At 32.1% G+C, this 70,396-nt stretch overlaps 8 protein-coding genes, 2 long non-coding RNA genes and 1 other non-coding gene across 12 annotated transcripts; 7 read left to right on the top strand and 4 right to left on the bottom strand.

Moving 5' to 3' along the window:
• Nucleotides 1-11,615: 11,615 nt before the first annotated feature.
• LOC108330744 (transcription factor TGA3) lies at nt 11,616-14,817 on the top strand. Of its 2 annotated transcripts, XM_017565270.2 has the most exons (9): nt 11,616-11,773; nt 12,351-12,512; nt 12,599-12,673; nt 12,843-12,902; nt 12,973-13,050; nt 13,175-13,241; nt 13,331-13,602; nt 13,900-14,127; nt 14,408-14,817. In XM_017565270.2, exons 2-9 carry the CDS (start codon nt 12,387-12,389, stop codon nt 14,558-14,560), a joined length of 1,059 nt encoding a protein of 352 aa, XP_017420759.1. In that variant the 5' UTR covers nt 11,616-11,773; nt 12,351-12,386; the 3' UTR covers nt 14,561-14,817. The 2 variants fall into 2 exon arrangements, with proteins under 2 accessions (XP_017420759.1, XP_017420761.1); XM_017565272.2 differs by lacking the exon at nt 11,616-11,773 and having other exon boundaries at nt 11,798-12,512.
• Nucleotides 14,818-15,170: 353 nt separating this feature from the next.
• LOC108330843 (chaperone protein dnaJ 20, chloroplastic) lies at nt 15,171-18,114 on the top strand. The gene is made up of 5 exons (XM_017565419.2): nt 15,171-15,652; nt 16,022-16,096; nt 16,488-16,627; nt 17,265-17,402; nt 17,731-18,114. Exons 1-5 carry the CDS (start codon nt 15,415-15,417, stop codon nt 17,941-17,943), a joined length of 804 nt encoding a protein of 267 aa, XP_017420908.1. The 5' UTR covers nt 15,171-15,414; the 3' UTR covers nt 17,944-18,114.
• Nucleotides 18,115-21,048: 2,934 nt separating this feature from the next.
• Nucleotides 21,049-24,971, bottom strand: LOC108330018 (phosphopantothenate--cysteine ligase 2). The gene is made up of 10 exons (XM_017564463.2): nt 24,690-24,971; nt 24,289-24,452; nt 24,077-24,200; nt 23,946-23,990; nt 23,784-23,869; nt 23,443-23,495; nt 23,242-23,301; nt 22,865-22,966; nt 22,234-22,353; nt 21,049-21,559 (listed from the first exon to the last, which is right to left on the bottom strand). The coding sequence occupies exons 2-10, from the start codon at nt 24,434-24,436 to the stop codon at nt 21,320-21,322; spliced, it is 978 nt and encodes a 325-aa protein (XP_017419952.1). The 5' UTR covers nt 24,437-24,452; nt 24,690-24,971; the 3' UTR covers nt 21,049-21,319.
• Nucleotides 24,972-29,167: 4,196 nt separating this feature from the next.
• On the bottom strand, nt 29,168-29,239 carry TRNAW-CCA (transfer RNA tryptophan (anticodon CCA)). Its single transcript has one exon. It is a non-coding gene; the product is annotated as a tRNA-Trp (tRNA).
• A 148-nt stretch (nt 29,240-29,387) lies between these two features.
• Nucleotides 29,388-30,999, top strand: LOC108330462 (RHOMBOID-like protein 8). Its single transcript, XM_017564943.2, has 3 exons — nt 29,388-29,656; nt 29,930-30,093; nt 30,788-30,999. The coding sequence occupies exons 1-3, from the start codon at nt 29,388-29,390 to the stop codon at nt 30,997-30,999; spliced, it is 645 nt and encodes a 214-aa protein (XP_017420432.2).
• On the top strand, nt 30,937-32,360 carry LOC128196332 (RHOMBOID-like protein 8). Its single transcript, XM_052876878.1, has 3 exons — nt 30,937-31,294; nt 31,425-31,551; nt 31,987-32,360. Exons 1-3 carry the CDS (start codon nt 31,017-31,019, stop codon nt 32,104-32,106), a joined length of 525 nt encoding a protein of 174 aa, XP_052732838.1. The 5' UTR covers nt 30,937-31,016; the 3' UTR covers nt 32,107-32,360.
• Nucleotides 32,361-41,830: 9,470 nt separating this feature from the next.
• On the top strand, nt 41,831-44,346 carry LOC128196311 (uncharacterized). The gene is made up of 3 exons (XR_008248472.1): nt 41,831-42,156; nt 42,270-42,333; nt 44,158-44,346. It is a non-coding gene; the product is annotated as an uncharacterized LOC128196311 (long non-coding RNA).
• A 7,568-nt stretch (nt 44,347-51,914) lies between these two features.
• LOC108331052 (uncharacterized) lies at nt 51,915-53,637 on the top strand. The gene is made up of 2 exons (XM_017565669.2): nt 51,915-52,702; nt 52,817-53,637. Exons 1-2 carry the CDS (start codon nt 52,346-52,348, stop codon nt 53,423-53,425), a joined length of 966 nt encoding a protein of 321 aa, XP_017421158.1. The 5' UTR covers nt 51,915-52,345; the 3' UTR covers nt 53,426-53,637.
• A 1,220-nt stretch (nt 53,638-54,857) lies between these two features.
• LOC108329848 (serine hydroxymethyltransferase 7) lies at nt 54,858-60,565 on the bottom strand. The gene is made up of 4 exons (XM_017564198.2): nt 59,352-60,565; nt 57,989-58,391; nt 55,829-55,921; nt 54,858-55,398 (listed from the first exon to the last, which is right to left on the bottom strand). The coding sequence occupies exons 1-4, from the start codon at nt 60,231-60,233 to the stop codon at nt 55,175-55,177; spliced, it is 1,602 nt and encodes a 533-aa protein (XP_017419687.1). The 5' UTR covers nt 60,234-60,565; the 3' UTR covers nt 54,858-55,174.
• A 3,052-nt stretch (nt 60,566-63,617) lies between these two features.
• LOC128196390 (uncharacterized) lies at nt 63,618-64,700 on the top strand. Its single transcript, XR_008248673.1, has 2 exons — nt 63,618-64,161; nt 64,301-64,700. It is a non-coding gene; the product is annotated as an uncharacterized LOC128196390 (long non-coding RNA).
• Nucleotides 64,701-66,227: 1,527 nt separating this feature from the next.
• On the bottom strand, nt 66,228-69,622 carry LOC108330066 (uncharacterized). The gene is made up of 3 exons (XM_017564525.2): nt 69,295-69,622; nt 68,180-68,692; nt 66,228-66,637 (listed from the first exon to the last, which is right to left on the bottom strand). The coding sequence occupies exons 1-3, from the start codon at nt 69,481-69,483 to the stop codon at nt 66,428-66,430; spliced, it is 912 nt and encodes a 303-aa protein (XP_017420014.1). The 5' UTR covers nt 69,484-69,622; the 3' UTR covers nt 66,228-66,427.
• Between the last annotated feature and the right edge of the window lie 774 nt (nt 69,623-70,396).

Raw genomic sequence — 70,396 nt, 5'->3', positions numbered from 1 at the left:
GGATTTTTTAAAATTAACAGTCTTAAGATTTTTTTTATTAGAGATAATGCCATTAAATTTGACTTAGATATAATTTATGTTGATCATTTCATGATGAGTCTCCTAAAAAAATCCATCAATATAGAACAACAAAATAATATTTCTCAAACTAGTTTTCTTTATCATTTCTTATTTTAGTGCTTTTAAACTACTTCTAAAATTGCAGAAAAAGTTAAAACATATTTTGAAAAGAAAAAAAATGATATAAGAGTTTTGAAAAGAAAAGAAAAGATGAGAGGGGATGAACAATGACAGAACCATTGTGAAGGAGACGTTGACTTGTTTTCGTGTAAAGACTGTAGATATTTTTGGAGCACAGCATGGACTTGTCAGATATAAGCAAACTTTGAGATTTATATTAGTCATCAGGTTTAGCTTCGTCAGAAAGAAATTACAATAGCCTCACCCACCTCCTACATTTTCTTCTCAGTCGACAAGTTTTAAAATGCTTTATAAACATATATATGAAAGCTTAGCATTAATTACCTTATACATGCTTAATAAAATTAATAAATTCAGTCACAAAATTTTATGTATTGGTTTATATTATTACAGTCGAAGTTTTTTATATGTAAGTTCTTAAACATTTTTTTATCTTGATTAAAAAATAGTCATAAAAATAAAAACCATTTTTTGTGTTGGTTAAAAGTTTAACCTATATTCGAAAATTCCATTTTATATATAAAATTGAATAATCGATATACCAAACTTTATAAGAATCGATTGCCACCGTGATTATTTTGCATTAGTACATTTTTAAAATACGTGTTTTTTATATAATTATGTACTTTATCGTTCTCTAAATTAATGTTGTGTTCGCTTTAGACCATAAATCCTGCGAGCACATGAGCAGGTATCATGCAGCACCACTTCAAAAGAAGCTATTACTTTTCCTTTTTAATATCTTTTTTCTATCTTTAACAAGTGTTTGATGCAATCCTTCCTTTTCCTTCTGCCACCAGTTTACACATCATGCAATATTATATATACACTTGGATTTGTCTACAAAGTTTCTAAACCACCAACTTTATGTGTCTACGTTTGCTGCATTTTCCCCCCTTTTGATAAGCACCTATAGCCCTCTAATAATATTGTTTCAGATTTCTTAAAAAAAAAACCTTCAAAAATATTTTTTAGTATTAATATATGACTTTTAAATTAATTATAAAATTATGTTTGATAACAATATTTAGTTAAAATATTATGAGTGATTATTAATTTTTATTGGTACGGAAAATAATATTTAATGGTTAACAATCTTTTTCATTAATTATAATTTTTTGTTAAAAAGAAAAAAAAATTAATGTATGATATATACCCTTTTGATCAATAAGTTAGATTGACGGGCAATATTACCTTGAAACTAATCACCTAGATCGATTAGTACATCCTGAAACTAGGAATGTAAAAGATATTCATAATTGTAGACATTTGTGAACAAATTCTGCAATAGGAAATGAATATTATAAATGGATATCCGAGATATCAGGTATGAGTATTCTTTTTATTCCTACATGTTAATGGGGGCGTGAATGAATTAGTTTTGTTTCTATAACTACCACATCTAACCTTCCTCCACAATCTGTCATGTACAACCCTTAGTATCCTTCCGTATATGTATTTGATTTGAATTTACTTGGACGTTGATATCTTTGAATGTTTAAAATTCAAATTTATATATAGATTTTTATCCTTATAACTATCACATCTAACCTTCCTCCACATTCTTTCATGTACAATTTTTAACATCCTTCCATATCAGTATTTTATTTGAATTTATTTGGATTTATTTGTATGTTAGTATCTTTGATTGAATGTTTAAAATTCAGATTTATATATAGATTTTTTTAGATTTTTATGACTATACAACTTTTTATAACTTTATACTATTTTTATTTTAATACAATTTCTTTTTATAGATTTTAATGGTTAAAATATTTTGTTAAATATTTCTAGAATTTATTTTATACATATTTATGAGTACCAACAAATATTCACATATATTAAAAAAATGTGGATACCTGCATAACAAATAGTCGTACAGATATAAAGATGGATACCGAGACAAAAATTTAAAGATGAATACGCGTCTTGCCTCGTTGATATCCTTACCTGTAATCGATCATCCAAATTGACTGACAAGAACGACCAATACACTTTGGAATCGATCTCCAAACAAACTAGCAAGACCGACTAGCACATCGTAGGATCGATCCCTATACCAATTAGCACGACCAATCAATACACCCTTGGACTGATCTTCCAAACTGACTAGAAAGACGATTGATTGTAGAATAATGATCAGATTAACACTTAGCCAATGATAACCATGAATCAACCAAATAATGTTGATTAAGATATAATTGGACCATGATTAGGCTAGTAAAGAAAAATGTTCATAACAACTACTATAAATAAAGACTTAGGTATAAATGTGAAGACACATTCACTACAACAATTAATACATTGTGTCAAACCCTTATTGATTTAAGCATCGCAATGTCTTCTATAGGTATATTCTGAACACATATATGTGATGGTGTACATAAATAATTTTTGTAGTGTTTTCATTTGATCTTCGATACATATTTAATACATAATTGATGTCTATTTGTTATAATATTAATATTAATTAGTATATTTTGAGAAAAAAATATCATGTCTACAATTCATATGCCAAGATAAGATGAACGTGAAAAATAGTTCGGTTTTCTATTTTAATATCATTGGTAGGTAAATTAGGTTTTACTTCCAATATTAGATGTCAAACTGGTATATTTACATGTAAAAAACGAGACGGATTTGGTTGAAATTCTCAACTTGTCAGTTTGTTTTGATCAGGTAAAAACTTATTAAATTGACAGGTAAATGACAATTCTTGATCTCCTGACTTTTATTCTTCTTTTTTAAGCTAAAAATCAGAAAAGAATTTAAAAAATTAAATATTTCATATTATATTAGTAAAAACATGTGTAGATGTTCACTTTTTCATTGTAATAAAAATTAATAAAATTATTATTCCTATTATTTTTATTATTAAAATTATAAAATTAAATATAAATAATGTTTTATAACTTTACTGTTAATATTTTTTATTTATTTTATATATAGTTTTACAATTAAAAAATTGTCAAGTTTGAAGAAACAAGCAAATTAAAAGAATTAACGGTTAAATTCTAAAAAATAGTAAAATTAATAAAATAATTATTTTAATTTAAAAATATTTAAAGGATAAATTTGGAAAACGAAACGTAGACACACACAAAAAAAGAAGGTATAAATTTTTGTAAAGATGAAAATATACATTACTATTATAATTTAAATCATTAACCATTTTCAATTAAATTTTAATTATTAATTATAATAAAGTAATTAAATATGTAAATATAATAATTGTAACATTCCATTTTTAACAGTAAAATACTACTAAAATGAATATTACATATATGATAAATTAACTAATATAAGAAACTAACCTACGAAAGACAATATCTACACCTATAGATTCATCTGACTTCTTTATTGAATCTTCTCGATCATCTATCGCTGAAGTAACTGAAATATATGTCTCCCTAAGCTCACACCAATCAGATGATCATCGCAAAAGAGAAAACATACAAGGACAGACAACAGAAAAGCAAGGGTAAGCTAGTTTAAATAAAAGTTTAAGATATTATATTTATCATCTACAATACATACAATCACCCATAGTAATTTTCCAACCCAACACACTTTATGCATGACACCATAATGAAATGACAATCCGAACATAGAATGATTGCCGAGCTATGACAGGTTGTGCACTCGTGGTGGCTTCTACTGCTTTGCAAAGTCATTGTTAATGGGTTTCACCCTACCACACTCACGAGGTTAGTCTGTTATCACTCACCTTGGGTCATACTGGAAGCACCCAAGACTAGGACCTCCTGCTACTTCTCACGACATGGATCAATCATCTCTACTTGAGAATGAAAGACCATTGGAGTTTTAAGATAACCTCCAAGATTGAGCTCCTGTATTCAATTTAAACATACTTGAATCTCAACAAGAGAATTTACTTTGAATCACATTACAGGGCACCACCATGTAACCTCTCCTTGAGGATCATGGAATTACGTCCATCAATCATACTTTGAAACCATACTTTCACTTTGAAGCACAACTTACAACAATAACCAATGATATAACATAATACAACTCTAACATACTTCTAAAGGCACTCAAAAGACCATTTATATCAACTTAAGACTAAACGAAAAGAGTGAACTAAACTTGGACCATTCGCACAGCGCACACATTCGCAGAGCGAAACCAGGAGTCTCTCATACAATGACCTACCTCGCTATGTGAATTAACTCGCAGAGATACCAAACCTCAACCATTCGCATAACGCCCAGATTCGCTATGTGAATCATCAAACAGAGAGCAAACCCCACAGTTATTCGCACAACGCACCCTCTCGCTACGCGAATTGCTGAAACAGAGAGCACTCGCCAAGACCACTCGTTGTGCGAATGGATTCACACAGCGAGTCTGCATAATTCTGCAGCACAAAATTATGCAAAATTATACAACTCAAACCCCTCTTACCAATTCTAACTATTTTTCCCAACTTCTAACATTCCTAGATTGTGTTATTACACTCATCTAAACAAGAACCTCAAAATCTCACCCAAAACTTACCAAAAACTCAACTTAGAGACTCAAATTGAATTTTACCATTTGTAGTACAATTCTAAACAACTTAGGGACTCTAACCAGTCCCAAACAACTTATCAAAACCCTTCAAACTGACCTTATGCTCACAGAACCCCAAACTCAAGTTTTCACTACCTCACTTCCTTCAATTTGAGTTCTAACACAAGTATAACTCTACCTCACTACCAATACACTCTACTAACCCAATTTTCTAACATTCCATAAGTTAAACAGAACCCAAAACAGTTTGTAAACAACCTCAATTCCACCAATTCAATTCAATAATACTTTCTCACCTTTTTACTATCTTAAACCTTCATCTTAGACCAAACCACCAATAACCAATATTAACCCTTTTACTTTCAACAATTCAATCAACACAATTCACTTTATCACATCAAATTCAACATCCCCAACATACATATAACAGATCCAACATATTATACAACATCTAACATCATACAAAACATCAATTTCATTTAAACAATTCAATTATTACTAACACAAAACAACATTTTCATCCAAACAGATTAATCTTCATATACCATCAAACTCACACCGCATACTTTAAAAGAAATTTTCTAGCTTCCCTTACCTTGGATATACACTGCCCAACTCATAGAACGGTTCCAACCGCGACTTGCATTGCAAGGAAACTCTAGAAACACCTACAGATCACCAATTGATGATAGGAAATAGCTCTTAAGACTTAATTTGAGCTAGATGTTGAAGGAAGAAATTGATAACCACATACAAGATAGAAGCATTGCATGCTCACAGTCCAAGAATGCACGGATAAAAGGGGAAACGACTTACCAGCTGAAAAATACGAAATTGATCGGTTAAGATCGAAGCCTTCAACGCCAGGATCGCCTAGACACCTCCTGATCGTCGAACAGATAACTCAGTAGAGAGAAAATCTAAAGAGAAGGCAGAGAACTCTATGTGAATAGTGTTATAGAAAGATAGAAGTGTTTTAGATAATGAACCGAGCTTTAGAAAGTTTTATTTATATCATAAGATTATTTTAAAGTAACTTGCTCGTCTCATTATTTTAATACACTATCTACTCTAATACTCTATTTTCTAGGTTCTTACAATAATTATTTTGATTTATCCAATTAAAAACATTAATTAATTAAATAAATTCTTAAAAAATATTTATATAATTAAATATATTATATAATATATATATATATATATATATATATAAACAAATTTTTAAAATAATAATCAAAAAATTAAAAAATTAAATAAAAATGGTGAGTCAACTGTAAACTCATCCACGAATTACAATTTTCAACTCATTTTTTGTGATGGGTGTGTGCAATCAAACCCATTTTTTGGAATAAGGTCATAATGATTTGAATGATCCATTTTATCACCACTATTAAGAATGTAATTCTTAAATATATCTCATGTATCATAAATAAAGTATAATTAAAATATTAAGTATAATATAATTCTTATCATAAATTGATTCATTAATATAATATTAGAGTCTATATATTTAATTTTATGTTATCTTCAATAGGAATAAGACTACATTATAATAAATAAATAGGTTGTAATTTTCTCCTTAAATGTTAGTTTTCTATTGACCATCATGTATCAAAATGAAATTCTTCAAACAACATTACAAATCTTGATATGCACTAACACAAAAATAACTTTTTAACGTATGTTATTTTAGGCTTTTAATGTCTGTTAAATGCTTGACATCATAGTGGGAGACGTTAACTTGACGTCTGTTGTTTTTGAACAGATATCAATTCACATTTGTTGTATTTATAACAGAGGTTAATTGACGTCTGTTATAAGGTGCCGCAGTGGGGGTGAGGAGAAAAACACTCATAATAACGGTTCGAAAATTGCCGCCACAATTGTCTTAGAATGCGTCCAAGAACTGCACTAAAAGCCAATGAAAACAAATTTTAATTGGTGCAAATGGAAATTAATGGTTCCAAACGTAATATAATCGGTGCAAAATGATTTTAAATGGTGCAAAGTGGAAGAAAACTTACATGAACGTTAATGGCAAACAAGAGAAAGCAGAGGAAGAAGATGAACAAAGTGAGAGAGAAAACCTGTAACTGGTGAAGGCGAACGAAGCAAAAACTCAAATGAAAACGCGAAAGAAAGTGAGGCTAACATTATGAGTTTTCGGGGTTTAAAAGGGCACTTGACGTCGGCCCCCCTCTAGATCCGACGTCTAATTGCTAAAAAAATTTCATTTTACGCTACTTTTGGGATATTTCGTAACTTATTGACGTTTGGGAAAGGGGATCCGACGTCTAATACACATTAGACGTCGGCTCCTTCTACGTTCGACGTCTAATGTCTGCAAAAGTGACATTTCAATTCTGATTTTCCAGCTTCTGGCAGAGGATTTGACGTCTGATCTGGGGGATATCAACGTTTATTTTCGGACCTTTTTGACGTGTGATCTGGGGGACCCGACGTCTATGTCGTAAAAAAATTAATATTGGCATTTAAAATGAGATATTTTCATACCTTTTTAACGTCTGATCTTGGGGGATCGACATCTAAAGGAGGATTTGACGTCTGACCCTAGGGAAACAAACTTCTATAATGACGTTTTATTTACAAAAATGTCATCGATTATTTTTTACGTTGGATTTTCGGTGATCGAACGTTATACGCGTGACGTTAAAAGTCATTTCTTCACTAGTGCTGATACCACTTACTCTCAATACGCAAATTTGGTGTTATTATTGTAACCACAATTGGAGCAACAAGTGTTTGCATTCAAATATAAAACAACTCAAACCATGGCAGTACACAAAACTTATAGTACAAGTTTGCATATTGCAAATCTTAAATTGTTGTAAAAATCCTAGTGGCATTGTTATTAATATGATAAACATAAAAAGTAAGGTATTGTTTTATTAGTGGTGACAAATATATTGAATAAAAATAATGAATTAGTTCAAATACATGCATAGAGGAATATGTAAAAAAAGCAATATCATTCCTCCCCATATAACGCTATATAAAATAGTTCTTGTCATAACATTAAACATCAACCTCATAATCTAAGACTAAATTTTACGTCAAAATTCATCTTATAATAGTCCCATAACATATTCATAAGTAGACTTACGTATGTATTCAAATAGATTAGTAAAATAAAAACACAGCCAACGATGCTACAACAGAAAGCCGCAATCTATCATTTCCCTAAAAACTGAAAGAGTGTATGTGGTGGAGATTTCCATTAAAACAAAGATATATTGAGTTAATCTAGTATAGTATTTAAGGATATAATATCTAAGTCACATATACATACGAAAAATACTAAGCTAATTAAATGCATCTGAACAAAAGTTATTACAGATTTAAGCCAAATTAATCAAATTGATGTCGTGCAATATATAACAATTATGCTTTTCAACATACCTATTTGAACAAAAGAGTTTAACATATTAAATTTAAAGTTATACCGATTTTATATTAGATACAAAGAAGTATACCCAAAAAAAAATTATTCTTTGATAACTATTTGTGATATCAACCAAATTTTTAACTAAAATATTGTTCTGATTTTAATGAAACTAGTGACATAGTTAAACTGTTTTAAATTTTGATTCTTAAATAAAACTTAAACTATTAAGTGTATTGGGAACATAAGTTTTGAATTAAAGTCTAAGAATTTAAGTAAAATTTCATCATAGTTTTACCTTTAACAACGTTTCAAACAAATAAATATTTAAAGTATCTTAGGTCTTCAATTCCCAAATTACATGAGAAATAGGAAACAAATGTGATGATAAAATTTTGCCTTTGAATTTTTGTAAAATTTTAATTCAAATAAAAATAAACCTAGAGGGATACTAGCCAATTCAAATATAGAATTCAATATTTTAATTTTAAGAAAATTATATAATATCAGCACATATATGTGTCAAAAGATGAGTGAAAGTTGATGGAAGCAAAACTCTTGACACATGCACAAGTGTGAGCATTAGGACTACCCGAAAGGAGGGGTCACAACTAAGGACGCATGACTTTGATAGCAGAATAATAAGATGGCATAATTGATATCATGGCTGAAGCGAAGGAAATTATTGGTTAAAAATATTTTTTTATTTAATTTTATTTTAATGAAAAAGTGGGGAATGTAAAGAGAGAGAAAATTGGGCACTTTTTGAAAATCGTCATTTAGCTTCTCCTTTATAAAAAAAAAAAAAAAAAAAGCATACGTATGAAGTGTCATAACTTTCCCTATGAGATTGGAAGGGGCAACCTTGAATGAATAGTGGAGTAATTGACTTGGTGAAGTAGGTTATTATTAAAAAGAGAAACTAAGAGAAGAAAAAAAAATATAGAAGAGAGTAAAGAAATTCTATTATTGATATGAAGAGTGTGCAGAAATATTACCTCAATAATATATTAAAAATTTAAATATAAGTTAAAAATCTTACATTAAATAGAAAAAAAATAATTAAGTAATATATTAAAAAAATAAAACTCATAAGCTTTTATATATTATAAGTGGTTCAAGTTTTATACATATATAATTCATACATTAGAAGCAGTTAAAACTTTCTAACTATTTTAATAAAAAAGTTCTAACAATGATACCAAGTCATAAATTATCTAATAATCGAACAAACAAACTATTTAAATATCAAATAAAGATAAATTATTTTATGATTAAACTAATAATCACTTAAAAAATTATATTTTTATAAGATTTCATTATTGTGTAAGGTGTGTAATATACATACTTTTTGTTAAATAAGTATGCAGCTAGCTACAACTTTTCCTTTTCTGAAACAAAGAAGATAAGGTTACAACAATATATGATTAAGAATCTAAATCATGTGAGCAAGTGGATATGTTTCTAAATTTGGTAGATTTGCTTCAATTTTAATTACTTTCAAAGTAAAGGGACATATAAGATTATACAAATGAGGATTTGTATTAGATTAAGTACAAATTACTGTACTTAAGGATGCTTGGATTCAAATCCATACACATCATGAAAGGAAAGTTAATCAATTGAACTAACTTGTTTCGGTATTTTGCTTAGTGTATATATTTTTTTTTCGCACAAAAAGTTAAAGTTGGAGTTTTATTAATTATTCTAAGATCTCATTAGTTTGTTCAGGAAATTTACTTTATAGACAATTATTCTTAAAGGTATGAGACGAAAAAAAAAACACCAAAAAGTATCAAAATATATGAAATTTATGTGATTGGACATCTTTTGTCTACATCCAAGAAACTAGCATTATATATTAACATATTACGAATTTTTTAAATAAATTTGAAAAACTTTTCTCATTACAATTTTTTTATATAAACCCAATGCTTTTTTACATTACAATCCCATCATCCCTCTCCCTCAATCTCTCAGGGTTCCTATTAAAATTAGTATATCAAACTTGTTTAGTGTTTTTAATGCATTTACTAAATATATAAATTGGGTCATGAAAGTAACTTTATTACTTTTAAATTAACATCGTTGACAAGTAATCATCCTAATCACATATGTTTTTAGGTATCTTACATGTTAAAACTAGTATGTGAACACGGTTAATTCAAAAAGTATCAAATTATGAGACCTAAATCACATATTTATTAAATATTGGGTATTAAAAATAATAAAACTTCTTGGGAGTATCAATTTCAATACGAGTTAATTTTAGAGTGAAAAAAATTTAACCCATTTTCGTCCAAGTTTTAGTTTAATATGGTATTTTAAAATCAAATAAGAAAAATGAATATAATTTTATTAAAATTATAAGGAAGATAAAAGCCATTAATTAAAAAAAAATAAAGAGAAAATTTTACTTGCTTATGTGTTTGAACCAATCATTCTAAAAAGTTAAAAAATATATATTTTGGAAAAACCACAGAATAATTTTTTGATGTTTTATTTTTTATTTTTTGTTTTGACAAAAGTTATAGAACCAATGTCACCAAACTAAACTTCTTCTTTTCTAATTTCAAAAACAATTATATGAAGTTATTTCACACACAAAAAAAAAAGGAAATATAAATCTAAAACGCAATCAAATAGTCCACTAAGATAGCATTTCGATTAATTTAGATTCTGCTGTGGATTTTTGATACTGTGTCTATGTTATACTTTTAAAATATATTAAACATTAAATTTTTTAATATATGTATATTTTAAAGTCACAATATAGAGACAACACCAAAAATTAATAGAAAATCTGAACTTGATTTCAATTGTTAATAATATTTTTTTTTATATATGACCTACAACAATTAGTTAGTAAAATTCACAACATTTTCTATATATAGAAACGATTTAAGTTGAGCAAAAGAAAATGAAACTCATTATTGTAACGCGAATGAGGAAGATGCACAATTTTATCAATAAATTAAGAATAAAAGGTTTACTTTGAATATATTAAATTATGTGTATGTATATCCACACGTAAGTGGTCGCAGGAAAGGAGCAGGAAGGGATGACAATGGTGTTAAGGAAAGTGGGAGTTGTGAGCTAATAAAGTTCTTGCTTTCTTCTTTTTCATATTTCGTGGAGGAACGTTATTTCCCTTAAATATTCACACCATAATTTTTATCATAAAGAAAGAAAAAAAAAATGAGATAAAAACGAGTGATGTGACAAAAAAAAATGTCTGTGAGAAGAGAACTGAAACAATGCATTATTGATTTTTTAACACTGTCACACTCACTCATTTTTGTTGGAGTGAGAACGTAGGGAAGTTAGCAAGTTGACGGTTCAGAGAGTTTTCTAATCAAAGAAGAAAAAGTAAAAGTTGTGATTAGTTTTATTTACTGTACCTTTTAAATTTCATTTTGTTATCTTTGGCCCAGCATTGCTTTTATAATTTGTTTGCATGCGGAGGAAGAATAATAAGGTTACTATTAATCAAGCAATCAGCTACTCAGTTTTCACATCTACATATCCATATATCTATATATATTCAATTCTGAGCATCAACTGGGAGACTTTCTTCGACTAACCAAATTCCAAGGTTGCATATTCTATCAAGCTAGCTGGCTATCTATATAGGTTGGTGTATGTTCTTCCATCTGCAACAGTAGTATTAGTGTTTCGTTTGGTTCCAATTTCTATTCCTTGTCGTTTTGAGCAACAGCTTGGACTCAAGTGGGTCAAACACTAGTACCACGTTGGCTGATTGCTGTTTAGTTCTAGAAAAAATTCATGTCATGCATGACGTTGAATTTGCTATGACAGAATGAATACGACGGGTTTGATTGTTTGAGTTAAACTAGTTAACTTTATTTTAATTACCTTTTGATGGGGGGTTTTCTGCTGATCTTTTTTCTATTTTGACCTGCTGACACAAAAACTCTAGTGTGAATCTGGTTAGAGGTTGAGAGCTTTATTTTACTAGCAAAGTTTAGCACCATTTCTGCCAAGGGAAGCCTTGCTGTCTGCTCTGCAGATGGCAACATAGATGCTGTTTTTGTTTCTGCAGACTGCTGATGCTGTTACATTTTTTCATCATTTTTGGGACAGAGGAAGAGAGTATTTGAAGTTTGAGATTGGAATCAGATTAGGATTGTAGAAATAGCTGCATGTCTCTTGTTTGATGATAAGTGGCATCGAACTAATGTTTTTGCAGAGAACTTTTCTTTTATCATTTGACTGCAAGAGATAAATGAAAATGGACATATACGAGCCATTTCAGCAAGTTGGCATGTGGGGTGACGCCTTTAAAGTTGATGGTGGCCTGAATTCAATTGCTTCCCCAATATTAATGGTTGACACTAATGTCGAGACCCAGGTGGGTTTTTTTTTTGGTGGGTTAACTTCATTTTATGAGAAAACTAGACTGTAAGTCTAAGAGCTTTTTCAATTTGAATTCTGCAGTCTGAATATATTCCTCAAGAATCAAGAGAGCCTTCTGGAGCCGATCAAGAGACCACAGACAAAGATGCTAATAAGGTGATGAAATTTCTTCAAGGCATAGCCATTGAAATGTTTTCTTGTCTCTTGTTTCGTTGTAAATTTTTGATAGTACTAGGAAGTTTTGTCAGTGACTGAAGAATTCTCTAAAACATGAATGTCTTTGCTACTTGTCTGTGTCTGATAACCGCGTAATATGAATGTTTAGATGAGAAGACGTCTAGCTCAGAATAGAGAGGCTGCTCGGAAAAGTCGGTTGAGGAAAAAGGTAGGATGAATGAAGTTACAAGAAGGTAGCCAGCATCTGTCTTCTGATTGATCCTTTTTGTTATCCATAGGCGTATGTTAAACAGTTAGAATCAAGCCGCATGAAGCTCGTGCAATTGGAGCTGGAAATTGGGAAAGCAAGAAAGCAGGTGAACCGAAACTCTACAATCACCAACACCTTTAATCCTCCTTTCTTATTATATTGTGAATTTCTGATTTTGTATTCCATCCTTCTTTTATCATGTGAAGTTTATACAAAACATCTACTTGCAGGGTCTGTACATGGGCACTGCATTAGATGCCAGCTATATAGGATCAACATCAGAAACAATAAACCCAGGTTTGTGACTCTTTCTGCAGAAAATTTTCCCTTTGTGTATGCAGCACTGTGTACATTCTGTTTAGTAGTCCTTCTGTTATATGAAACAGTTATTGTTGCATTTGAAATTGAATATGGACAATGGGTTGAAGAGCAACATAGGCGGAATGAAGAGCTTAGACATGCATTTCAAACTCAAGCACCTGATGTTCAGCTGAATGCAGTGGTTCAGAGTGTCTTAAACCATTACTCAAATCTCTTCAGAATGAAAGCAGATGCTGCAAAGGCTGATGTTCTGTATTTACTCTCTGGTGTGTGGAAAGCATCAGTGGAGCGCATCTTCCTTTGGATTGGAGGGTCCCGTCCTTCACAGCTTCTAAACGTACATTCCCACACTAAATCTCATTTTGATAACTGCTTTCACTTTCGCTTTTTCTACACAGATTGTCAAGAATGAGAGTTCTCTACCAATTTTCATTTTCTCAAGCTACACTGTCTATTTGAGTTTCAGTGAAAAAATTTCTTAACAAGAGTTTAGTCAGTATGTATTGACTACGTTCAGAACAAAAATATTTAATCTGATGATGTTTTTGTATAAGGGGTGTTGCTTTACATGTTCATGGTGCAGTTTAGATGTATTAGAACTCAATAAAACCAATCACTTAGCCTTTTTTTGCAGATTATCGTACCACAACTTGAGCCTTTGACTGATCAACAAATTGTTGGTATTAAAAATCTCCGCCAATCATCTCAGCAAGCTGAAGATGCTCTTTCACAGGGATTGGAAAAACTTCAGCAGAGTTTGGTCCTTGACATGGCAGTTGATCCATTGGGTGTAGGAAACTTCGGACTTCAGATGGCTCTTGCTATAGACAAATTTGAGGCACTAGAAGGTTTTGTAAGCCAGGTAAGTGCATGCCCATTTTTTTGTAATTCTTTTTGAGATGGTACAGACTGATATTCCCCATTTGAGAAACCTACTAATTACATATAAAATTTATATGAAGTTCTCTATCGAGAATTTTAGGTAAAACTCTAATTTTATAAAAGAACCCAAAAAAACATGCAAGGAATAGTACATTGGAAATTCTTACAACTTAAAATTTACTAATTCTGACCTATGAATGAAATATTTGGTCATTTGTAACACTGTCATGAAGAAATCAAATGCATTTTGTTCTCCACAGGCAGATCACCTTAGACAACAAACTCTGCTTCACATGTCACGCATACTCTCAACTCATCAAGCTGCTCGTGGCTTGCTGGCTCTTGGGGAATACTTTCACCGTGTTCGCACTCTTTGCTCTCTTTGGAATTCTCGTCCATGTGAACTTCCCTAGTTTCCTTAAAGGAAGAAACATGTACCTCGTACTGCATAACTTCAACTGGACGATCTGTTATGTGCTCTGCAGAACTGTTTCTGAGTTTTGGATATGAATGTATGATTATCAAAAGTTAGTGTACTACCAGGAAGCAAATTATGTGATTTGCTGCTGTAGCTGTAGAGAGTATGATTGTACATAAACAGTGTATCATCTGAAGTGCTATATCACTATGAGAATCTTTCTGCTATCTTAGAAGAAACTTTATTACTTTACTTTGAACTTATCTATTTTTGTTTATTATACGTGAAAAGTAAAGAAAAAAATAATTCCAATTTTGTGGCTATACTATACAGGCATTTTAAAATTTAAAAATATATGATCACAATATAAATTGAAAGGAAAAGGTAGAGTATACATGTATTCAGTTTTTACACATGTAATTTAACTACAAGTTATTGTGTAATAAATTTACTAATTTTCATATAATCATTTAAAGTCCAGTTTATTTATGATTTTTTTATTAATGTTTGTTTATTTTACTATCACAATATATAAAAAAAAATAAAAAACTTAATTGATAAAAATTCACAATCAGTAACTCTAGTCCATAAGTTTCCCGGGGAAAATATTCGCGGCTGTCGTTCACCAGAAACAGAAAAAAAGAAAATCATATTTCATCTCTAAGAAGAATTGCAGCAAAAAATCTGACAAAACTTTAAGGATTCTGTTAGATTCATGGGTGTGAGTTATCGTTGAGGGGCCCAGAACCTCTTCTCTTCATTCACGTCTTCCACTACCTAGAAGAAAGGGTTTTGTTCTTATAACTCGAATTGGCACCGAGTGAAGAGTTTCAAAAATCTGGAGAAACTATGAGCAATCTGAGAACCCTGTGTAGACCTCAGACGGTGTTCTCTTTTATTAGTTGCAGACACCAGTTTCGATCTATTTCGTTTCCAAACCCTAATTGCAAGCCCCGTTTGCCGTCGCCGTTTCTGTACTCTACGATCGGTTCTTGGGGTTCGAATCCATGGTTTCGCGTGAATCAGAGGAGAACCGTGGCCAAGGCATCGAATTGGGCTGAACAAAAATCCCCATATGAAACTCTTGGTAATTTTTAATTTCAAGTTTGTTGACAATTCGCGTTACTGAGAAAATGGGGAAAAGAAAACCGGCTTTGAGGTAAAAAAAGAATCTTAGAAAGAGAAGAAATAATGGGTAACGCTGAAATCGAAAATTGCTTAAGCATTAATCAAATAAACTTTTTATTAAGAACTTATTGCAGAAGAAAATAAAAGATCAAAATGATTTAAACTTTCATTAACTGAACATGCTTTTTTCTGCTACAAGTGTTTAGGGAGAATCTAAGCTTTAGGAGTGGAAACGAATTTCTTTTTTCTGTAGGAAGAGAATAGAGATGGAAAATTCCTCTGCATACTTGTTTGACAGTTCCTTCTCCAATTGTCTGGTGAACAACAGAATTGGAAGGAGATGCTGATGAGGAGCGGATAAAAATTGCTTACAGACGCTTGGCCAAATTTTATCATCCAGATGGTGTGTACCTCCATCTTAGCTACTTGCTTTCTTGAAGTGTCATTTGAAATGTATCTTTCAATTTGATATTTAACATTGCTGGTTGTGGTGGCCTGATGCTATATCTAGCAGCATATTATGTTTATTCAAGATGAAGCCAGGCAACTACTTATCAGTTATGATTTTGAGATTTTACATCTTGTTTTAAATGCTAGTCTTCTGGAACGTGGGATATATTTTATTTTTCTTTACAAGAATGTTCCTACGAAGCAGTTATGGCTAGTGCTGTTTCTTCAACTGTGTGCCACACAACTTAGTTGTGAAACAGCTGTTCTGTGCTGGTACTGTTTATAAAAGCGGAGTATAATCTCTCACTCAATACGTACTAACTCTGTTTTCTTTACTCTTCAAGTCTATGATGGCAGAGGTAACCTTGAAGAAGGTGAAACAGCAGAAGCTAGATTCATCAAGATTCAAGCTGCTTATGAATTGCTTATAGATGGAGAGAGCCGAAGACAGTATGATATCGATAACCGGGTCAACCCTATGAAGGTAATAGTTTTTGAACTGTTTGATTATCAGTTGTTGACTCTTAGAATTTTAATTTACACTTGTTTGTACTTCTGAACGGGTATGGATCTTGTTATATGGTATTTTAAGTGGATAATAATATGCTCTTGTTCCTAGTATCAAGCGTGAACAAATTCTTTGAGCAATAGTGTTGAAGTATTACTACAATTTCTTCTATTTTTAAGGTGGTCAATAAAACTAATATGTATTGTATGAAAAGAAAACATAACGTTAATTAAGATGTATCTACCATATGAACTGTTTGACTACCATAATCTTTAGATGTTAATGGATGTTAGTGAACAGTCAAAACCGCTTCATTTTTTAATCCTTTAGGAAGGAAAGAAATACTAAGATTTTCTATCCATTGTATTAGCATATCAAACTGCAGAACTTCATCAAATAACTACTGTTTCATCTGTGTACAGAGAATATATTTTTCATGTTCTGCTTTCCAATTTCTCGTCAGCTTAACATCTAAAGCAGAGTAGCCTCTGATTCTCCAAGCGTTGTTTTTACTAACTTTTAAAATGGATAATAAGGGATGTACACTTCTGCTGTAATTAGAATATGTTTACTTTTCTTATTCTTGACCACTGTGCTTCTTTGTTTTCTTCAGGCATCTCAGGCATGGATGGAGTGGCTTATAAAAAAGCGTAAAGCTTTTGATCAGCGGGGTGATATGGCAATTGCTGCTTGGGCTGAACAGCAACAGCGCGAGTTAAATCTTCGTGTGCGTCAACTTTCTCGTTCAAAGGTATTGTGGTATGCTTGAAAATGTTGCCATCTTAATGTAATGTAGGCTTGAATGGTTGTCAAGAAGACTAGGTCATAGTTTTGTCAAATTTTCTTCCAACAACCATAATCAACATTACAACCTGGTTTCTTACGTGAATAAGTCCGTCACTTCCATGTTTGAGTGAACTTAAAACTATTAATGATCCTAGCTTCGTATATAACATGGCACATTTGTTTTTCTCTCGAGAATGGTATTGGAAAGAATCAGTATCACATGTAATCTGTTCTCTGAGCAATGTTCCAATTTTTTCTATGCATCTGATTGGAATTATTTTACATAATCTCAGACTGATCCTGATGAAGCTAGGAGGATTCTGGCAAGAGAAAAGAAGGCATCGGCCGATTATTACTCAAATACCCTTAAAAGGCACACACTTGTACTAAAGAAGAGAGATTTGATGCGAAGAAAGGCCGAGGAAGAAAAGAAGAAGACTATCAGCCGTCTCTTGGCAGCAGAAGGTCTTGAACTTGATGATTCAGATAGTGATGAGGCACTCTAGTCAACATAGGGACTTTGTTTCCACAAACCAATACCCAATATTTGATTCGATACCTTGAAGTCTCCCTCAGAAAATCCAATTATTTTGTAATTATTGTTCACAAAAGATATATGTACATATATTTATTTATTATTTTCAATCTCAAATGAGAAGCTGGTTTTTCAGTTGTATTATATCACTATTATGATGATCCGAAATTTGGAGAAGCCTAAGATAACTAGTAACGTCCACTTTAGATTTCTGTCCACTTTAACTTCCTTGTTGAATACTATTATGCAAGTTGAAAAGTTAAATTCCTTTTGTTTGTTGGTCATGGGGGAATAAAATGAAACGGTTAAGGATTAATAAGACGTCTTTGGAATTTTCTTTTATTTTTTGGTCTGCAGAGAATAGTTAATTTATATTTACAGAAAAGTGAGTGATTGGCATTTCTTCGAACTGTTTAATTTATTTAAATAAATTCTGTGGAGAACCTTCATTAAAAAATTGATTCTGTTCTATTTAAGAATAAAAAATCCCCCATTTACTTACAAACGGAAAACTTGCATACGAAAGTGTCAACTCGGATTGTGGATTCTGCGAGTGCACATTCAAATGACCAACCGACAAAAAGAATGGCATGAGTTTTTGTGTTTTATTGTTAATTCACTTTTGTGTTTTTCTCTTCATAACTAAGGTTTATACGTGTTACACCTATATAATAGCATCAAATTCAAACAAAAACAAAAAATCTCCCTAATGTAGTGTAAGTTAGACCTTGGGTGCCAATCCTAAGAAATAGCAATGTGAAAGTGTGACATATGTAATTTGTCATAATACCTGAGGGAATGAAAAATAGAACGTGCTAATTAAACTAAATCAACCTAAGAATGATCTAAATGCAATGCATGAAACTAAACATAATGCAGAAACTATTCCTAAAATAGTGAGCGTGATTTTCTATATAAACAAGATGCAATGATCTCTAAAACAGATTCTAATACATGGAAATTATGTTTGAACACTTAAAATGCAAGTTAATATGTAAAGAAACATATTATAACAATTAAAACTAAGTAAAATAGAGCAGAACTATGAAAACGAAATTTGTTTGATGAAATGCCTAAGAGAAAATCTAATTTTCACAAGGTGTTTGACAAAATGCCTAAGTGAAAGAAAAATGTGTTTTATGCAATTGACATGCTTGGAACATATTCATATACCTAAAACTACTTATGATATGCATCCATAACTGTCTAAAAATGTAAAATTCACAAAATCGCAGTTGAAAACCAAATCTGGCAGCAAAACCAATGTATCAGCGATCAACTTAAAACAGCAAATGTGCATCACCATACAAAACTCTCTTTAATGGTAAAATGCACATGCAAACATATTCATCCTATTTAACTACTGGATGGAGAATTCATCAAAATAAACTGCATAATTGAAATTCAAATTCTAACCAAGCATGTAACCTAGACTACCCGAATTTTAACTGTCAAAACTATAAAATCTGAAAATCAGAATTAAATCTGAGTTATAATGATTGTAACCAGTTTATTAACAGGAAAGCAAGTAAAGGAATGTAAATTTGATGAAAAACAGATTAAGGAATAAAAAATCATGTAACAGGTTGAGTATCAGCGTAGCTGGCAAAGTGTTTGTTCTTAACCAGAAAGTGCAAATTCCTATTCAAGTTCATTTAACTCTCAATCTTGCTTACTAAGGTTCATTTCTGAATTCCTTAAAATATAAAGATCACTTTGGATTCACTAGTATCTCAGCATGAGTCCATGACTGAGTCTAGTAAGGTGCAAGAATGAAAATCAAATGTCCAAGAGTAGAAAATTCAGATTCTGACTTAAAAGTAAGAAAACAGGTTTGCGACATTGAATTGAAATTGCAATTGAATGGATCAAGAGAATAACAGAAATGATAAAGCAATTCAGAGAACAAAGTAGTAGAACAGAATTGAAAGTAAAACTGACTTGAATTGAATGAATGTTGATGTAGAATTACAATGCACTCAAAATCTTGGAAGCCTAGCTCAATTTGGAGTCTGAGATCACCTAGAACTTCAGAGAAAAGCTATTCTAAAACTGAGAAAAGTAAAAATCTGATTCATCTTATTTTGCAAGTTTCAGATGCAAACCTTTTATATGCTTCTAAGAATCCAAACCTCGAAAACTGGAAAACAGCCTAGAACTAGTCATATGAACTGCCAATAGCAAGTAAAAATTATGAATAGCCTAGTCTATCTATGCAAATGACTTAAGTAGCAAGTAATCTAATTCAGCTTCTTTTCTCCTCTACTGGCTGGTGCAGATAATCTATGAATGCAGAATCTGACCATTGGAGTCTCAACCTATAGTAATAGGTTGCTCCTTCTGGTCCAGTAGGTTTCCCTTCTTCAAGTTCAGCTTGTTCAAGACTCTTTCGTTCATTTCAGCTTCTTCTTTATTAACAGGTTGGTATAGGTTGCCAGTGACAATTTCAATTCCATCTCTTCAGCTCTAACTTAATCCAGCAGGTCATGCCAATAATGAATAACTCAGCTCAGCTCTTCAACTATCCTCCGAGACCAGACTTTCTCAAGTTCACTACATCAGAATTGTTAATTTCCACAGCACCTAAAAAATCAAAACTAAACAACAAAATTCTACTTCCAAAAATAAAGAATAAAGTTGAATTAACCTACTTACTAAAACTAAACAAATACACTAAATCGAAAACTAAAATATACACTAAAAATAGAAATCAAATCTAAATTTTATTTATTTACAAGACTAGAAATTTACTACAATAACTGAACTAAAAATATGTCTAAAAACACATAGTTAACAGATCTTAAGAAGAACTAGTATTTAAGCAATCAAAACTAAATTTATTCTAAAATTAAGAGTTTAAGAACAAAATATAATCTAAAGAGATGCATTTAGCCAAGAAAAACTCAATCAAACCGAGACTCATCAATACGTCATGGTAAGTTCCACGTTTGTCATACCATGGTTACTATTTCACCATACATAATCCCTTTGCTGTTTCTTAATGGTATCTGTTCATCTTAAACTATTAAACTAATGGTAAAACCAAAAGCTGTGCCAAAGTATCACTACACACATATTTTTAGTTGAATATTATTAATTAATATGAGAAAAAGAGTAGCCCAATTAACGATAAGAAGAATCACAAGAAGTAAAATACAAAATTTATAAATAATTGCAAAATGACAAAACTAAGGTTAGAACTGTCGTTTTCTGTTACAGTTCCTTTCTTCTCTAGCCCTGTGCTGTATCCATACTGTCTAATTCTTCTCCCTTTTATTCATGTTGATGATGCAACGAATTTTAGTGCCCAAACTGCAACCACGACTAGCCAAAGTCATTCCCTAGATTCATCTGCCGGGATGCTCAATGTAAGTGGCATGTTTCTCTGAAATAAGTTTAATCAGGGGATTCTCTACATCATTATCTGACCGACTCTTGTCACGCTTAACGACAACATTCTCAGCACTAGTGACAACCACCACTTGCTCCTTGCGAGATGAGAGTTCATTTGCAACTACTGCATCCATCTTGTACTTTTCAAGAGCTGCAGTAGCCTTCTTTAGAAGAATGTTTGAATCTGTCTCTAACTGTCAGACAACGAAGAATGTAAATATTAGCCAACAACACAATGTTATTTCTCATTATGTCATTTCATTCTATGTTTGGACGTCTGTTGGCAAAAAACAGAAAAATAACATCACTAACTTGAATACCTGATCACTCTACTATCAAGAGATATTTTGATACTCTCAAAAGAAATGCCAACTACTTTTATTTCTACAAATTCTTAGAGAAAAACACAGACAATGAAGTTCCTGTAGAAAGTTAGTACTAATTATGTTAGTGTACTTTTCTATAACTTTGGAAAGGACAGTCTTTGAAATGCAAGGTATCAATCACATGCAGAGTTGCACAAAACTCACTTATACGTACCCACGCTTTGGCGCAAAACTGTCAACTTCCAATAAGACAGCTTTGTTACTGTTATCCAGTAATTGCAATTTAATATTTGTCAAAACAGAATAGGTCAATATAGATTTTTTTGTTACTGTTTTGCTTACCACAGCCTAAGGACTAAAAAATGGAAAGTTACAAGTCAAAAGCAAAGTTTTCAAGTTTCCCATTAGATGATGTACTCTATACTTGAAACTTCTCATTTCTTGATTCCTTGATCATTCAGAGCAATGATTAACATAACTGTTTTTCAAAAGAGAAAAAAATGGTTTTATCATTATTATTTTTTTCCGAATACCATCAATACCTTGAAAGATATGCAGAAAGCAAGAGGAGCCCAATCATTCCTGAGCACCGACAACATTTTTGGCACATTAACTAGTTTCACATCCAAGAGGTGAGATCCTGACTGAATTTTGTGCTCTACCTGCAGGATTAATATACATCAATATAAACATTAACAAGTAAAGTAAATCTTTTCCGAAATGCTGTAACTCCAACCTAGCATTATAGTGAAACTTTTCTTTTAATGATCAACCACACAAAACTACTTCAATTTTTCTTCAAATGTGTATCTTCCCATTTTAACATCCCTCGACTGTAATTAATCTAAAGGCACAGGAATTTTAAAGTTCCACACACTTTTGGTACATGTGAAAGAACCCAGTAGTATGTCAAAAATCACTACAAACAATGCTTAAAAGTTATACTTCTGGGACAGAAGCAAGGCTAGGAAGTATGTGACATTCCCGTAAGTTTACACGTGAAGCTACACGCAAATTCTCTATGTAATATCTCCTGTACAAATTTTATATTTGATTCAAGCAGCGATATAATTTCTTGTTCTTAACCAACTACACAATCATTTAAACCAAGGTTAAAGTCAATACTGCAATAAAACTTTCACAGAATGATGAACCAACATAACATATTTATACCATTTCCTTCCAAGGAACATAATAGTCGGACGCTGCAGCAGCAAGATAGAACATTGCACGTGGGCCAATACACCTCAATGACACTGCAATAATTTGTAATATCTGCAAACTCAAGAAAATTAACAATGACAAAACAGCACTGACAAATGTACTGATTAAACACCTAGTAAAACTTATAATAAAACATGTGGCTCTCTATCTTGCAATCAGACCAACACATGATAATCAGAAGACACTAATTCTATCCACCTCCACAATCAATTGCTACTAAAAACCCAGAATGAGTGAATGAGAACATATACAATATAGGAGATGTCAGAATTGGTTGCATCAAATCAAATGAACACTTACAATTTACAAGCATTACTAGAGCTAACCTGGAGATACTCAAATATGGTGTTGAAATGCAGTTTCAACAAGAGACCACCTGTCACTGCCTGCAATAGAATGAAAACCCAAATGAGGCTATAACTATATCCAAATAATTTGAACCTGATGCACCATAAATTGAAATAATGACATGAAATCACGGAAAATAAGATAAATGAAGAGCACAAAATCCAATCTCCACGTCATACAGTGTGATGATCCACGACAGCCCTCTTCACTGCTTCTGAATAAGCCTCGCAAACTGAAGTATAGAACAGAATTTGCGCAAAATCAGGACAACTCCAGGAGTTTGTATAAAATAGCAATCGAAGGGGAAAAAATTGAAGTAGGTCTGCTAATTGACAATGTCACAAGATAGCCAATGAGACTAATCTTTGAGTGGACTTCATCTGAGAAATAGAAGGGGAAAAAACGATGCACGTTTTGTAAGGTAATTAAATCGGTACACTTTTTTCTAGCCTTCAATGAATCATAATAATTTTATCTTTTTCTTATGGTGCGAGAAGAGAAAAGAACAGAAACTTATAACCTTGAATGTTCGACTCATCGGTGGGCTTGAAGCATTCAAGTAAAGGATCATCAGGAAGGGATCTACAAAATGGCTGGAAACTTCCCCTGCATAAATTATCTATTGTTGATCACCAATTGATAAAACATAAGAAAATACTACTTCCCAGGTCCAGAAACTCACTTCCGGTTAAGAAAGATAACAGCATATCCAGCCTTCAAAAAATACCTACAACACAACCACCAACCTGTTCGTCTCAATAGAATTAAAACAAATATTTATACAAGAACAAGACAATGTAAACCGCAACGTACTCTGTGGATGTGGCCCCTCTGTGACCCGAACTGAAATTATCAACGTACCGAACACAACGTTGTTCCAACGGAGCAGTGGTGCCACCAGAAGTCACACAAACAATTCTCCTGGCTTTCCCATTTTCTGGAGAAACCAAAATCCACCACAAATCATTTACAGGAAGCACACAGAAGGAGAAACACAACACCAAATGCAGTAACAGACAACTCACCTGAAGGAGAAGAATTGCGTTTAATGAACTGATCTAACAGCTGAGTTATTCCATCACTGTTCTGCAAAGGAGGAGCAGAATCAAAAAAGGCTTTCACTTCTGCTTCAAGGGTCTCACCTGGAACCTCCAATCCCTTTGTTACATCCATCAAAAATCAAAATTTCCTACGTTCACAAGTCACTTATAAGAAACACGTGACCTCATCAATTGTACACAAACCAACCCATGAAGGGATTTCTTTTATTAAACATTCCCCGTTATCCAAAAATCTTAAATTGAGTAAAATTAAACAAGAAAACAGTGGAATGAAACATATGAACTAAAAATTCACATCAGAAAACCCTAATAGTGCGTAATTTTGATAATGAATAAGAGAAAGGTTTGATATTTAAATAACTAACAAAGCAGAGAAGAGAGGAATTAGCGAGTGAAGGTGAAATTTTGACAAAAGGTGGTGCATCTTATAGTCGGGGCATTTGCTTGGTGGGACTTTATTTTATTCCCAACAATAATAACAGAGAACAATAAAAGCGAATTAAACACAGAAAGGATTTGTAATTAAAAGTGAATAAAATTAGTTGGATTTGGAATTAAGATGATGAAATTATGGATTGATTTGTGGGCTAATAAATCCTCTGCTTTCTATGCTTAGACCCTTAGTCTACGTTTTGCCTTTCACCGCTTCTCCCTTCTCTTCTCTTGCACTTAAATTATTGTGTTAGCTCACTTTAAAGTCAACAACTCTTTCCTTATATAACACATACTATAATATAATATAAGGTTGACAATGCATAAACATCACATTTTCTACTGAATTTTCACCTAGTATCAATGATATGACATATTTATTTTAAAATTTATAATAATTTAGAATGAACCAATTGAAAAAATATAAATAATGTCATTTTATTTGGTGTTTTGGGGTAAAAGATTAAAAGGTGTTGTTGATATGTTTTATAATCAACTAAAAATAATGATAAAAGTGTAATAATGTTGGAAAAAATATTTTAAGTAAAATCTATGATACAAAATCAGTATGTTTTTATAAGTATTGTAATATGGAGTTAATTTGTAGGGTTTATAATTTGAGTTTAGGAGTTGGGTTCACGACACTCTTAAATGAGATTATGTGATAGGACGAAAGGTGAATTTGTGATTCACAACATGATCATTTACATTTAAAAATAAATAGCTGGAAACTAGAGCTAAATCAAAAAATTTATAGTGAAGCTTTTTAAGTTAATTATTTTAACTAAACTATTTTCACATTTAGTGTCGCATTAAAGTTTTGAACTTTTTGCATAACATTTTGAAAAAGGGGTTCCATACTGTCAGAAAAAGTAAGAAGAGTGAAATAAATGTTATGAAAAATGAAGAAAAAGCCCAACCCAAAAAAAAGTTTATATGTTATCCGTAAATAAATAATAAAATGTTGTCAAGTATATTATCCATAAATAAATAATAAAATATTCAGTAATTACTATTGAACTTTATCTTTTATCCACATATATTTGGAAAGATACTTATTCTTTATTTGAGCAAGCCATCTAATAGCAGGCCCAAATGAACAAACGCTACTATTCTTATGAGAAGACAAAAGTAGAGGATGAAAAAGAAAGCAGTGATAATATGCGAAGAAAAGCGTATTAGGGATAACTAAATACCTTGGTTGCGAAATTCTCGTTCTTTCTTCAGTTCCTAAGTAGCAGAATTTTCAAATTGGTCAAAGAGAGGATTGGATAGGATTTTGGAAAGTAAGAAAATTTGACCATGTGAAAGGAAAAAAAATGCCAGAAAATAAGAAAATTGACGTTGTGTAGGGAGAATATTTGAATAGGTATCAAAAGCAAACACGGGAGTATAGGTACTAAAACTTTTTTTCAGGAATTTTAGCTCATTTTCATTGTATTGAATGCTTAATTTTATTTTTTCAAATAAATAAATCAGTTAAAAAATAAGTAAAATTAACAAAAGTTACCCGACTATTTTCGAAGTTACTTGGGCTAATTAAAAGTATGAAAAAGAAAAGTATAAGTATCAAAAATAGAATGGGCCAAACTTCACTAAAAGAGGTCTGATTTTTTTTTTCTCATTTTCTTTCTTTCTGTAATTTTATATTCTTTTATTTTTACATTTTATTAATTAATTTTATAACTGTTACTTTAAATTTTCTGATTTTTGCTTAATATTATTTTTATTTTATCATTTTCTATGCATTATTATTTTTTTAAACTATTTAAATACTTATTTTTTTAAATCTTAAAAATAAATTTTTATTCAAATATTGACAGACTCGTTAGTCACCATGTTATCGGTTGAGTATCTGAAAATATATTCTATTATATATTTTTATATAACTGGATATCCACATATATTTTTTATATTTTTTAATTTTAAAAGATAAAATACAAACTTAGATTAGATTAAAAAAACTTAACTACAATTCAAATTATATGAAATATTAGTGCAGATAAATTTAACTTTTTAGAAATTAAATTAAAATGAATTGTAGCAAAATATAAATTCTAAAAATTTAATCTCTTACAAAATAAATTCAATTTTATAGGTCTAAATAAAAAAATAAAAAAATGTGAACACAAATTTTAAATTATTCTTAAATAAATGATTAATATGTTTTCATTATTAATTTTATTTTTTCATCATTGAAGTTTAAAAAATTAATTAACGTTGGTTATTCCGTGTTTTTGTACTAGTGTGAACCATTTTTATAAATGGAAAAAAGTTGAGTTTAATTCAAAAAATTAAAGTTTATCTCTTTTATTTTAGTGAAAGTGATTCTCCTTGACTGATTTAAAAACCTTTGATTGTATGAAGTTTTCCATCATTTGTATGTTGTCTCTATTAAAAATAGTCATTCTTTCCTTACACATTCATATTCATTTCTTGCATTTACCTGAATTTAAAAACCTCAATGTTCATATTTGAATTTAGAAACCTCAATTATGTTCAAATTTATCTTATGATCATAACTCTTGATCTATTGAATGATCTATTTAGTCTAAATTAAAATTCAGAACTAAAACTTTCACTTTGTTTCATAATCATCTCAACTAGAATGTTAAGATAACGTTTTTTAAATATTATCTAATTTAAAATTTCAATCACTTTTCAATCCATCTTTTCTCTAATATTTTGAATTTTCTACGAATTATAATCTTAAACATGTTAAATAAGTTTTACATCAATATTCTTTTATCATATATTTTACTTATGTATATTTGTGGATATGAATTGTTTGGCACTCTTACTCCTAAAATTCTTTTAAGATTAAAATATATATGTTTAAACTAATATATGTTATGTGATTTATTGAAATGTTAGATTGTTTTCCACTTTCATCAATCTTTGTTGGAAACAGTATTATAAATTATATAATTATTCATGTCATAGCCTAAAAATTGATAAGATTTTCACAATAAAATTTAAGCGTATTCTATATCAACATCCATACATAATAATTAAAGGAAAGTAAATACTCCTAAATTAAGTTTAACAGGCATCTTTCGCATCATGTCCTAATTTTAAAATATGATATTTGCCTTGTGATTTTAAAATAAGATATTTATCCCTTATATTTTTTAGTAAAGTAATAGTAATATTATATTATTTTATTCCATTTTTAGTTGTATCTGTATTAAAGAATATGTACATATCATAATACATTTAATTATGTATTTTATACCCTTTTATTTATTTTATATTGAAATATTATTCCCTCAAAACTAGAGCTGTCAAAATGGGTCACAACCTGCGGGTCAACTTGGTCCACCACGGGTTTAAGCCAGGTTGTGTTTGAAAAAATTGTATTTTTTTATGTGGGTCAGATTTAAACACGGCTCATTTAAACCCGGCTCATGCGGGTTGAACCCGTGGTGGGCCGGGTTGGCCCACCAACCCACCTACCTAATTTTATTTTATTAAAATTTAATTTTAATTTTATAAAAAAATATTTATTATTGTTTTTGCTTGAAAAAATTATTTAAGTTCCTTATTTTCAAAATTAATTAAACAGCTATGTTAGGGAATAAAATTTGTTTAGATTTGAATTATAGAAAGTTTGTAATTTTTTTTTATTTTAAAAAAATTGTAATTAAGTGAGCCAGTAAGCCAACCCGTCTACCCACCAATCCCTGGTGGGTTTTGTGGGTCAGGTCGGGTTCGAATTTTTTCTGACTCGCTAATAAATGAGCCAGGTTTGGTTAGCTCACTAAGTGACCAACTCGTGGTAAGCCGGACCGGGTGACCGATTTTGATAGCTCTACTCAAAACTAAAACTTTCTCATAAAACAATTGATAATTTAATGACAATATAATTTTTTTAACATTTAAATATCAAATAGGTAAATAATTTATTTTTATTGGTAATATGTGGTATTATATTTTAAAAATTTTATTTATATTTTTTAATTTACGGTTTTAGTGAATGTAATACTTTAAATAGAATATAGACGGTGAGTACTTAGAATATTGAGAAACATAACCATAATTTGTTAAAAGTACAAAACAAAACAAGTATTTAAAACTTAAAGAGGTGTAAATGTTTAACATAACTTCAAAAGAAGTAATTGAAATCTTTCTTATAAATAACATACACATTAATTTTTTTTACTTACAACACTTAACATTAGTCTTGAAATTGAAAAGAACAGAGAAAATAAATAATGTAAAATAGTATAAAATAGATGAGTAATAATATTTTAATTTTATTTGACAAAAAAATAATTTTAAAAGAGAAAATAATATATGAATTTTTACATCTGTCATCTAATTATATAAGTTTTTCTTTGTAATTATTATTTTAATATGTATTAATAATGTTTTTAAATAAATAAAAAAAGGTAAACTCGGATCAGGGGTTTGAACCCGACGTGAATCGAACACGCAACCTTCTGATCTGGAGTCAGACGCGCTACCATTGCGCCACGGATCCGGGTATGGGTTGTTATTTACAATAATTCTATACCAATTTAAATACAACGCATAACAGAAGAAAGATTGTTTTGTTCCCGCCAAACTCAACAAACTAATCTACTGTTTTATCCCCTCTCTCTGAGATAGAATCTTGAAGACTGTTATCGATGGCGGAAAGTTTGGAACGTATTGACGTGAAGCTGTCTCCTGCGCCGGACGCAAGGATGCCGTTGATGAAATCAAAAGGAGGACGGCGGCAAGGGGACACGTGGGTGGTTTCAGTGTTCGTGATAATCCATATCGGAGTTTTCATTGCAACCATGCTCGTCAACGATTGCTGGACCAATTCTCACGGAGATTGCCTTCTGCAAACCCTCGGAAGGTTCTCCTTCCAGCCTCTCCCCGAGAACCCACTCCTAGGTCCTTCTCAGTCCAAGTTAGTCTCCACTATTCCTTACCTTAATTAAACAAAAATTTCTCATATATTTGCTTATTGGTAATTTAATTAGTTTCTTCGGTTAAGGTTTCACTATCACCAAATCTATTAATTATTATTATTATTAGTAGTAGTAGATTTATGTTTGAAGATTGATTGATTCAATTTGGAGGATCTGGTTTGAGAAATAAATGTTGACCTACTGGAGTTGAAATGTACTTAGTACGATAATGTGTAGTTTGAAGGATGAGTAATGTGGTGTTGTGAGTGCAGGTTAGATGAAATGGGAGCTCTTCGATGGATCCTTTTGACAGAGCAGCACCAAACTTGGCGTCTTTTCACATTTCCATTTTTGCATGGTGGACTCTTTCACCTGCTACTCAATCTCTCAAGTATCGTCTACGTGGGAGTTCGCCTAGAGCGCGAATTTGGACCCAGTAATTCTATTTTTATTTTCTTCTCTCCCGTCACATTTCTATTTCACCTATCTATTTTAGTGAATGTTTCGAAAAAATGGTTCGCCGCCACAATTTTCTTCGGTGTCAAGATTTGCCAAGTGTCTGGGATCACAACACACTGCAGTGCTATATTTATAATTTCCTGAAATAACAAAGAACATAGTGAAACTATGCCTTTGAGTTTGATCAAACATACACTTTTGATTAGTCACAGTAATATGTACGCTACATGAATTATTTTTTAATAATTGTTTTAAAATTCTTGTAAAATATTCTTTTGTTAGTTCTGTGAAATCTTAACACTCACTGTGTAAAAAAGTGAACTTCATTATAGTTCCTATTTCTTATAATTTTATTAGTTTAGTTTTATATCTCAGGTTTTTGAAATTTTAGTTGCGATTCTTATGTTTTGAAAGTGTAGTTTAAAGTGCTTTTGCTTTTAAAATTGTATAAAGTTAATCCTTGATCATCATGGTCACCTTTCGAATTTAGTCCCTAGGAATCAATTTTTAATTTATAGTTTTGAAACAAGAGAGACTCAAAACCAAAGGTTTAAACTGTGCTGAGTAAAACCCATATTAAGAACAACTATAGAAATTAAACTGTTTTAAAAATAACGATTTTGAGATTTTCACGACGTTCTAATTTATGAACGTTTCCTTTTGCTTTGCAGTAAGGATTGGTATAATCTATGCATTGTCAGCTTTTGTGGGAGGCTTGGTGGCTTCTCTTTTTCTCCGAAACACCCCTGCTGTTGGTGCTTCCGGTCCTTTATATGGATTACTGGGAACATTGCTTTCCGAACTTGTTTGGAACTGGAAATTTCACACCAATAAGGCCTGTCTTTTTCCCCTTGGTTATCTATTCTCACTGTTCTGCTACTAATCAATTTTATTGGTTGGATGCAGATTTCGGCAATAGCAACATTAGTCTTTGTCTTTGTGTGCAACTTCGTCCTTGGTTTTCTGCCTTATGTAGACAATTTTGCCAGCACTGGAGGTTTTATATCAGGATTCCTTCTTGGATCTGTTTTTCTACTCAGCCCTCAGCTCCAACCAGTAGCTCCAAATAAAGGTGGTATTGTTGAGTATGGTGTCAAAAGTTACATCAACTTAAAGTTGAAGAAAAAGCTGGACAGACCGGTTCTCAGGATTGTTTCTCTTATCCTCTTCGGCCTATTGTATGTTGTTTTTTCCTCTTGTTTCTAATTATTTATCGTTATTTTTTAATTTGCATGGCTAGCTGTCTTCTATAACGTCTGCTTTATGGCATGTGTCAAATCTTTGATGAGAAGCTTCTTCTATTCGTAGATTGGCTGGTTGTCTTGTGGTAGTTCTTCATGGAATCAACATCAACAGTTATTGCACATGGTGTCCATATGTGGACTGTATCCCTTTTACAAGCTGGCACTGCAAAGACACAGAAGCCTCTTGTGAGGTACCGTATACAACTTACTTCTGGCATTTCCCAAATTTAAAAATTCCGAACAAAATATTTTTCACCTAGATGGATTGTCTGTTCCAACTTCGAATCAAACAGTATACCAAGACCAGAACGAATTCTTACAACGAAATTCCAATATTATTTTTCCATTATTTACCAAATTCTTATGAATAGAGAAGTCAATTGTTGTTTTGTTAACATTATTGCTAGGTGATCACGTACCGCCAAAAAGTTAAATAGAATTAAACCAAAAGGGAATGCCAACTCACTAACAGAGACGCGCTGAATCGAACTTTTTGCGATGAAGTAGCTATATTTATTACTTACCAGTGCCCCCAATATTATTTTAAATATAAAGTTAGAGGAAGCTGTTATTTCCTGAAAAGTAAGGCTTCATGCTAATGCTGGCTATGTGCTATCTAACTGCAGACAATGGTGAGCAATGCTCAGCTGACAATGACCTGTATAGGGAATGGCAACTTCAGGGTCTATCCTTTTACCAACATTTCTCGGGCAAGGATGAATGATTTGTGCAATCTGATATGCTGACGGGACAAGTTGTTTCAATGATTCTTTTAGCCCCGAATTACCAGGAAATTCTGGATAGCTTATATCTTAACAAGTTGTCGTATCCTTTTTTCTAAATGTAAAGAAATAGAGTATAATTAGAAGCTCGAGATGTTTGATTTGACCCAAATTGATGCAACAGTTTGCGGAGCATGTCTTTGGTTGTAAATACCACAAGAACACCTGGGTGTAAAATTTGTAGTCCATGGGCAAGATGAATTCTTTTCATGCTGGAAGAAAATTGGAGTTGTGAAAAAAAAAATCATTTCTTGATTGCTGTTTTTAATAATCAGATATATAAGTGTTTCACTAGGGTTGGTTTTGCTCCTTTTCCTGTTAATATTGGAATATAGTCATTTTCATCCTGCTCTATATTTTAAATCTGAGTGACAGCTGTGACACTTGGAACCACTTTTGCAGTCCCTGAATTTCGGCTTGGCTGTTATGTATAACTCTGTAGTATCTAACTTCCGCCGTAATAGCATAATTACATTCGGGGTGTATCTGTGACCTGTGAGCTGTTAGTGAGTATGCTCCCGCCGCCGCCGCCGCCGCCGCCGCCGCCGCCACCCGCATTCGCTGTTTAAGGATCACCAAGCCACGGTCTATAAAGTGAGTGCACTTAGACTTAACAATCCACAGTGTGGGCCAAACCCTACCCAATTGTATCGGATTCAAAGTTTCTGAGCATTCAAATGCCAGAGCCTCTGAGCAAACTCTAGATCCATATACTAAACGGATAAGTCTTGTACATCGTACTCATCGCCTAACCAACCAAGCAGAAGAATCAACTTAAAAGAGACGTGGCAGAAAATATGGGAAAGATAGCAATATGCCACTTTCTTTTCTTTTCCTTTTTTGGTGTAGTTCTGAATTTTAGAATATAAAATAAAACAGTTGCAGGACTCCACTTTAAAAAATACAATTTGAAATTCGGCTGAAAAATTCAAGTCTTTTTCATTGGTCCGTGGTACTGTCGGCTAGGAAAATATACACACTGGACTGGTGTACCTCAAGAAAAACCCATTAAATATCCCCACAAATACGTGGAATGTGCATTTATGTGTGGTCGATACAAGAATTGTGCATTATATGGTGGTAGCAGTCCTTTCTAGCCCACTCAATGCCCACTTTTTATCTTGTGCACTGAACCAGCTGGTTGCTATGGTTGCTCCTCCTTTTCAATTGATCTGTTAAATTTTGAGTGGAAAATCCATACTAGTTTGTTTGATGGATCTAAGCTCTGAACTAAACTAACTTGCCACTTACCCAAAAGCACTTGTCCCAAAGCCACACATGTAAGAAAGGTCAATATTTTAGGCACGTAAAAAGGCAATATTGGAAGTTTGATCATCTAAGAATGGCTGGGTCCCTCCTTGTCAACATCAAGTGCAGTGTGATCTATCCAAGTTGACCCTCCTGCTAAGTGATCACCGAAGCATGCACCTTCACAAGTCACAAGCAACATTCGGTCACAACCATTAGTTTTTACGACATGTGGCATCTTCTCATCACTGCGGCACATATATATATATATATATATATATATATATATATATATATATATATATATATATATATATATATATATATATATATATATATTATAGGTAAAGGGAAGTTGAAGGTCGTAAAATCTAATCACATTGCTATCAGAATCACAATCATGAAAAAGGGCAGTTCCACATAAAAAGGCTCCCTATGTTGCCGCATTCACAGAGCCTATCAGCACTACCATTCTTTGCATTACCATAAATGCTTTCTTGATGGTTTTAAGCTTTTTTAAGGGATGGAAAAGATAACAATTAAGTGGGCATTCTGAAGTGGGTGAGCGTCTACTACCCCTGACCCTGTTGAATCCAAAAGAAAAAAAGAAAAAAGAAAAAGAAATCCTCCTTTCACAACCTTTCACCATCGGTGTTAGTCAAACATGGCAATAGGTTATATGATCACAGGACCCTATCCTATGATATACACATACAGTAAAATATTTTATCATTGGGTCCTTTCCTTTCATACAATAATTTCAAACCCTTTTACATGTTTCTTAACGAGTCCATTCCCTTTTGCTTCTCTTGTGTCTCACACGCGTTCTCAAGCACACAGGCAAAACCAGTCCCACACACACAAAGTGAGCCATAGATATGAACTAGATGCTACTTCAAAGGTGTGGAAATGATGGAATTTTACGTATATGCTTTGGAAGCCATGAGAGGTAGATCATAGTGGACGTGTTTCCGCACAGTTTTCCCTCTCTTTAATCTTCTCCAATCTCTATGCCTCCCACTCTCTCTTTCTTAACTATTCAACTAATCAAAAACAAACATATTGGACAACAAAATTACTCTCATTTCATCATCCTTTCTCTTTAACAACAATAAATAAAGCGTATGCTATCTTTCATTACATATCATGCATCTCTCACGCTATATCTCTTTTCATTTTTTTCCCACTACTTTTTTAATAATTTTAATAAACGGTCACCTTATATAACATAATTTATAATATATAAATAAATGTAAATAAGTTGAATTCAACTTAAAAATCCACCTTTTATGATATTTCTCAACTTCCTTTTATGATGTTTCTATCCTAATAATTAAGAAAACTTTCAATAAATCTTCAAAAATTTGATAATCCCTAAACAAATTTTATTGTTACCACTTAAATTATATAGAAAATAAATTAATTCTAGAGACTTAAATTAAATCCCAAAATATTTTAATTTTCTTTTTAATTTCCTTAATTATACTTATGAAAATATATACGTACGTTGTATAAATTTATATTCATTTTTAACAAAAAATAATGAAATTATAATTATGAAACTAAATATAACTAATTTTCACAATTTAATTATAGATAATTTTTATTTATTTAATATATTACTTTTATTCATTTAATTTAAAAAATAGTTAAATTTTAAAAATCAATTAAATTTAAATAAAACGATAATTTATAAACTTGAAAATAGAAGAAAAAAAAAGGAGAATGAGAATTTCCTATGTATAGATACCATTTTTATTAGCAGGGTTAACAAATTAGGCCTATAGAATAAAAAAAAAACACTCAAATAATTGTCCTACATGATTGGCTGCCCAATATTTATTTTGTTTTCATTAATTTAGACAGTTTTCTGGATGAAAATATGAAGAGAAGTTTATATATTTATATATAATAAAGTGATTAGGTGGCCCAAAAAGAAGTATTTACTTTAGAAGGTTGAGAATATAATTATGATGGAGTTGTTTAGTTTGTGGGTCCTGGCTGCCCATGATGTTAGCTACATATTATACCTTTAACTTAACTTTAGAATTCTTTTTTCCTTTTCTCAGAGGGGATTGGGAATAAGTTTCTTGTGTTTCTGATAAGTTGGTAGTGGGAGAACCTCTTCCTCTTACAAATACAAAATTGCCCTTTATCAATTATCATTATTTCATTTTTAAAAAAATCAAAGTTTATATAATTTGATTTAATTTTATAATTTAATGCTATATTAAAATGAGTCATATGATGAATAAATGCTAAAGTACATTTGGAGGCACTTATGACTCGAAGTTCGAAAATTCGAATCTTATTGCAAGTACTTATGTCAAATTCCAATCATGCTACCAAATGCCCATAACATATTGAGAGAGAAAAAAGCTCATGAATTAAACTGAAAATGTGGGAAACCAGTATATATAATTTTAAAAGATTAAGTAATCCAAAATCAATATAAACTTCACAAGAACACGTTTAAAGACTTTATTTATTTATTTTATAACAAGTATATATATGCTATAATTTCATTATAATTCAATATTCCACATTTAATATATTTTGTCGTTTTTTTCTTAATTTATTAAAATATATTTCATTGTTTTTTCTCATGATTTATAAAGGCCAAATTGAAGATTTGCGGAAGTATTAGTAAACTAAAATTAAAGGCCTAGATTTTGTGCAATTGGAAGTCTCATTTCATTTCTAATCAATACAATACAAAGACTTTCTACTTCTATTTAAATTTTGAATAACAGTAACTTAAAATTGAGTTAAATAATTTTTTTTTTAAACTACTAAAAAAATATGTTTTATTTTTAAGTTAAATTATAAAGTATTTAGTCTTTAATTTTATTAAAGTCAACATAAATCATTTTTTTCAACAAAAAAAGTATACAGTGTTTCACACTAAACTAAAATATAACTTTCACATGTTGATGGTTGGAAACTATGTTTTATTTTGACATTGATAAACTATAACACTTAGAATATTTCATAATTTAGTTTACTAAACACAATTTATTTATAATAGTTTAGAGACGAAAAATATATTTAACTCGTTAGTATAGCTCTTCACATTGAAGATTAGATGGTTTAAAAATAGTTTCATAAATATTACTATAATCGATTAAATAAATTTTACTATGAAGTATGACACTATATTACTTGTATTACATGATTGAAGAGAACACATCGACCAAATATGTCACCAAGAGCTTAAATGATTCAAACATTTAACGAAAACACATCGATTAACACATCAACATAAAAAAGAATAGACTTAGACACTCAAGTAAGTAGTATAATCTTAAATGTAATTTACACAAAATAACATAAGATTATAGATAATTAATCAGGTCAAAAAAACTTAATACAAAATAAACTTATAAATCTTAGGTTCAAGAAACACAAAACTCATAAGTATACTATCGCTAAATTTTTTTTATTATCGATAACACAATTGATTTTAGTATCAAACTGTATTTACATATTCTTCAAACAAAAATTTTAACAACTTGATGAGAAAAATACTCATAAATAAAAAGATTTAAAGACAACTCGGATTAAAAAAAAAAAAGTGTTTTTAGGCGAAGTAGTTTGTATACATATAAGAACATTAATACCTACACTTTTAAATATAACTTAATTGCCAGAAACAGACGTATTATTCCCTACAAAATCAAGTTATTACATGAAATCTCTAACTATTAACTTGTGTATAATCAAATTTTAATTCCAATTCTATACCCGTTAATAAACATATACTCAAAAAGATACGCCCGGTTAAAAAAAATACTTACCATCGTTTTCCTTTCTGAAAAAAGCAACATTTTGGAGTTCTGCATCGTTACTTTAGTTGAAGTTAACAATGGTATAAAGAAAGGACTGTTTATGAATAGATGATTGTTTATAATGTATAGATTATGGTGTACATATATATCTTAATTAGTTTGTTGAAGAAACGTAATAATGGTTGAAGAATAATCACAGTGACGATGATGATTTGATGGTGCTGCAAAGGGAGGTGTCAAGCTCCTATTATCAGTCCTACTCAATCTATTTTTCCCTCAAGTAATCATTTTGGCTTTTCTTTTCTTTTTCGACCAACCTAAACAAAAATAAGTGAAAAGAGAACCACAAATCATTAACAATCATCAAAACAGCTTCGTCCCAGTTTTAGCAAGAGTGCATAAACAACCTCTCACATTCAATTTCATTTTCTTTCCTTATTACTATTTCTTAACAAAAAAAAAAAACTTAACTAAAATCTACTAGGCCAATATATTTAAATAATGATAAAAACATATTGCTGTATTAAACTTAGTTATAAGCTTTCAAATTATATATTTACTACTTTATTTGAGAAATTGTTTGGGTCTAGAAATTATAACAACTTAAGTAAATTTTATTTTTTCATTATAATTTAGTATAATTCACCCTTCTTTTTTTCTTAACCCTTTCCATCAATTGAAAAATATCAAGTGCAAATTTATAATTATGTAACGTTAATATTTTTCTCTATATCCATTCAATCATTGTTTTGTAATAAATTTGTTTTGAAATATAAGTTAAGTATTATTGGCTTTGATATTGTAATAGTATTTTACTGCGTTCAGTTTTAAAAGAATCAGTGTTTTGTGGTACACTTATTATATACTTTTGCTTTGATATAACATCAATTCTTTTGTTCGCACTTTTTTCAACACTAATTATTGGGAAAAAAATTATAAAAATGATTATCCAAGTTAATTAATATTTACTAAACTTTAATTTTTCGAACATTGAAATATTATCTTTTATCAATTCATCTCGTTTAACATAAATGTTGATTTGTATTTTAAATCATTAATAATTATATGTTTTATAGAAATATATTATATGTTCCGGACTGATATCGGGTCCATCGTAATTTAAATAATTAACTTAAACTATAAAATAAACCTGCAGTGCCAATCTCAAAGTAAGGTCAACAATGATTTAATATTGAGAATGTTTAAGAGCTCGCATGAGTGAGTAATATCAAAATATAGTTGTCATGTTAACTTGATTTTCCTTAAACAATTTCTTTTGTACTTTAGTTTTTAAAATAAAAAAATTATAATTGAAAAAGATATGTTTCACTAATCACGCATCATATTTTCTGTAAATTATGAAAACTTGCACAATTTTTCTCATTATACACCATCTAATGTCAAATGAGTGTAACTTATATAATAAAAGGATGATATTAAAAAAAGTAATGAATGTTTCCATAAGTTAAAATTAAATTATACGTATGATTTAACTTTGATAGATTTTCATTTATAACTTATTTACCTTTTCATTTTGAATTAAAATATAAATTAATCTTAACTTTTAAATATTTTTATCTTCTTCTAAAATGTTTAAAAGTATGTTAATTAAAACGGAAAACTTAAAGTTAATAATTTACTATTTACAGCATTTAAATACGAAAAATATTAAAAATTAATATAAATTAATATTAAAAATTAATATAAAATCTTCTAAAACTTTTTTCATTTATAACTTATTGTCCTTATTTTTTGGAAAATTAAAGAAAATATTAAATATTTTTCTATATAATTTTAAATATTATTTAACACCTTTTAAGTGGTTTGTAAGGATATACGTAATTTTAAACTTTATAACCTTAAATCAATTACATTTTTCTAAACCTTAAAATTTAATTTATTAAATTCTTATACTTGCATACTTTTATTGCTCGCGAACTTAAAAATTACTCATTTTAGTTTCTACACATAACCTTATAAAATATTTTACTTTTTCTAACCAAAATGTTGGGAGTAAAATAGATTAAATAGCATGTCTATAGACTAAAATCATTCAAATATTTACCTGTAATAAGCCTCTTTCACTTTTTTTTTATATGTAACCTTTCTTTTCCTTTCCAATTTTTCTATCTTCCAAAATTTCTTTTAAATTATTACTTTACCTTTGAGTAGTTTGTGAGGTGACTATTCTTTCTAGTCAGTTAGTTTTCAAATCAGAATAAATGTCTTTTGTTCTACATAGTTTTTTTTATTCTTTTTTACTAATTTAATAATTGCCTCCCAAGTTGTCATAATTTATGTTTGATCTATTGATATTAGATATGAAAAATATATGGTGATAGTTTTGAAATTAATTAGTCAAAATCTGCGTCTTACTTATAGAGGTTACATGTAAATTTTAAAATTTATATTTGATCCTATAAGTCAGATATATAAATTTGCATTTGTTACTCATTGGGTCAGACGTAAGTTTATGTTTGACTCCTGTAAATTAGATATAAAACTTTAAGAAAAAAATATGCAAAACGAACTAATTCGTACTTTCTTCCTTGCATTAACAACACTATTAATGGCGACAAACTTTGTAAGGGTGCTAGAGTTTTCATTTATGACTAAAAGGTATGTTTAGAGACATTTTCGTGTGTAAAGCTTTGAGAAACTTCTTTCTCTTTGGATATTTTTCTGTATTGAGTTTAGTTTTGCATCTTTTATCTTTATAGTGTAGGTGTGTGACTGTTTTTGGATAACTCAATCATTGTTTTGCATGAATGTTCTCTTTGTTTATCTTGGACGTGGGTTTTATGAATTTTGGTTTATATTAGATGTTTGATTAATTTTAGATTTATTAGATGTTTTATGTTTATGTAATTATAAGTTTATTAGATGAAGAAGAAAAGGAGAAAAGGAAGAAGAAAAAGAAAAAAAATTGGTGCAAATCTCACAAAAAAATATAATTTTTTTCTAGTTATGGTTGTAATAGACGTAAATGCAACATACATAAATTTATGTCTTCCATAATTACTTCTAAGCTACAATATACATAAAAAGTCTATTTTGTGATAAAGTTTCTTGTTCATAACAAAGTTCTATTTTGATTTGGTTAGTTGAACAAAATGAATCTCGTAACTTGTTTAATCTTATATTGAGATTTAATTGTGTTTGAATATGTATTATAAATCTTTAGGAGTTATGAATTTGTTAGTTATTGGAAGGTATTTCTTCTAGCTCTAACGATTTAAGTAAGGAAAACTATTATTTTTGCATCTTGTAAGTAAGTCAGATATAAATGTTAAGTTAGTCCTAGAAAGTGAAAACTTTTTGGAATTAGTTTAAAAATGTGGAATGATTAATGGTTATTGTTTGATTATGAAATTTCAAGCAAATGATTAATTAAAAATTATACATGAAATTTGAGATAATTGATTTTGTATAGTGTCGTCAAAATGAGTTGAAACCCGTGAGTCAACCCGGCTCACCACGGGTTTGAGCCAGGTTGAGTTGGAAAAAAATGCAAATTTTTTTATGCGAGCCAATTTTGACTCGACTCACTAAGAACTCGGCTCACACGAGTTGAACCTGTGGTGGGTCGGGTTGGCTCACCAACCCACCTATTTTTTTTAATTAAATTAATTATTCAAATCCTATTTTTTTATTGAAATCAAATTAATTATTCAAAATGCACAACTTTTACTTAGTAATAGAGCCTTTCGTTTTGCTATCTTTCCAAAAGTTACCCTCTGCAAATAAAACCCTAAGATTATAGATTGAAAAATATTATAGATGGAGATAAAGAAGATGATGCTTCAAGAGAGCATAATACTGTGAATTTATCCATTTAGGACTCCAATTTAATAGAAGGATAATATTATAGATTGGATAATTCAGGAATATATCATTTGTTTTATCTTGTTTTTAGACCTATCTATCTTGTGCTATATATTTTTGTTAATGGCTATATGTAGTTTCTTGGTCAAACGATTGTGTATGTCTCATTAAATTAAATTGGCAAAATTTTATGCTTGATAGCTTAGAATATATATAGAACAATATATTTCTTTTGTTTCATTTTCTTTTATATCAATTGGTCCAATTATTACTATTTCAATTTGATCGATCAAAGTAACATGTTATAAAAATCTGAGAAAAAGAAGTGAAAAAAAAGTTAATTAAGTGAGCCAATGAGCCAACCCGTTTAACCCACCAACCTGTGGTGGATCGGGTCGAGTTCGAATTTTTTTGGCTTGCTAATAAATGAGCCGAGTTGGGTTGGCTCACTAAGTGACCAACCCGTGGTGAGTCGGGTTGGGTCGGGCCGGGTTATCCGTTTTGACAACTCTAATTTTGTATGAGTTACAAATGTTTTATTTGGAAACTTTGAATATAGAATATCTTATTATTGTTGAGAGAATTTTGATAAGGTTTTAAATTGAAAGGAAAAATAGGTATTTGGAGTGTAGTTGTGAGGACTCAAAAAAAAAAAAAAAAAAAAAAAAAAAAAAAAAAAAACGTGCGTCCACGTGGCGGCAGGAGAGCGCGCCACGTCAGTAGTGTACATGGCCGACAGCAGTGCCCGACAGCCACTGATGGACGCCAGCCGCCACACGTCCGGTAGTGGGGAACAGTGGGTCGGCCAGCTGAACGAGCATCGGCGATGGTGGAAGACGCGTGGCAAAAGTACAGTGGTCGACCGTCCAGAGTGGGTTGGTGTAGTGCGTCCGGCCGAGCGCGCACTGGTATAGTGGAGACGTGCGTTCGGCTGAGTGGAGCACTCACCTCTTAATTTAATTCTGATAGATCTCTCTCTTCACCCTCTTTCCTTCAGTTTCTCAGATTCAATTCTCTCCTCCTTCTCTCTTCACTCTCTGCACCCTTCTCTCTCTAAGAAATCACCACTGCACCTCCTCCATTCCACACTCCGGCAAGATTGAAGGACGCTCGGCGTAGGAGTTCCAGAGAGAACGTTCGACTGGTGAAGCTGGTAGGTTCTTCCTTCCTCTCTGACGTTCGTCCTTAGCTGTGTTTGAGTTGTACGTTCGTATTTCTTAGAGTAGAGCGGTTCTGATTTTTCATTATTGGGGTTCGTCTGAACAGTGGATTAACGAGCGCTTGTTATTGGAATTTGAGTAGAGAATCTGTGAACGTTCGTCATTTCCGGGTAAGGGAAGCTTACTTAATTTAACTGTTTTGTTGTATGTGTGGGTGTGAACGTTCGTTATTTTACTGTATAGATGCATGATGAATGATGAAATGATGGTATGAACGTTCGTTATTTCACTGTATGATGTTGCCATGACTGATTTGCATGAACGTTCGTTATTTTGAAAGTATGAGAATATTATATGTTGATTTGGATGCATGAACGTTCGTTACTTGGATGAAATGAAATATATGAAAGTACATGATATGAATCGTTTGAAAAATGAGATTTTCTTCATGTGAACGAGTGGAACTATGAGAAAGGAACTGGAAATGAAAAATGAATTGTAAGAGGACTTTATGAACATGTACGTTCGTACTGAACAGTCATTTACCGTTCGGTTTTCCCCTAATAAAAGGTTTGAAATGTTGATCCTGTCATTTTAATAAATCCCTGTTTGAGGACGAACGTCCTCGTCCTAAATTGCCATGCTTGAGCGTTCGGCCAAGCACTGTTTTGATCTTCTCTTTGTAATTCCCATGATATTTTACGTTCGTTACTGAGACGGTCTCTGACCGTTCGGTGTTTGTTGGTCAACATGATAAATTCCCTGGTTGAGGACGAGCGTCCTCACCCTAGAATGCTCTGTTTGAGCGTTCGGTTTGGCACTGTAGAAATGTTGTACGTCTGATAAACTTCCCTCTTTTTGTACTTGTATATATATACGTAGCAGTGCATATTTCCGTTCGTATTACTTCTCCAAACTTCTCTTAGTTTATTTTCAAGACTTATCAATCTGAGTTACTGGACGTTCAGTCTTACACCAGACGTTCGCCCAGAATAGCGTTCGGTCTTACACCGGACGATTGTACTGGAAGGCGTTCGGTCTTACACCGAACGTACGCTCAAAGTGTCGTTCGGTCTCCAACTGAGCGTTCGTTATAAATAGTGCTCGGTCTCCAACTGAGCGTTCGGCCTAATAGTGCTCTTCTTTGAATTAAGCGTTCGTCCGAATAGTACTCGGTATCGTTTTGAGCGCTCGTTCTCTTCTCCCACTAAATAGCGTTCGTCCAATGAACAGTACTATTGGAATTTTCTGCAGATTTTAGCGTTCAGTCTTCGTTCCGAACGAGCGTCTTTTGGTCTCGCTTTTAGCGTTCGGTCTTTGATTCAAACGAACGTCCTTTTGGTCTCACTTACAACGTTAGTCCTCGATCTTTGGGGACAGAACGTTCGGCTTTTGGTGATTTTGTTATGAATGATGAAAATGATTATGGATTGATGAATAATGAATGATGAACAGTATTTGAGATGATATGAAAGTTATGAATATTGAACGAGCGTTCCAGGCAGGAACGACTCATGGTTGAATGTTGAAAGTTGTAAAGTATGACTGTGGATAGTTAATGCTGGCTGTTCATCCTGATGTTCCGTGAGTGCTCGTTCTCAAGTAGAGGACGCACGTCATGCGTGGGAACGGCAGGAGGTCCTTAGTCCATAAGTTAACGTGGGCGACGTAAGAACGGACTAACCTCGGGTGGCAGCTGATGAGGATGCCAGTTACCACACCACCCGGGTGCGTGAACGCCTGTAACTACGCAGATTTCATACAGTCCGGACAGTCAGTCGTGTTGAGTTTTATTTTGTACATGCGTTAAATTATGTGATGTATGATGAATGCGTACGTTGATATGTATGTGTGAAATGAACTGTTTGCTAGAAATTATGTGTTGATGCATGAGTTAAATTACGTAAGCTTACCCTTTCGTTTTCCTTGTGTTGTCCATTGTACTTGTACGTCCGTCTTGTCATTGCAATGATCATCCGTGTGGGTGTGAGCAGAGGGAGATGAGCGTTTGGAAGAAGCATTGAATGAAGAGAGCCTGGTTGATGTTGAAGTGAAGATCGAGCAGTGAGATCGCTCGGCCAGTATTGTATTTAGTTGAATTGAGTGGTCGTTCGACCATCTCTTGTTTTCTTTTGAGTTAATTCGACCGTTCAGTAATTATCCTGTGTAAACCGTTCGGTCAGGTTTCTTGTACGTTTATCTTAAATTTGTAAAACTCTTATGTGTGGTGTGCGACTTTTGCACATTCGTCCGTTATGTTGGATTTGTACTCAAGGACGTTCGTCCTTGAGCGTTCGTTCGGGTTTTATTTTGTTTTTAGTTGGAAAACTGTATTGAAATATTATTAAATGTGATTTTCTGATTTTATGGTGTTATGCTGTATTTTTGGGGTGTCACATTAGTGGTCTCGTTGGATAAGAAATTCCTATAATATATATATATATATATATATATATATATATATATATATATATATATATATATATATATATATATATATATATATATATATATATATATATATATATATATATATGGTTTGCTAATTTACGTACGCCTATTTTTTAGTTGGTACATTTTAGCAATGTGTAACGGGTTTTAGTAGACAAAAATACACTCATATTATGGATTCTAAGTTTTAAGGTCTCAAAACTAAAAAAAACAAGAAACCCCTAAACCCTTACTCACCTACCTCATTCCTCTCAACCCTTTCTCTTTCATCTCTCACTCCAACATTTTCTCTATCATCCTATGGTAGTCTTGAAAAAAAATCAGAAACACGAGTGGTTAAACAATTTTTTACAAAAAAATGATTTTATAATGAGTTTTCATTTTATAATTTTTGTCTTATCTAATTTTATCTAATTTTCACAAACATAACGACATATGAAGGAATTGGTAATTGGCCTGGAAAAAAATCAGAAATACTCGTTGTTAAACAATTTCTTACACAATATGATTTTATAATGAGTTTTCATTTTATAATTTTTTTCTTATCTAATTTTATCTATTTTTCACAAGCATAATGAGATCAAAGTAATTGGTAAATAGCCTGGAAAAAATCAGAAACACTCGTTGTTAAACAATTTCTTACAAAAAAAAGATTTTATAATGAGTTTTCATTTTATAATTTTTGTCTTATCTAATTTTATCTAATTTTCACAAGCATAATTTAATCCGAAACAATTGGTAATTGCAGATGATGAAATTAGAAAGGTTAGTGAAAATGATGAAATTGAAGAGATCTTGAATGAACCTTTGCCTCAACTCTTTACAAAGCCAAATTGTTTAACGATGAGTGTTTCTGATTTTTTTCACCTGGGGATACAGAGAAAATGTTAGAGTGAAAGAGATGGAAGAGAAATGATTGAGAGAAATGAGAGAGGTGAATAAGAATTTTGGAGTTTCTTGTTTTTTTTAGTTTTGAGAATAAAATTAAATACCCTTAACCTTAAAACTTAAAATCCATACTATATGAGGATATTCTTGTTTACTAAAATCTGATACAGCAAAGCTATATATATATATATATATATATATATATATATATATTAGATTATTGGTTATTAGGTATCATCGGTGGCTTCCTGATTTGAAACTATAATTTGTTCTGACTTATAAATTTAGATCTATTAACTTATTTCAGGAATATTTTTAAAAAATAATAATGAATCTTAACTTTTATACAGTCAGTTATTTTTAAAGTTAACTCACTATTCTTTTTTGGAGAATGGGAATATTCGACCTTAAAGTAACTTGCCCTGCTTAAATATGCAAAATTCTGAACTAAATCTTATTTCAAAAATTAAAGGTTGGATTTGTGTATTTTTCTTTCAACTTGGATTTAAATCTTTTAAAGTTTAACCTGTAACTGAATTAAGTTCTATCATAAACACTAGTTAATCAATTAGTCCAAAACGAAATCACATCACAATAAGAACAACGATATTCCCACGAGAATAATTTATCAGAAACTGGAGTCATTAATGAAGACCCACATTATGCTATGCTTATCTATATAAATAGTTGAAAGCGATGCAGAAGCAGAAATTTGCAGGCATTTTAGGGTTGCTTTGCTATATCCTTTTGTCCTAAACGAAAGTGGGCTTTTGTAGAAATTCTCTTGTCAGAATTTAAGACAAAGGAAGAATGAAAAAAAGTATCAGTGGTCCCCTCCAAACTCAATTAAATTGGGAATTAATGCCATAACGAACCTGTAGGGTTAGGGTTACCAAGCTACACCACATCCTATCTGGTTTAAAAATATTTTTGAGAACTTAATTACATTTTTAGTTGTATTAAAATTAAAATGAGAAACAATATTTTTATAATATTTTGAAAAAATTAAAACTAGAATCTCCCTTGGTTAAATTTGGGAACTGAATTTTCCATGTAAACAATGATTCATGTGTATGATTTTGTATCGTTTGAAGGTATGGAGCATTGAGAGTTTGTGGGTAAAAATGATGATGAGGATGAAAGAGATTTGGACACGCAAATCCAACCGTCCAATGTGTTTACTTTGGGTGAATGAGGGACCCAGACGCATAAGATTGCAACATGTGTTGAAGATGTAACAGAAATTTGTGAAAATGTGGTTACATTAATTTGGTTTGGGTATTCCTTGAAGCATGGGACACTTAAAGGAATGGCAATAAGTAGTAGTAGCCTTTGTTGTTTTTAAGTTATTTTGATTGATAGAGGAAATGGAAGGTTTTCCATAGAGGAACAAACAAGCCCTTGCCCACCATGGGATCCTATATCCACAACTACTCCTTTTGACTAAGCACTGTTTGGATTCTCCTCTCTTCTTTTGTTTCTCACGCAAGAATGCCAACCTTCTTTCATTTTTCCTGTAACTTCTATAGAAAATATATATTCTATTATGTCTTTGCAATATTATTTGTAATATATATATATATGAAATAAAAGTTTTTTATGCAGATTATATTATATTTACTCGTACACCACCAAGCAAATTATATAATAATTGTTATACACAAACAAATTATATCGTATGATGTTCAGAAAAATTAACAAGAATTAATATATTCATATACTCACAACTCATGAATGTTTGATTACAAGTTTGGGTTCAAATAATTTCATCAATAAATTTAAATTCTTTAGTAATAATTTAATATTTTTTAATCTTTTGTATCAAACTTTTATTAAGTATTAGAGAGTTATGTAAATTTTTCTTCGATCTTGAGTAAACAACTCATAATAGAGAAGGATTCCACAAAAAACAATTCTTTATGATTAAATGTCTACTCCTTTTATTCCGACATCATTATTTTACGATAAATGATCACATTCATAATATATAGGATTCTAGCATACTGTTTTGGAATGTTTTAGATATTCTTAGGAATTTTGTTGATTTGAATATGCAAATATGAGAATTTGCAAGTGACAAGTTCATTCGTCTTCATACATCAAAAAGATCAATTAGTTTTCAGGCTTTTAGTACTAAGTGATTTATGATGTAACATACAAGTCGTATAAAATCATTGAAAACAAAATTACTACTTATTGTAAAGGTTATTTATATAATATGGTAGCAAATTTAAAAAGAGAATGTTAACTACTCATCTTGATGAACTACTGATGGATTTTTATAAATTAACTGTAGAAATATAACATCAATTAAATGTAAGGAATGATAACACTTTTTAACTCAATTTTATTGCTGTGTTTGAATAAAGTAATTTAAAAAGATAATTTATTTATTTGAATAATTTAAAATTCTTTACACTAAAATAATTTGTTTGATAAAGTAATTAGACAGAAATTTAAATTTAAGAAAATTTAGAAGATATTTCAAATGAATAAAATAAAATAATTTCAAATACCCTTAAAAGCACAAGAAATTTGAATTTTGCACTATTTTTCACTTTATTGTTATTCTATTGATGAAGATTGAGTTGAGTCGGCTCGAGACGAAGATATAGCCAAGTAGACTTAAATTGAAGGTCGAGACGAGTCAATCTAGTTCGAAGGCCGAGCCAACTCAGTCCAGATCAAAAGTCGAGCCAAGTCAGTCCAAATCAAAGTTCGAGCCAAGTCAGTCCAAATCAAAGTTCGAGCCAAGTAAATCCAAATCAAAGATCAAGCCGAGACAATCTAGGCCAAAGGTCGAGCCGAGTCGAATCGGATCGAAGGTCGAGCTAAGATGTAGGTCAAGTTGAGTTAACTTGGGCCAAAAGTTTAAATAAGTCTACTAAGGTCGAAGGTCAAGCTAAGTCGACCTAGGTTGAAGATCGAGCTAAGTCAGCCTGGACCAAAGATCCATCTGATTCAGCCCGGGTCGAAGGTCAACTTGATTCAGCCTGGCTGAAAATCGAGCCGAGCTGGGTTGAAGGTTGAGTCAATTCGGTCTTGGTTAAAGGTTGAGTCGATTCGGCCTGAGCTAATGGTCAAGCTAATTCGATCCATGCAGATGGTCAAGTCAAGTTAGTCCATGCGAGCCGAGTTGACTAGAGTTGAAGGTTGAGCCGAGTATGCCCGAATCGAAGGTTAAGTCAAGTCGGTCGATGTCGAAAGTCAAGCTGAGTTAGTCCAACCAAAGGATGAGTCGAGTTGGTTAGATCGAAGGTTAATTCGAGTAGGTTCGAGCTGAAATGGTCCGAGTCGATGGTTGAGTCAAATCAACCCAGACCAAAGATCGAATCAAGTTAGCTTTAATTAAAGGTCAAGCCAAAATAAAGGTCGAATTGAGACTAACTCAACTCGAATTCAAAGATAAAATTGAGTTTACCTTAAAATAAAAAAATATATTTTATTCAAACAAGTAAAATAAAATTTATGATATTTCATTTACTCCTGTCAACACCCAATCTCCTCCTTTGGGTAAGTAAATAAATAAAAATAAAGAATAAAATAATAATAATTAATGGTGTGTAAAAAAGAAAATAATAAAATAAATTTTCCTTAATGCAGGACACATGACTAGAAAATATTTTTGGAATATTAGTTTGATATGGTAATAATTTGAATCAATATTATGCCAATAATTATAAGTAGTAATTAAAATAGTATATTAATATAATTTTTTACTTAAGTTGCTTTTAAAGAGGAAAATATGATTTTAAAATTGACAAATTTTCTGACAATAATTATAATCAATGTCTTGAATATTATTTGATTTCTTTTTCTTATAACCAATACATTTTCTTTCCCTATTTTGATCGTTGTCAATTAATTTACATTTAAGGCAAGATTACCATAATATTACAATGTGTGTATAAATATGCACGAAAAAAAAATAAAGAGAGACATGGAGAAATAACGAAATAGAAAGAGAGAAATAGAGTATAGAGGAAAATAGGTTCTCACACATAAGGGTTCTGTCAACGACAATCACCAAGGAAGAACAAGAGCAGTTATGTCACCTCTACACCATTCTTTTTCTCTTTTTATTGTACCTTAGTTTTCTAAAAGGTATTATTTTTGTTACTACACATAAATAACGTTTTTTTTAAATCATAAAATAAAGGGTACGCGTCGGTTTACGACTGATTTCTTTCTTTTTCCTACCATACTTAAAAAAAATACAAAATATTTGAAACCAAAAAATGTCAATTTTGTTAAACTAAACTTTTTTTACCAGAACTATGTGATCCCTGATTTTCCATCATAAATGGATATACGTAAGTTAATCCTTGTCGGGTTCCCTTTTCAAAAATATTCCATAATAATTTTCAAACAAACTCACAAACCTTTTTCTAGATAAAGAACTATGTGATCCTTCATTGTCCATTATAAATGGGTATATGTAGGAGCAAGGTCAATCTTTGTCGGGTTCATAAAACAATTTTTTTTTTGTTTCTTACAATTTCTTTACAGACATTTTTCTATATAAAGAACTACGTGATCTCTAATTGTCCATTATAAATGGGTATATGTAGGAGCAATGTCAATTCTTGTGGAGTTCATAAAACAATTTTTTTTTTCTTAACAATTTCTTTATATTTTTATTTCTGGGAAAAATTAAATATTTTGAAAATTCACGTCAGCTGTGTACATTTAATTAAAGGTAGGGCAGCCGCAATAGGATGCTAATACCTTCCTTACGCGTAACCGATTCCCGAACCTAAAATCTAGTTTTCGTAGACCATGTCTTATTTTATGGTTTTTCCATAGTTTTTCCAAAATAAATTAAGGTGGCGACTCCCAAAATATTTTCCTAAACCCGTTTGTTTTCGGTTCGCCGTCCCGTCACAAACCCGGTTATGACAACTTCGTTCAAACAAACTATTTAAAAGTAGAAAAAATTTAATTATAAGTAATTTAAATTTAAATACTAAGTATTTTAAGTTTTTGAATTGTTGAAATTTCTCATTTAAACACAAGATAAAACAATAAAATTATAAATCTTTATTATAATGTTCAACTCTTTTATTTTCTTATTTTGTGAGATTTACTCTGACATTTCTACTTGCTACAAATTTTAAGATGAATGAAAGATAATTTCAAACAGTGTCAAGTTATTTATAAGAGCGTAGAGATTTTGACTTAGAAGATGAGATTACTATGTTCAGTGATGAAATAAAATCTGCGACATGCATGTATAAGAAAATAAAAAAGGGACACCCTTTGTGACCTCATGTTTGGGTAAGCTAGGTTTGGTGTGAGGGGTGTCCATATTAGTGTTATTTCTTGTGCAATCTCTTCTTTACCTATCTCCAATGAAATCTTTGAAGACCAACATGCTTCTAAGATGTCCCATTCTCCGAAAACCCACGAGCACTCCTCTCAACCAAATTTAATAAGATGTTACCTTACCCAATGCATAATTTAGATTGCTGGGTAATGGTCCCCATTTCCCACATAAAATTAAAATATGTAAAATAAGAATTAGGGTATTTTATATACGGATAAAAGAGAGGATCGCATACATTACATACCCTTTTGGCAATAGAATAAAGGAAAGGAAGCATTTGGTGTTGTTCAATTAGTGACTAAATACGATCAATCAATTCAAACCCATTCGGTATGATGCACATATAATGGGACCCAGTTGCAATACTCAACAATGATGAAGCTATGCAGCTCAAAATCTTTTCCCTTTTTTATACCCATACATCTGTCTCTTGATGGGTAGTAAGGCCTACTCAATCAATGGCAGGGATATGTATTATTATTTCCTAGTAGTACCTTCAACAATATGTACTAATTTATTCAAATTATATACCCAGTTCAGATTTGGATTAAGCACCTTTGGAATTAAATATAATGCTTAAGAGGAAAGTGTGAGGAAGCATCATTATTATTATTTTTTTGTCATAAAACTAAGGTAGTGAAATACTTGTAGTAGTAACTATAATGAAAAGTGGTAAAGAGCACATATGGCCTCAAAAGACTGATTTTATGCATGGTAGAAGATTACGAAACACATAAGTACAAGCAGCCTCATCATTCCACTACACCACTTCTTCTTTTTGGAAAAACCAACAGAACAATGTAGTCTAGGAAAAACAAAACTCCAAATTTCAAAAGAAATGAGTTGAACATGAGCCACCACATTTCATAGCTCGAGGAAGAAATTGAGGAAAGAAGAAGCCAAACACCACTTAAAACAAAAACATAACCTGTATAGAAGGCAAAACTCGTGTTTAGACAAACAACTCAGTCAATCCAGTCAAACCGTGCATCACCCCACCCACCAAAATCTCAATCTTCCTCACACTATTCACCAATAAAATATCAAAATCTCACTCACTTCCAACCTCTTTGCAGTAGCTTGAAAACCACCTATCTAATCTAATCTTTCTCATGATAAATGTTTTGTTTGTTAATATTTATTCTTTTTATTTAGAAATTGGAAAGGGTTTTATTTTGATTTGATTTGATTTAATTTTTTTTACCTGGTGTGTTGCTTTGTGTCCATTAAACAATGAAAATGGCATATTACCAATCATCCTTTCCCCTCTGTAGGAAACACCCATCATTGCTCCCAACAATCCTTTTCAACCTTAGAAACCTGAGCTTCCAAGATATTCCATTCTTCCATTCTTTTCACTTTTTGGGTCCTCTTTCTTTTCCATTCCCCTCTTATGCCTCCTCTTCTTCTTCCACTCTCTCTCAATTTAAATATCTACCCCATTCCCACATCCACCTCTCCCCTCCACTTCTCCTTCTTCTTATCTTTCCCCATTCATTCATAATTCCAAACTTAAAATGGATCCCTCCTCCACCAACTCCGTTAACGGCTTCTACTCCTTCCTCACGCGAGGAATCGACGATCTAGAGCGAGTCTTCCTTACCACCAACTTCATGTCAATCCAATTCATCCAAAGAACACTCTCTCTCCTTCGATCCTTCCACACCCAATTGACCCTTCTCGTCCAAAAGCTCCACCTTCCCGTCGGCGACAAGTGGCTAGACGAGTACATGGACGAAAGCTCCAAACTCTGGGAAGCCTGTCACGTCATCAAGTCAGGCATTTCCGGCATAGAAAACTACTACTCCGCCGCGCTCACCATCACCGCCTCCCTCGATTCACACCGCCACATCACCCCCCAACTCTCTCGCCAGGTCAGCGCCCGTTTTCAATTTTCATTTCCTGTTAACTTGTTCCAGTGTTTTTTCTTTGCGACATTTTGAAGGCAATTAGAATGTTTTGTTAAAGGTGGAATTTTTTTGGAACAGGTTATGAGGGCGATATCGGGGTGTCGGAGAGAGGCGGTGGGGTTGGAGGAGGAGAATAGGGCGTTGATGGAGACGCGGATTCAGCCCCTGTCGCTGCGGTTCGAGGAGAGGGTGTCGATCGAGTCGAAGCTGAACGGGTTCAACGGGTTCAGAGGGGTGCTGTACGCAATGAGGAATGTGAGTTCGTTGCTGCTGATGATTCTGCTGTACGGGCTAGTTTACTGTTGGGGGGAGTCCTCGGATTTCGTGCTTGGCGGTTACGAGGGGTGTTTGTTTCTGGGATCGGCGTTCATGATGTCGACGGCGAGGTTGCAGCAGCGGGTGGCGGCGGAGATCGGGCACATGGGTGGCGCGCAGGGAATGCTGCTGCACGAGTTTCGGAGGTCGAAGGTGGCGATGGAGGAGCTGAGGGGGGAGTTGGAGAGGAGAGGGTCGCAGGGAGTGGAGTGGGAGAGTGAGGTTGCTATCAGGGAGAGAGTGGAGAATGTGAGAGCGTGTTTTGGGGTTCTCAGATCTGGAGCAGACAACATTGTTGCTCAGCTGGATGATTTCTTTGACGAGATTGTTGAAGGGAGGAAGAGGTTGTTAGACTTTTGCAGTCATAGGTAACTGAGTGACTGAAACAAATTTGGAGGAGAATTCAGGAATTGAAATAGCCAGTAGGTATCTGCTTGCCTGCAAGGAAAAAACAAAAAACAGAACAAAAAAAAGAAAATAGAAACAAAGACAAGGTAGAGGAATAGTTGATGGGGTTGTTGTACTTTTTATTAACCCTTTTTTTTAAAATTTTATTATTAATATTATTATTATTACTATTATCACTTGGGGTCTTTCTTTTGTTTTTCACAGTTACCTCACTTGAAAATGGGGTGCCACTGCCAAGTCTTTTTCTTGACCGCAGAAGCATGTAAAGAAGGTTCTCTGGAATTGAATGTGGTTCTGGGTTTGAAAACAACATTCGCATACGGGTTAATGAATGAATGAATGAAATTGCTATTCTTCTTGCATTAGAGATAATAAGATAGCAAAATTGTTTGGGAAAAAAGAAACTTCGATTCCTCCTTTAATTGCAGCCAGGAGGAAAAAGACAAAAGAATAGAAGGGTAAGAAGAAAGGGTTAAAAAAAGAGAAAGTTAGACACTGATAACTGCACACAGTGACAGTAGGGTGTATGTTATAATTTAAAAATAGTTTTCTATGGCAGCCTTGATTATTATTATTAGGATTGTTTTTCTCTTTTATGCAAGATTGAATTTGAAAGAAGAGTTTTGGTTGGGACGGAAAATGACTAATCATTCGGTTATAGTCCTGAAAGAATAATGGAAAGAGAGGTTTAGGACTGTAGAGAAAAGAAGCACTCTGAGATTCCTGGACTGCTTTAACGTCAAAAGGCAGCTTCTTTTGCTCTTGGGAAGCTTTTGTCTGATTCGGTTCACTTTGAAAGCAATGGAGGTGATGATGATGAAAACTTCGTCTCACCACATTCTCCCATTGCCTGACAACTCTTTCTCTCTCTCTCACAATTTTGTTCTGTTTCAAAAATTTTCAACCTCCCCTTTTTGGGGGCTTGGGGTGTTTAATATGTCACAAAAATTTCAGCGGTCACTTTCTTACTTCTAACCGTATCTCATGCTTTTTGTCCCTTGCCGCAAATTCATGCCTTGCCTCCTCACAAGGGTTCCACATGAATGATGCTTTAAAACAAAACAATAAATAAAATAACATTTAAAGTGCACACACAAGACACAGACAAAACAACAAAACAAGAGTAATATATATTGGATATCATCCAGCATGCCTCATGCCAGACGGGCAGATTTTCTGTTTAAAGCAATGGTTAAACGTACAGTGCTTACTGTACACTCAAATCACACCTTCTCATTAATCTTTGCTGCTGGGATATTACGTACTGTTCCCATATTTTAATCTCTCTCTCTCTCTCTCTCTCTCTCTCTCTATATATATATATATATATATATATATATATATATGGCTATGTAACCTATGCATCAGCCTCCGTAGCATTCAAAAGCATATTCAATGACAGGCTGTAAAATAATTCATTAACATTTCTTTATGTAATTTCCTTTTAACACAAGTTTCTTCATGAACAGGAGTTGTCAAAGAAAGAGGTATCAACCTCGAACAATTTCTGAGGTTGGTAAATGTGAAGTGGTGTGAATGTGATGTATGGTATGAGGATATGACTTCCAGTTGCATACTTAATTTACATAAGCTGACTACTAATTTTATAGATACAATAACAGGAAAAAAACCTATGGTCACTATGAGAAAATTCAAAAGATGGTATAAGCCAAGACGCTTCCTAACGATGCAATAGAGGTCTACAATTTCAAATCACGTATCGAATCCTGGCATTGCAAACTGGGAACTGAATGTCTCAACCCGATTTCTGAGCTCAGAAATATCTTTATTATTCTCAAGACCCTTGAGAAAATCTTTACATGATTTCCCATGTTCCCTTTGCACCATGCTGGTAATGTGAGCCGCCCTCAGAAGAAAATCAGCTATGGTCTCAAAATCTTCTTCCAAACAGCCTCTTGATGTCATTGCAGGAGTACCTGAATTCCAATGAAATGAACTTAGAAAACAAAAACATAGAAAACTCAAAAGTAGTACGTTTTAGCAACAATAGCAATGTCATTGCCGAAATACACAAAAAGATGTGACTTTATCCTCTCGCATGAGTAAGTAGTACACAATAGACATGAGAAATGGGCATTTCTTTCTTTCTACCAATTAATTCCCTGGAAAATATAATACTTCAAGGACTATTCACTGAATATGTGGAAGCTGGAGCTAACTGGAATTGATTATGAGTGTTCTCATGGAAGTCTAGCTTCTTAAAACAGTCTAAACTTAAATGCTAAACAAATTATATGAAAAAAAAATGATATTGAACACTACTGGAGATACTGAGTAGATTGAAACTCTAGCGTGTTATATTAATACCATAACTTTAGAAGTTCGTACTTTAAGAGAGGTACTCACCAATTCTCACTCCTCCAGTAGAAATGGAACCATAAATGGCACATTTATTGAGAGTGATGTGACACGCCTCGCAGACCTTTTCATAGTTTCTGTCTGTAATACAGAGTAAAATTATATAAGATCGTATTCATGTCAAATTTAAAAGATATAAGTTGTAAGAAAACGGGAAAGGAGTATTCGAATCATGAGCAGCGCACACAAAACAAGCACAATGGAATTTAAAAATTGAAATTGTCTTTAAAACAGATACATACATTAGCATCTTTAAAACTCAAATTCAAACAGTAAATGTTAACACTTAATACCTATTCCTTCTTTTCTATTCTTTTCTTTTGGCCTGTCCCCCTAATGGGATGGATCCTCTCCAACATAGCAGTCATGTTTAAATCATCTCTCTTCAAATATTTTATATATTTATATATTTATATAGATATTATTTGTCTAGCAAAAAATGATAGACAAGAGATTTCGACATTACTTTGTGATTTTAAAACCTGAAATGATCAACCTTTTCCTGTCCTTTAATCATCTCTTTTTTTTTATTGCTCAAATATCAGAACCAAACTTCATAGGAGTTTCAACAATACATACATCCAGTTACAGGTAAAAAAATTAAAATGGAGACATATTCCCAAAGCAAATATCTTGACTTTGCAAAGAAAACATAATATTAAATTCAAGCTGCAATTTCATGCAACATATGCTAAATCTGGCCATCATGATTTATTTAAAACACAATTCCAAGTTAATATTTTTAGAATCCAAGACATAGCTCACAACTACAAGGACAAACTTACACGGCAAACTTAGCTTTCTAGAGTGCGTAAATCTGTAGGCGAGTAAGTATGGGTATATCTACCATTAATTTAAAGTAATTTAAGTTCATGGGATACTTTAAAACTATCAATTACAGTGGAAACACCTTTACTTTCTCTCCTTACACATCTCTTCACTTTAAAGGGTTCAATCTATGCATGGCCTTGCGCTGACAAGATATCTTGATCAGAAAGCAAGGGGGAAAAAAATACAAAGGATGGCCTGATTATCAAAGCAGCTGATATAGCAAAAACCATGCACACCCTATAAGTTCAAAATGGACAAATTTTTAATACAACCATTTTAACCCTTGGCCAATTCAGAAATCTTACGCATGAATATCAGCCTTTTCTCCAATTTTTCTTCTCTTCAACGTAACCGGTTCCTGAATCATTCATTTACAACTCGCAAGCCAAACCCTCTTCAAACATATTCTTCATCTTAAGGTTTTAACCCATCAAGTCTCTTGGCCTTAACTTATCAGTGTGTCTTAAATATTATCCTAATCTATCTTAGTTACTGTGACAGAAACTAAGGAGATTAAATTAGGAAATACCTCCTAACTGAAGAAACTAAGTATCCAATCCATTCATCCAAAGTACCTATGAAGTTAGATGTCCAGCTCAACAGACATTACAAATAACAACAAAAGGTGGCTTGTGTTTGACTTTTCCTTCACGCTCAAAATTTTGAAAGAACTTAATGGTTATGCACTAGAAAATCAATCATCAAGGGGAGAAGAGTGATACTGACATGTTTAAACCACATGGTAGCTAAATGAAAACAGGCCAAGTCTAAGAAGCTTACATCGTAACTATTTCCCGTCTATCTTTATAATGCTTACTTAGTGGGATAACAACTGGTAATTGTTGATGCTGAACATATGGCTTTGGTTTCCATACATAAGTGGTGAGGTCCATAATTTTACATAAACTGTGTCACAGTCACTATATTATACTATACTTCAAAAAATTTGAAAATTATGCAGAAGTCTAACTAAACACCAAAAAACATTGTTGTGATTTAATCAATTGAAAAAGAACAAAAGATAACTAAAATCAGAAACATTTTATTTTATGACTCCAGTGATTTTTTATAAAATAATAATTTGAATTAAGATTAACTTGCATCGAAACACATAACATGTCCAAGTAAAATAAGCATACAAATTGTTAGGGACAAAATCATGACAGTTAAGCAACTTCTGTACTAGCATGATTTCCCATCTCCAGACACCAGTACGCCAAAATAATAACTCATTATTATTAACAGGAAAATAATAATTCCAAATGCAGTTTTAAGTTTAACATAATTTATGAAAAAAGACAGGTAGAAAAGAATTACCAATTAAACCAAGTGCTGTCAGATCCCATAGCAAAAGATGATTGTCGGTCCCACCTGTCACCAATCTGAAATTTCTTCTCAACAGCGCAGATGCTAATGCCTGCGCATTTCTCTTCACCTGCTGCATGTACGCTTTGTACTCTGGAGTTGCAACTTGTTTTAAAGCTATGGCAAGAGCAGCAATATGATTATTATGAGGGCCTCCTTGTAATGATGGGTACAAAGCAAAGTTTATTTTCTCCTCAAAATCATAATTACTATCGTCTCCATGATTAAGCACAAAACCTTGCCTCCTTGGTTTTGGCCCCCTTCTATAAAAGATGATACCTCCCCTTGGACCTCGGAGACTTTTGTGAGTAGTCGAAGTAACAATATCACAGTAATCAAATGGACTAACCACTTCCTGTAAAAGCCACTGTTAATATACTTAAAAACTTTTGACACAACACAACCATTTAAGAAATGAAGGAAGGTCAAACTAAAGTAAAGTTTACACACATGACAATTTTTCAATTAAATGCATTATGTATGGAAAAATTGAACCAAAATTAGAAACACAATTTCAATCGATGCATATTTTGAGATCCACACTGGCAATTTGACTTCCACCCAGAACATATACAGAGGTGATTGATGAAAAAAAACTTGTTAACTGTTAGAGGTAGGTTACATGAATCACACCACATCAAACATGCTAGGGGTTAAGTTCAGTGTGATCAATGAAAACAATTATATAATTTCCAGTAGAACTTCCATTCGCAAAAGTAATTTGATCAAATTCCAACTATAAAAATATTCAGGGGAGGATAGGGGAAAAAGCAAATACTGAGGAGGTAATTTTTCTTTTGGAATGTTCTAGTTGCTACAAGCCTACTATTAAACAGCAATCTGCATACGAGACTGCATTAGATCATACTGCTAGTGGATTCAGCTCCTTCTAAAACAAAGAGTACAATACTTTAATTTAAAAATCATCACTTGATATTCTAACAATACATAGTCTTTATGTATTTGCATGTATATAATCACAATCTCATTGTATATTTTCTTTTAATACTTGTAACTGCACTATATACTCTCTGACACGCCATCCTTCACAATAGACGAGTCAAATTCATTTCCAGTACGTGCGCAAAATCGTACAGGAGTATAGAAACTCTATCTGAAGAGTTTGATTCATAGCACATGACTAAGGGAGACTAAACTGTTTCACACAACTCTATCCCACTAGTTCTAAAGCATACAAAACAACTACCTCTACCCTCCAAAAAACCAAACCAGAACTCCACTCACCTTTCAAATTCGTAAACAATTATGAAATCAATAATAATAACAGAAACAAGAGAACAGACAGAAAAAACACCTTAGCTGCCACAAGGCCACTGATATGCGCCATGTCACACATCAACACTGCCCCACATTTGTCAGCAACCTGCCTGAACCTCGCATAATCCCATTCCCTGGGGTACGAACTCCCACCGCAGATAAGTATCTTAGGCCTAAAATCTATTACTTTCTCCTCGAGCTTATCGTAGTCTATGTAACCACTCTGAGGATTAACCTTATAAGGCAAAGTCTCGAAGAAAATAGAAGCAGCAGAAACCTTCTTACCCCATTGCGTATAATAACCATGACTCAAATGCCCCCCAGAGGCTGAATCCATACCCATAATCCTATCCCCGGGATGCAAAATCCCAGTGTACACAGCAAAGTTAGCAGAAGTACAAGAATAAGGTTGAACATTAACACCCCAATTGTTAGGGTGAAGGTCAAAGGCCAACAAAGCACGCTGGCAACAGAGAAGCTCAATCTCATCAATGTACTGATTTCCTGTGTAGTACTTGGCCCCAGGCATTCCCTCAGAATATTTATTGCTTAAATGGCTTCCTAAAGCTTCCATCACTGCCCTGCAAACGAAGTTCTCCGAAGCAATCAACTCTATTCCCTTGAACTGTCTTCGCTTTTCTTTCTCCATGATTTCGAAAATCTCGGGGTCCGCCACTCCCAGTGGCTGGTTCCACCATCCCACCGAAGAATCCATCGCCACACGCTTCGAAGGGAAACAGGGTTGTTGATGTCCTTCAATCTTCCTCTTCACGCGCTGGTCCATGAAGTTAATAGTCTCACCGTTGTTTTCTTCCTCTTCTTCTTCTTTGAGGTGTCGAAACCGCCACGGCACAGAGGTGTCGCCGAGAGGAGCCACGGTTGACGACGCGCTCAACCTGAGAGAGAGACCCGGTTCCATGGGTTAAACCCGAAATGACAAAATGGGAAAGGGGAAAGTTTGTGTTTTGACGGGAATTGAGGCTATGGGTTGGTACAACAAGAACAAGAACAAAGAGAACAGGGGAACAGAGGAACAGGGGACGAGAGAAAACAGAGGAATGATAAAAAGAGTGTTGGTGTAGAAAGCGAACGCATTTGGGAGAGAGTGAAAGATGAAAATTGTGCGTGTGAAATGAGAGAATGAATAGAAGAAAGAAAGAAAAGGTAGATAAAGAAGGGAAGGTGGATGAACCTGGATGTGATTAAGGAGAGAGCAGAGTGTTAGGTCCATGCGGATGGAGCAATGGAGGAATTCAACGTGGAAAATGAAATTTGGAACTATTAAATCAAAATAAGCACCACATTAACCTTAATTACAATACTTAATATAGTAACAGATACAGTCTATGTTTTGTGGGACCATGTGATTCCACACCTGGACGCAATGAAGTCTAGGTTAACTTGAGATGTTCTTGTGGATTGTGGTCAACGATTTACAAGATTGTCCCCCAACTATTTGTTAATATTCTTTCTTATTTTTCAGCTGGCAGAGGACATTACCTTTTAAATTTTTCGTGACTTTCGGTAACCATATTTTTGTCTTATAAAATGTGAACCATTGGCTTTAAAGAATCATAATGTCCATGCAAATGACATCTGTTTAGGCAGCAATTCTAATAACTTGGCCATGTTCAAGTTGACCGTGGTTCAACCATTAATGGCTGCCAAGGCTTCTGTTCTATCAACCAGTGCTTACTCATTCAAAATATATTTTTCTCAACAAGTTTAATCATATTTTAAATGTCTTCAAACCTTTTAACATATGCTTCTGGTGTTTATTTTAAAACTTATTTTCTTTTTGAAATATTTAATCATGTTTAGATGTGTTGGTACCATATATTATATGTTTTTATGTATATTTTACAATCTAATATATTTTAAATAGGGACAGCAAAATAACTTGTTTTTATGAAAATTGTTTTAATCTATCTAGATTTTAATAAAATATTATTGCATCGATTAGATTAGATATTGATATGGTAATATGGATATGACTAATATATTATATTTTAAATTAGGGTTAAAATTGGGGTCGATGAAGATGAATATGTATATTTTATAAACATTTCAATATCATATCATCATTTTAAATTATTGAAATATCCATAAATTTTACTTAACTTAAAAAAAGTTATTTACTATTTTTTTTCCTATTTTTATTGTCATAAATCTACTTTTACATAATTCGTTTTATTCTTTTTCAATTGTTCAATTTATAATTTTTTAAAATTTACAAGTATCTACATGCTATTTTTTTTCTCTTCTCATAACTTTTATTACGCTTTTCTCTTTTTAATTTTTGTTTAAATAATGTATTACATTATAGGGAATATAAATTCAAATAGTTTCAATGATATATATTTTATTATTTTTATTTTTTAAAATATTTTTATTTATTATTTTATGATTTTTAATTTTAAGTGTTTAATAATATAAATCTTTTAGGTTAGTGGATAGCATAAACAATTATATTCTTTATTCTCTTTGAACTCAATTTTTTCATCATATATTTTTTCTTTTATCATGATTACATTTTTTTTATAATTTCATTTAAATGATGTATTATATTTTAAGAAATATAATAATCAATTTTATTGAATTAACACATTCGATTTATTTTTCCTTTTTCATGATTATTTTTCCTTTTTCATGATTAGTTAAGTTCTGTACTTGGTTTACAAAAATGTGGATTGGATTGGTCCACTTTGGATTTGAAATATGAATTCAATGTTTCAAGCTTACAACCCTTCATTGATGGATACATTTTTTTTTTCTTGTGTAGTCATTGGTTTTAAATTATAAGTATTTTTCTTAAATTAAAAAATATACATATATTTTGTTAACAAATCTTTTTTAAAGTTAAATTTTAAATCACATTTAACCCATATATACGTTATTCAAATAACTTAGTAATTTTGTCACTTCTTCATTGCTTATCAAATAAAAAGAGTTTAATGTATTTTTATTTATAAATGTTATCCTAATTTAAAGAAAGATGAAATAAAACTAAATTTAAAACATATAAGATATCGTCCTCTCTCATGTCTGCACGAGCTGTGATTATGTGGGTTAGGCTTATTATACTCACACTTGTGCTTAATATCTTAACACTTATTGTACTTATAGTAGAAGATACTCGTATAACTACAAAGTTATTATACTCTAAAATATCAAATTCATTTTTGACACAATAAAATCACATACATTTAAAAACACATTAAATTATTATAAACAAGTGAAGTGAAGATTCCATAATGCATATTGCTAATTGATCAACCACTAGTGCAAGGTTAATAAAAAAAAGATAATTAGAATTTGTAGAAATAATTTCATGGAAGTTTTATAAAGATAATCTCAACCTAAAGTAGTAGTTGCAGTTGGATTAGATAAATGATATGTTTATACAAGTAATCGACCATTAACTGGTATGAAGACTTTCTTGTCATTTTGAATTTCTATTTCTTTTCAGTCTTCCATGGTTAATTGTTAGAGTGATTCTTCCTGTCACATTTGTTAAGAGGACTTTCTTATCATTTTGGACTTCTATTTTTTTTTCAGTCTTGTATGATTAATTGTTAGAGTGTTTCTTTCGGTCACATTTCTTCTTGCACACGTACATTCTAAAAATAATCTTCTTCAACAGATTGATTCCTTTAAAAGGAATTTCAAAATTCATTGGAAAAAAAAATAATCTTTCAACATATTTCAAAAATTGTTAAAGAATTTTTTTTAATAAATTTCGAATTCGTTTTGGATTTTTCAAAAGCTTCAATAAATTTCGAAATTTCTTAAATGTTTGAAAAATTCTTTAATGAATTTCAAAATTTGTTGAAAGATTTTTTTTTCAACAGATTTTGAAATTCGTTAAAGAAAATTCGTTAAAGAAAAGAAATAGATGTAGAACTTTTTAAATTGTAGAAGATAATTTTGAAATTTAAAAAAAATGTAGGGATGTTGAGAAAAATGTAGGGTGGTGTAAGAAGAAACAGTCTCGTTATTGTTTTCTTCCTCTTATTATCTCTAGGTTTAAACCCTCGGATGGTCTTCGTATTTGTATGGGAATCTTAAGTGGGTCATCATATTTCCAAATGTCTTAACTGGGTCTATATATTTACAAAATATCTCAATTAGATCTAAATATTTGTAAATTAAGCCAATTTTGCCCTAACCGTTAAGTTGTTACAAACGGCGTTAAAATGTGCAGAGGTGGATATACTGAGGTGGATATTTTATTAAAAGAAAAATATTGCCAGTGATGACATGAAATTTAATAAATAAGAAAGAATAGAAAAATGATGCGATCAGAAAAAAAAGGGGGGGAGGGGGGATTTGAGAGTCTGAATTTCGTGTTCTTTGCTGTCACCCTAAAAAAACTTTCTATTATTTCCGCAAAAACTGCAGCACCGTCGTCCGTGTCATGAGGAAACTGGTGAAAGAAGAACTGGTGTTGAAGGAAAAAGGTGGTGGAGCTGAAGGGGTGGATCTGAGGAAGCTCTTGTGTCGTAAGCAGTGTCGCGAAAAACACCATTGCAGCTCCGTCAGCTCATGGCGACGGGGACAATAGCGACGGCGGTCGGAGCAGCGTTGATGTTGTTTTATGTGCTGAGCCGGCGGCTGTCGCAGAAGGCGGAGGAGGACAGCAAGGATCACGGAGACGGCGACGACGTGTCGAAATCGAGCAGATCGGTGCGCCGAAGAAGGCTTTCAAGGCGGCCGACGCAGGCTCCGACGACGCTTCTGGAGTCGATCGGAACTCGGAGACTTTGAGGTTCACGTACTCCGAGACCTTCAGGAAGTGGCCAATCGGTGATTTGGCCTTCGGAATCAACTACTTCATGCGTAAGAAGGTAAGTTTTATGATATTCTGAATAAAATTCATAGTTTTAAGTGAAATTGAGTGATTTCTGTTTCTAGGCGTGTAGAAAGGTGCAGGCTTTTGGGGGATTCTGACTTTGGGAATATGTGTTATGGTTTGCATTTTGCAAGGTAATCTGGCAGTTGCAAGTGTCTATGCTGGGAGTGATTCTGTGCAACTCAAAGGGGATGGGATAATTGTGGAGCTGTACCAAGATATGATCATGGAAATTCTGTTGTGGCTTCCGGTGAAAGATCTCTTGCGATTCAAGTGTGTTTCAAAAGGTGGAACCAACTTGTTTCCCATTCAGTTTCTGGGGCTACGGTTTTGCAAAGGAGATGACAACGAAGATGAAGATGCAGTAGCGATTTGGGGTTGGAAGGGTTTTCCAAATTGGTTCTCTGTTTTTCTGAGTGCAGGCCATTTTCCTCCCCTTTTATTGCTTACATAATCTTTTTATTCTTTTATAATTTATTAAATTCCAGATCATTACTGGCAGCATATTTTTTTAATAAAATATTAACATTAGCATATCCAGTTCAGCACATTTTAACGCCGTTTGTGACAATTTTAACGGTTAGGACAAAATTGACTCAATTTTACAAATATTTAGACCCAATTAAGATATTTTACAAATATATAGACTCAATTGAGACAGTTGAAAATATGATAATCCACTTGAAATTTTCGTATAAATACGAGGACCATCATAGGATTTAAACCTTATCTCTAATATGGGTCACATTTTGAATTCGTCCAAATAATTTTCATCACGACGTCATCATCCATTTGTTTTGTGTGTTTGGTTACATTACAAAAAGATGCTCTTCTTTTACTATGTTACGTTGCGTCTCTGCTGCGACACCAAACAAACAAACAAACATCCATTTCATGTTGCCAACTCTCCGTCTACTGTAAAACTCCGTTTATCCTGTTGTTAAATATACCCTTATCACTCACAATGCGTCTGGTAGAACTTTTATGTTTGAAGTTATGAATCTTTAAAGTTACATTTCTCGTGAATAACTAAAATTTATGCGATCGCTATGAATATTCTGAAGAATATAATAGCAGTAATACGATACGTTTAAAGTGTTAAATTTCTTAAACACTAAAACTAACCTTATACTAATTGTCCCAGAGTTTGAAACATTATATGTCAACACGTTGATGATTGCAAGTCATTCTCCGCAAGTTACCTAACAAATATTCTAAAATATTTTAAATTTATTTAGATAAACTTCTTCATAAAAGCTTTTATAATAAATTAAATAAAATAAATTTTCCACAAATCATATAAATTAATTTTAACTTACGAATAAATAAAATTCATTATGAAATAAATTGTGAAAAAAGTTACTTTTGTTGAGGTAATAGAGACAGGAAACTACAATTTTACATTGTATTTTACTTACGGTCAATCCTAATACCGTAAAAGAAAACTTACAGTAAGCATGGCATTTATTAAGCTCTCCAGTGAGATGTGAATATTTAAGACACTATAATTTAACGCAGATTTTCTAGTGTCAAAAATACAAGTCTATAAGAACTTATCAATATTTTGTCCATGATAATGATATAAAATACACATTAGAGGTGCAAAGACCAAAGTAGCAACGAATAAGAACTTAACCAAAATTGTTACGTGTTATAAATATAACACATAATACCAAAATACCAGGAACCATAATTTGATACTGTGAAACCATGATTCCCAATACCATCTTTTCATACAGCCAGACATAGTGTGAATCTCTTAAATAAAATCAACTATTATCACTTACAAGTTCTACTCTGTAACTTTATTCAGCATTGCCTCATGGTATCATGAAAAAGTTTTGTTAGAGAACTATAGAACGTTCCAAGCTAAGACACTCAACAGTCATCAAGCTCCATGTGAGCTTCACTTTAGAACTCAAAATGCAGTTGATTTTTGGTTGGGTACAAGGCGTTCCTGCATATCTTAGTATTGAGACAAGGAACCAAAATGCCAAAAGAGCTCAAGAATGAACCGTTTTTTGCTTTTTGTTAAAAATGGATTGCACAAGAAACTCATTGTTCCTATGAACAAAATTATTCACTTTCTCAAAAATTCAAGTGTGGTGTGGGGCACAAGTTAAAATTTGCCAGGTCCAACAGACTAGCTACGGCCCGAATACCAAAATATTGAATACTAGAAGCACTTTAAGTTGACCAATGTAAAGACGTGACGTATGCAGGTGGAGCTAGACTTTTAATGAGTAAGAAGGTTCAAGAGACTATCTTTCATCTATTCCAGCAGCTGTTGAAGGTCGCTCCATGGAGTTGTCATGAGCCACAGGAGATTTCTTAGTTCCAGGACCTAATGAAACCTTCACCTGGGCTGGCCTTAGAACTCGATCTCTGAGCAAGAAACCACGTCGTGATTCTTTAATTATAATCCCTTTCTTGAATTCTGCTGACTCCTCACGTGCAATGGCTTCATGATGCTATGACAAAAGTAAACCACAAACAGATTAAACAATAGCCAAGTCACTACGTGGTAACTTTCTCTAAGGTTTCATCAAAATGCCTTCAACAAGCAGGAACAAACTACAGATTTTAGTTTCAAGCTTATATTGCAACAAAACTTCTTAAGATGGGAAAAATGAGGAGATTCAGACAAGGCAAACCTACGAATACAGCAATATTTTACACTTAACCTTTTCTGATCGGAAAATTCCACCCGACTCCCTACCTCATGCATTATTTTTACACGTGACGCCTGTTATTATAAAATTTACACACATCTACCAATTTCGATGTATGAACTATACCCATGATACCTCAAAATAACAGAGACGAGTAAAAAAGGTCAGTGCAATTTTTCCATAAAAAATAATGTAAGTGTAAAATAATTAATAAGCACAAGCCTCAAAGGTGTTTACCCTAGTTACCCATAGTAGTTTATATGTTTCAAGTTCAGCCAGTGTTCCTTTACCACAAGAGTTTGCATCCTCAAATCACTGTACTTCCTTTTCCTTTTAGTGGAGGGTGGAGAATGAGAGAATGGTCGTCTAGCATAGAACACAGAAAAAAAAAATTGTGGCCTCTAAATTGCTTGCAATACCAATATTGTTGGCTAGAAATCTGTCTCCAATTTTAAGGTTACTGGTATAGTAAATCCTAAATTTTTTTTCTAGGGCTGCCTATTAATAAAGGAAATGACCAGTGAGTTTGGTTATTGAAGAAGTAGCAAGGACAAATTGATTGTTAAAGCTTGTTCACAGCTAGAACTAAATATTTAAAGGGATAAAGTTCCATCTTAAATCTGAAAAAAATGCAACAGAGGGATAGCCATTATTCATAAATTTATTTATATAGCTTATATCGCATACAATGCACATATAACTTCTTAAAAATAATAAAAATTATTAAAAATTCATGGCATTCATAATAAATCATAAAAAGTCAGAGATGTCTTAAAAAAACACACAAGTAAATGCCAATCAAAGTAAATAAAAAGTTCATAACCTTCAAAATCCAAGTCATCTTTATCATTTTCACTACATTACAATTTAAGCTTTCACTTTTGAGAATTCAAATCCCAAAAGTAGTAACCCCCACTCCAAACAAGCACTAACGTCTCTATTCAGAGGCCTTTTGGGAATAAACACACATCATGGCTGTCCCTGCAGCTGAGGCGTGTCACCATAGATTGCCATTGAAAACTGTTTATGATCAATGTTAAGATTATATTATTGAATTTCATCATTTACATTATTTTTCTCAATGGTTTATTTATTATTCTATCTAATTTCATTTCCTACCCAAAAAGTCCCATTTCTTTATTAATTGCACAAATTTGATGATAGAAATAAATTTCTTCAGTCGATGTAAATCCAACCCTAGGTCACCATTGTTGTAGTCAAATTATTTTCTATAGAGTAGCAATAGAATTTGTTGGATTTCACAGCCATCAAGTAGCAACACAGAACAAAAGGAAAAAAATTCCGCACACAAGACTAAAGGTGTTTGTGAATTTAACTTACCAAGGGATTAAACGGCTTGCCCACTGTTGCTATCACTGAAACATGATGACTCCTCAGAATCTCTACAAATTGTTTGTAAATGCCTTGATAGCTAACATCAATTTTCTTCTCTTTCTCTGTTGCTGCTTTAGTTTGCTGTTTTGTTTTCTCAAAACTGTCCACCATCAACAAAAGCTGTTCAATGAGTTCTTGTTGGGCATCAGATTGGATGCTAAGTCTTTCTTTGTCAGATCTTTTCCTAAAATTGTCAAAATCAGCTTGTAATCGAACATATCTATCTTTGGAAGTAGCTTTGTCTGCTGATAAACTTGATACTTTCTGAATCAATTTATTTTTTCTATTTACTGCTGAATATATTCCCTCTTCAATCAGAGCAACACCATTTTCATCACCATTAAAAAAGGCTTCCTTGTATGCTTCAAGGAGGACCATTAAACTGGGTAATGGCTTTTTATCTTCATCATCGTCTATCCCTCTGAAATCTTTCCGGGTCTCACCTGTCTCATCATTTCTCTATGAAGGACAAAAGAGAGAAGATTTGGCTAGGTTAGGTATATATATACAAAACATAGGATCTTCAACAAATGAAACAAAAATGCACCTTAAACTTAACAAGCATCACGACAGCTAGTATTTTGACCACATGCATTTCTGAAGTATTACAAAAATATGTATAAAAATAAAAAATAAAATGGGAAATTTTAAGTAAAACCTTTTTTGTACAACGATACCCTCCTGCAATCGATAGTGGAAGAGATTAAGTATCAGAGGTACAAGAAGGCAAAAAAGAAACATTGAGGATTCAATGTCTATTAAGACTATCAGAAATGCTAGCAACACAATTCACAGTTTTTTAATTCACCTCCTCTTAATATATGAAATTTATTAGAATTTACAAAGAGGAAAATGTGGACTCTCATGTTTTAAATCAATTGACTCCCTGGTGATTAATAATTTTGAAGCAATATAATGGTGTGTGATAGCAATCCTCTAATCCTATTATGAGAAAGTAGCAAGGAGAACAGTACTCGTGACAAATCCAACAAGCAGTAAATTAGAATAATTAATTATAAAAAAATGAAAAAAGTGTAAGATTTGAAGGAGTGAGAGCGTACAGTTGGAGGGAGATCTTGAGAATACTTTAGTGGGGTTCTTCGATTGGGAGAGGAATTTAGGGGACGTGGAAACCCACGTGATGAAAAATATATGATTTTGGGTTTTAGGGTTTGAAAGGGCTTTGAAGAGAAGGGAGTAGAACAAGGACAAGGAGCAAACAGAGATTGATTGGAGAGGAAAGTAGCCATTGATTGATTCTCTTCTCTTTTGCTCGTCAGAGGGTAACAAAACAGAGATAGTCTGTGTTCGTGCGTTCTGGAATGCTCTTGGATGTGTATTTGTGTGGTTTCTCCGAACTCCAAACCAAGTTTCTTTGTTTTATTTTTACTCTCGTCACGTTTAGATTTCTTTAAATGTTTAAGTTAATATTTATTTATTTTAGTATTCATGTCTTCACTAAAATCAATTTCAGTTTTTATTTTATTTTATTTCTTAAAATTGCTTATTTATTTTGTGAAGTTATTCAGAACAACGTTCTATCTATTAATTAAGATTAATATTTGGAGCACAAGCAAGGATAGATAAAAACATTTTAAAATTAGTAATTGAAATAATATTACCTACAAGAGTCTCCTATGCATGCATGGGAAATTGCACTTTAAAATGTGATTTAATTATACAACACTAATTTTTAATACCATATTTACATATTATAGTTTTATATATCTAATTTATGTGAAATTTTTATTAATATAAATTATAAATATTCAAATATAATATAATTAAGAAAAACTTATAATTATGAGTGAATTCTACTTTTTGACAACTTTATTTTTTATGTTTGAGAAAGATTTTTTTGTTTGAGGAATCTCATCTCACTTTACGCTAATTATCTAATATATAATTTTAGTGTTATGAAAACACAATGATAAATGATGAAGGTAATAATTATATAATGTGACATGAATAGTGAGTTATCATTTAATCAATAATATCACACGAGATATTAAGAGATGTAATAGAATGATCCAAACCTTCATTGTCTTGTATAAAAACACATTATATATAATTTTGATATCATTATTTAAACATAAATAAAAAATGATTTTATTAACTAAATAAAGTGAAATATATATCCTATTATTCTTTAAAAAAATTAAA

This window comes from Vigna angularis, chromosome 4 (genome assembly GCF_016808095.1).
Source record: "Vigna angularis cultivar LongXiaoDou No.4 chromosome 4, ASM1680809v1, whole genome shotgun sequence".
NCBI lineage: Eukaryota > Viridiplantae > Streptophyta > Magnoliopsida > Fabales > Fabaceae > Vigna > Vigna angularis.
The sequence above is the reverse complement of the archived record's forward strand: the minus strand, read 5'-3'. Positions and strand labels throughout refer to the sequence as shown.

Excerpts from the sequence above, each read along its gene's own strand:
- LOC108329848 (XM_017564198.2), bottom strand. The coding sequence starts at position 60,233 with ATGGAACCGGGTCTCTCTCTCAGGTTGAGCGCGTCGTCAACCGTGGCT. Across the intron at positions 58,392-59,351 it reads GTGGCCTTGTGGCAGCTAAG|GAAGTGGTTAGTCCATTTGA; the intron begins GTGTTTTTTCTG and ends TGGCTTTTACAG. Across the intron at positions 55,922-57,988 it reads GACAGCACTTGGTTTAATTG|ACAGAAACTATGAAAAGGTC; the intron begins GTAATTCTTTTC and ends TCTGTATTACAG.
- LOC108330066 (XM_017564525.2), bottom strand. The coding sequence starts at position 69,483 with ATGGCTACTTTCCTCTCCAATCAATCTCTGTTTGCTCCTTGTCCTTGT. Across the intron at positions 68,693-69,294 it reads CTCAAGATCTCCCTCCAACT|AGAAATGATGAGACAGGTGA; the intron begins GTACGCTCTCAC and ends TGTCCTTCATAG. Across the intron at positions 66,638-68,179 it reads GCAAGCCGTTTAATCCCTTG|CATCATGAAGCCATTGCACG; the intron begins GTAAGTTAAATT and ends CTTTTGTCATAG.
- LOC108331052 (XM_017565669.2), top strand. The coding sequence starts at position 52,346 with ATGGATCCCTCCTCCACCAACTCCGTTAACGGCTTCTACTCCTTCCTC. Across the intron at positions 52,703-52,816 it reads CCCCCCAACTCTCTCGCCAG|GTTATGAGGGCGATATCGGG; the intron begins GTCAGCGCCCGT and ends TTTTTGGAACAG.
- LOC128196332 (XM_052876878.1), top strand. The coding sequence starts at position 31,017 with ATGCAGATTTCGGCAATAGCAACATTAGTCTTTGTCTTTGTGTGCAAC. Across the intron at positions 31,295-31,424 it reads CTTATCCTCTTCGGCCTATT|ATTGGCTGGTTGTCTTGTGG; the intron begins GTATGTTGTTTT and ends TTCTATTCGTAG. Across the intron at positions 31,552-31,986 it reads ACACAGAAGCCTCTTGTGAG|ACAATGGTGAGCAATGCTCA; the intron begins GTACCGTATACA and ends ATCTAACTGCAG.
- LOC108330744 (XM_017565270.2), top strand. The coding sequence starts at position 12,387 with ATGAAAATGGACATATACGAGCCATTTCAGCAAGTTGGCATGTGGGGT. Across the intron at positions 12,903-12,972 it reads AAAGTCGGTTGAGGAAAAAG|GCGTATGTTAAACAGTTAGA; the intron begins GTAGGATGAATG and ends TGTTATCCATAG. Across the intron at positions 13,051-13,174 it reads TTGGGAAAGCAAGAAAGCAG|GGTCTGTACATGGGCACTGC; the intron begins GTGAACCGAAAC and ends ATCTACTTGCAG.
- LOC108330018 (XM_017564463.2), bottom strand. The coding sequence starts at position 24,436 with ATGGATGTAACAAAGGGATTGGAGGTTCCAGGTGAGACCCTTGAAGCA. Across the intron at positions 24,201-24,288 it reads ACGCAATTCTTCTCCTTCAG|AAAATGGGAAAGCCAGGAGA; the intron begins GTGAGTTGTCTG and ends TGGTTTCTCCAG. Across the intron at positions 23,870-23,945 it reads GTTATCTTTCTTAACCGGAA|GGGAAGTTTCCAGCCATTTT; the intron begins GTGAGTTTCTGG and ends TAATTTATGCAG.
- LOC108330843 (XM_017565419.2), top strand. The coding sequence starts at position 15,415 with ATGAGCAATCTGAGAACCCTGTGTAGACCTCAGACGGTGTTCTCTTTT. Across the intron at positions 16,628-17,264 it reads ACCGGGTCAACCCTATGAAG|GCATCTCAGGCATGGATGGA; the intron begins GTAATAGTTTTT and ends TGTTTTCTTCAG. Across the intron at positions 17,403-17,730 it reads GTCAACTTTCTCGTTCAAAG|ACTGATCCTGATGAAGCTAG; the intron begins GTATTGTGGTAT and ends ACATAATCTCAG.
- LOC108330462 (XM_017564943.2), top strand. The coding sequence starts at position 29,388 with ATGGCGGAAAGTTTGGAACGTATTGACGTGAAGCTGTCTCCTGCGCCG. Across the intron at positions 29,657-29,929 it reads CTAGGTCCTTCTCAGTCCAA|GTTAGATGAAATGGGAGCTC; the intron begins GTTAGTCTCCAC and ends TTGTGAGTGCAG. Across the intron at positions 30,094-30,787 it reads AGAGCGCGAATTTGGACCCA|TAAGGATTGGTATAATCTAT; the intron begins GTAATTCTATTT and ends TTTGCTTTGCAG.